Source organism: Rousettus aegyptiacus, unplaced genomic scaffold (assembly GCF_014176215.1).
Source record: "Rousettus aegyptiacus isolate mRouAeg1 unplaced genomic scaffold, mRouAeg1.p scaffold_m13_p_4, whole genome shotgun sequence".
NCBI lineage: Eukaryota > Metazoa > Chordata > Mammalia > Chiroptera > Pteropodidae > Rousettus > Rousettus aegyptiacus.
Window position 1 is genome coordinate 80,183,707 of NW_023416307.1, and position 72,089 is coordinate 80,255,795.

The following is a 72,089-nucleotide window of genomic DNA, read 5'->3' on the forward strand; positions in this document are numbered from 1 at the left end:
AACCCTGCACCTTCCTTGTACTGGGCAGCTCTTCTTGTGCATGTGGTGGTGGCCCACTATCTCCATACTTTCCCTGGACCAGAAAGTCCTGCCTGTGGGTATCACAGTGTTTTGTTAGCTTCCCACTCTTTTTAGGAGGGAGAGTCCTACATTAGCACACGGTAGTACTCCACTATCTCCACAGTTTCTCTGGATGGGGCAGGCCTACTCCTAAATTCTGTTGGCTTCATACTCCAGCACTCTTTTCAGGGGAGGAACCCCTTGCATTCATAGCCAGGTAGGAGCAAGAAGCAGCATTCTGTTATACCTGTTGGAAAAATCCCCTTATATGCATTCTGTGCACTGTTGGGTTTTTGCTGGGTCTAGCTCCAGATGAGGTATCTAGGGATGTACTACAATGCCCTGTTTACCAGATAACCTGCACAGAGCCATCACCTGCTATTCAGGTTCATGGAAAGTTAAACCATGGTGCTTATCCTGTTCCTCAGGCCCTGGGTTGTTCCCTCAGCTCCCTGAAGAGCTCTCATGATTCCCTAGCCTTCTATATGGGGTCACTCTCTCTTTGTTATGCAGAGGCTCTTCAACTGGCTTATTTCTGTCTCTCAGGAATATTTGTTCTAAATATAAGTATACATTCGATGTATTCATGTGAGGGGCTAAGCTCAGCATCCACCTACACCACTATCTTAGACCCTAACTTCTAAATTTTTTATTTATTGAATACATCAATGTTAGAAATTAGTTTGAACATTTTATATTATTTATAATATAAAATCATTTTTATTCATAAAACAATTTGTGGTGTTATATAATTAATGTGGTGAAAGTAGTTTAAACTAATTTAAATGCATTTTCTATAGTTTTAAGTAATTCTTTTAATTGAAAGTTTGTTTTCAATTGAAGAATCACTTAACATTTTAAGATTCAATGAATAATTCTCATATATATATATGTATTTTTTTTTTTTTAACAGAAAAGTACTACCTTTTCCATTCTCTATTACCTCACTGTTACGAACTCTCTCAGTCCATTATTATAGAATGAATGTTTTGGTCTCTCCCCAAATTCATATGTTGAAATCCTAGGCTACATTGTGATGGTATTAGGAGATGAGGTCTTTAGAGGTAATTAGATCATAAAAGTGGGGCCCTTATAAGGGATGAAGGCCCTTATGAGAGGAGACCAGAGAGTTTATTCTCCCTCTTTCTATTTTCTCCATCTTGTGAGGGCACAACTAGAAGTCAGCCTACTGCAAACCAGGAAGAGTGTTCTTATCAGACACTGGATCTACTGGCATCTTGATCTTGGACTTCCCACTTTCCAGAACAATGAGAAATATATTTCTTTTCTTTAAGCCAATCAGTTTATGGTGTTCTGTTATAGCAGCCTGAACTGATTAAGCCAAAAACAGAATGGGATTTACATTTATACACATCAGTGGGGTGGAAAATAGCTTATTTTGCCCTTTAGAATGTCTTGAATATGGGCACATAAAAGAGAATATTATGTTTTCATTATATACAATCATATCACATTAACTTATTCCTTTTAAATTATACTCAATTTAAATAGTATTTAAACCACTAATCAGGGATATGAGATTGAACATTTTCATGGAGTACATTGACTGATGAATTTTTATAATTTGGAAATAAAAATTGTACATGTGTTATATGTGTGTATGTTTTCTAGAATATTTTGATATAGCAGAAATTCTCAACTCTGACTTTACCTTAGAACAACTTGGGGGGATCTTAACAAGAAAGTTACCTTGCTGACATTCCATCTCCAGGGACTTAATAGGGAGAGGTGAGGACTGAGAATTGATGTAATTTACCATAATGCCAAAAGATTTTATTTTTCAGTGAGGATTAAGAATCACTTGCCTGCTTATGTGTAGATAACAGCACAAGAGTTCTTAATAATCCCTACTCCCTCTGGTAAGAAAAGAGAGAGAGGGAGAGAGAGAGAGAGAGAGAGAGAGAGAGAGAGAGAGAAAGAGAAAGAGAGACAGAGAAAGAAACAGATAGACAAACTGACAGCGAAAGACAAAGAGGCAAAGAGACAGAGAGAGAGAGACAGAAAGAAAGAGAGAGAGAAAGGATTTATTTTGCTCTTTGGCGAAAACACAGTTGCTGTTTGCCCTACTTGGGAAACAAATCTTGAGAATGAGGGAAATTATTTAGGAGCTAAAGTCTATTTGGTACTATTCCCTTTCTGCCTATCTGGGTGAAAAGTGACCTACCACTTCCAAAATATTTGGGTAACTTTGAGGTGCTTTAGACAATGGGCTTCCACCCTTGCTTTATATAATCTTCATTTCCAATAAGAGCATGTTTAGATTTACTTTTAAGTCTGCCATTAGCCAGAAAGTAATAAAGATTTGGCATCTGCAATAAATTTTGTTTGTTTTTACAGGGAGCGCTAACATGTTTGTTTTAAGATATCATAACAGTTGTTGAGCCATTTTATTTAACGTGAAATTTAAGGCAGTATAGTACCAGGACAAAAGTGCGCAATCAGAAATATGCAATTATTACATATGCTGCAGTGAGACTCCATTTATTTTTTTATACAAGTACTCCACATTCATTACTTTATGCAGAGGCTCTGGCAAGACTCTTTGGCATTTTGATATACAATACTAGATTCACATTTGTATGTACTGAGTTTAGATGGGTAGAAATGCAATTGTTGGATCTATCATCAAATACTTTCAGTATCAACTATTTCTGATCATATCGTATCAATAAAAACAAAGTCTTAATAACTATTTTAACAAACTCATCTTGCTCTTAGATGGAGAATGTGTGATTAGTATTTTGACCTGATATATGTTAGTTTTGAGATGATCTGTGTAAATTGTGACCTCAAGAATAACTTCAGCAGACTGAGCTAACATTCTTTTTGTAAGCTTTCCCTTAAGAAAAGAGAACCACTAGAATTCTGTAGTCACAGCTCCTCAAACATATTTTGAAAAGCAGAGCTGAGAAATGAAATAGGTGCACTGTGGTAGACATGAAGATGCATCCCCTCGAACCATCTTTTCAGGAAGTATTAGCGGCCCAGTTATATGTGTGTGTGGGGAGGGATGCTTATCAGACAACATCTAATCTCTTCATTTCCTCCCATACTGGCACTGGGAGGGTCCTTAACTATAGCTAATGAGGAAGAGGAGAAAAGTTGACTTTAAAAAGAGAATAATGGTACAATTGTGATTCTGATCTGCAAAAACGTTTATTTATGGAAGAGACAAGATGCCGAAGCTTGCCCCAGATAGTACATTGGTATAATTCTGAGCTTAAATGTCATTTCTGTGGGTAAGGAGGAGTTTTACAGTTGAACAAGTGGGAAATCTTGAATATAAAAAAATGAAGCTGTATTTGCAATCTAAGTAAACTTGTAAACTTTTATATAAAAGACTACCCAAATAAATCATGCACCTGAGGAATTTTTATCTGGTTACAGGGGAAGAAGCACTTCATACTAAATATTTTTAAAAGAATGGTAAGAAATTTTTAAAAGTATGCTTTTATTACATCATAAATCATACTTTAATATATTAATTTCTTACATTATAAATTTTATGTATAATGATAATATGCAAATATATATTATCTTTTGATAATAGTAAAGTCAAATATGAAAACAGTGTGAGGGCTAAGGCTTTTCATTGTTCCAATCAATGCTGAAACACTCATTGTCTGAAACAGTGTCTAACATATTAGACATGTAATAACTTTTTTTGAGTGATTAAACAAATGAACCAAATAATTATTTTTGTCAGGCTACTTATATTTTTTTACCCCAAAATTAAAACATTATTTTATATCTAGGATATTCTTCTTATTTATTGCAAAACATGCATAATCCTTTTTTCTAACTTGCTTAAATTGTTTTTTCTATCCTAATAAATCTTCCTTCTTCTCTTTGACTATCCAAACTCTTTTTGCCAGTCTGTATGTCCACAACTCAACCTACCTTTTAGACACATTGCTCTAATTTTTTTATTAACTTTGTTTAATTAATATTGTTTATTTGTTCTAAACCAGACAACACATGATAATATTTTACTCTTATCTAATTACTTCAATATTTTAATATACTTTGTGCATTGCATGACTTTTGTGGTAATATGTTATAACAAAATAAGAAATTAATAAAAATATCACAACCTTGAAAGCTTTTTTTGAGTGTATTTACATGGGAAATTTCCCTCAAACATGTGGAAATTATGATGTGGTTTTGTTCTATCACATAACCTGTACTCACATTTAGTCAAAACCATGGGTTTCATGTACCTTTTACTTATTTTATTATCTTTACAGTACTGTTATCACTCAATATTATAGAAAAATCTATCTTCCTATCTCTAATTTATGAAATGACAAAGAGCTCCTTCCGAGACAGTGTCCTACTGCTATTGCTGACCTCTTTCATAGACATTATTCCCTCAGTCTATTTCAGTGGAAAGCCACATTTTTTATTTCTCTACATTCATAACCCACATGGCTGGCACATGTTTTATAGTTTAGAAATGTGTGACTTCCAGGCCTGCAGTGATTTCCACTTGTGTTATCTTCACCACAAATAAGTCCAAAGTCTCTTTCTAATATAACTCCTTTATTACAAATCTCCAATCCCTTGAGAAACAGGGCACTTATTTGATATGTCCTCTATTTCCCAATGTACATATAAGATTATTAATCTCCTGAGTAAAAAACAAAAACTAAAACTAAACATAAAAATAGACACATACACACATAAACTACCTGAAATGTCCAACTAAGGCAACCAACTGCTGCCCGTTCATCACCATCATACTTCTACTATGAACAAATCTATCTACTTTTCCCAAGTAGTAGAGGCTCAAAGTAGTGAATCTTATTAATAGCAAGTAGCCACATCCTTTTATTTCATGGGTCTGTATTGGAAGTTTGGGTGCTTTGATTTTTTAAATGTACTTGGCATATCTTTCTATCTTTATACATTTTAGATCTAGTGCTGATACACGTGTGTATGTATGTATGTGTGTATACATTACATATATGCATATGTGTATATGTATATACACATGTACATATACATCATATACATGTACATATACGTATATGTGTGTGTGTGTGCGTGTGTGTGTATAGAGAGAGAGAAAGAGAGAGAGAGAGATACAGTTTACTTGATAACAAGGAGTGAAAAAGAAATTCTTAATTCCTTTTATCTCTTCTGGTGACTGAACTGTGATAGTCAAATGGATAGCAACATACAAGAATTCCCCTAGAGTCCTTGATCTTTTGCAGAAATGCAAAGATGCTTGAGTTATGTGATATCTATAACTCTCTCTAGATAGAAGTGCCAGCTGTTGTGATTTCCAATGTACCAGCAGTTGCTACATTTTCCTTTATGTCTTCTGGTTTCATGGTAAGAAACATAAGTATTTCCTTGATGTTATTGGAGTAAGAAACATGGTAATTTGGTCTATGCTCATGCTCCAGCCAGCTGTGAGGGGGAGCCCATATTCTGGGCAGTGTAAAAGTTTTTATTTATAAACATGGCCTTATCATTACTATTGGCCTTGGCCTTGGCCTGTTTTTCAAAAAGTTGCTGTTGTCACATGGGGTCATTCAGCTTAGTATAGGCATTACATATTTTTGTTTTTTTATGACAAACAACTCAAAAAGTTCAATCAAACCCTGTTTAGAGTGGTGCCATTTTGCCAAAAGGCTCATTATTTGTGGGTGACCAGAGATGAATATCACATTGATGAGTGTCACTTCCAGAAACTCCCCAATGAGCTTACCAAGGAACCTGGCTGTGACCTGAGTTGGAGGGCATTCAACAGCTTTTGTTTGCGATACAGATATAACCAAGAATTTTTCAGGTTTCTTCAGTTTCAAAGAGGTTTGTTTCTGGCAGTTTCACTTCCAGGGTTTTCTCATACTCTTCTACCGTGGTGATTCTCTGGAAGGGCAGGGTTAAGCCAAACTCTTAGGTTTGACTCTTTGGGCCATCAAAATGGTAGGTGATCTAGTAACTTTCTTCAACGTATTTCCCCATCCCTGAAATTATATTCTCCATGATTTTCATGATATCATGATAGTCTGCAAAGGCCACGTAAAGTTCACAGGTGATGAATTCAGGATTGTGAGTCTGATCCTTCATTCTGGAACTGGTATCCAGTTTCATAAATCCAGTCAATGCCATCAACCACCAGTATCTTATGGTAGCAATAATTATAGTACTACTAGGAGCAACATCATTAATATGAAGAGCAGCAATAATATAAGAGGAGAAAGATGATATGGAAAAATAAGAGGAAGATGGAAATGAATAGGGATAATAGCAACAGAAGCATTGTTGCTAGTAATCTTAATTCCTTTAAAATGTGGGCACAGATGGAATTCTGAAAGTCAGAGCTGATTAGTCTTAATTAGCTTGGATACTACATGAATAATTTTTAAAATTCTTTTTATTGGCTTCACTTTGCTTTCATCATTCCGGGTAATTCAAAGTAGATATTGTTAACAAGCCTTGTACTAGCCACTGGTGAAGTTAGTCAGAATTACTCTCAAGTGAAAGCCTCAGTGGTTTTATTCAGGTCAGAGACAGTGAAGTTTAAATGACTGATTAATTCATTAAAAATTATATTATGAGAAATACAGCAACAGGCTGAATACATTTTTCACCTACAAAATTAATTAATCTTAACTATATTTGTCTTATAAATACTTGTCATAAAATAAAATTGACTTAAAGAATGAAAGTAGATGGGATTTTTGTTTGCTCAATGATCTTTTTAGTGGAATGACAATGAAATTCAACTGCAACAACACTTTTTTGTGTTTAGACAAAGTGATATGAAGATTTGTGTAAATTATTTTTGTTCAGTTGAATAAACTCTCTTTTACTAAAAATGTTAGGTAACCATGGGCATAATATATTTTTTCCTTGCGTAAATTGGGTAAATATTATAAGAAGATGATGGGTTAATTATCTAAGGAAGTAAGCAGGTGGTATCTCCATTTTATAGTTTTTCCAAGAAATTATGCACTGTTGTTCAAAATACTAATTCCAGGTATGAAAGCTAAAGAAATATCAATATAGCAATCATGTAGTTTCTTTAATATTAATTATGGTCTATCAAAATCTAATTTTATGTTTAGTTTTCTTTTAGTTGCCTGGAATTAATTTGAGAGTCCTATTCTTGCAATTTTCATACTAATTTTCATTACCGATATGAAACGATATTTTTATGGTTGTTTTCTCTTCTTGCATTTGTTGCTAAAAAATCATACTTTAATTAAATCTTTGTGCTAATGGGCTTAGAACTATTTCCCACCTCAATAAATCAGAACTACCAAATCTGTTCAGTTTACTCAAACTGCAATCAATGCTAATTTCCTTTTGGTTCAGCAATTTAATTTACTTGTGTATTAGAAGTTTAATTATTTGCAATTACAGTTTCAATGTATTCAGATAAATGCGATATAACATCTAAATTGTAACTTACAGAAGCTCAATTTTTATTATTTTGTGTATTAGAACCAATTTAGAGATAATTTTAGAAAGTGTCAATGTTATTAATTCTAATATTTGTGTATTATTTGTGGACATTGTTAATGCACATTTACGCGTAAATACATTCACTGTCAACATAGACATTTTAAATGGTAAAATAGCAAAATTAACAAGCATAAGTAGAAGTAATTCACAACCATCTAAGTGCTCTCCTGTAGGATGAATATTGAAAGATAGATGTTATTTAATGCTCCAAGCTTCCCAATAAATTATTTCTTAATATTTTAGATTTTAAACTACACAAAAGCTATAGGATAGTAAACACTTTTATTATATGCCAATATATTTTTCACAATTATGTAAGATTGAATATGTCTGCTATATATCTAAGGCAAGAGTGATCTTCACATTTTATTTTCTTAAGAAAAATTAGTATTTTGGTCACATTTATTATTATCAAAATAATGCTTATACATAAATAAATAATTTAAAATTCCACTTTTCTGAAACAATAAAGATGACATACATAAGAGTAACAAAAATTGAGAATGCTATATAGTAAATATTGTAAAAATTACATTTAAATTTTTCATTTTATACATTTTTCATTTTATAAATTTAAATTTTTATTATTTATGAGAATTGATTGACCTAAAATAATATGAATAATCTAATTCTAAAAAATGGGATATATTTTATTGCAGATGAAGTGAGAGATATGCTGGATTTATATTTAAAGTCAATTAAATCTTTTGTTTTTTAATGTGTTTAGTAGTCTGATTAAATTTTTCAAGAGCTCTTAAAATTATTTGATTAAGAGATTTTTGCCATGGAGAGAAGGGTAGTGTTTTGAATTATTTTTCCTTATATTCTTCTGACATTTCTTATATTTTAAGGAACAATTTTCAATTTCTTGAGATTTGAGTTTTAAAAAAGTCATAAAATTACGGGTTCAATTAAAAAAAACAGATCTTTGATATGGAAAATAAAATCATTACTACTTGAAAAAAATTTTAATACGTTCTGATGCTCTGAAATACCTTCTAATGTTTTCACATTCAGTTTAATATCTTCAATCTTGTTATGTTTCTAACATTTAAAAATTTGATCATTTTTTATATTCTCACAATAATTTAAAATTGTATCTCTGTGAAATTTCTGCTACCCATACAATAGTTAAAACTTGAGCAAATATGACTTCACACACATAAATATAAATTCTATCTATGCCAGTTGTTTTTTTAAAAAACTTCCTGTATCGCATGCTGAATTAAAGGCTAGAGAATGCAAAAAGAAAATGTCTAATAATATATTTTTTCTATAAAAGGAATTGTAACATTCGGGCATTTTACTGGTCAACTGAAAGTTCATTGTTTAATAATAATTAATGCGCTTAAAGCTCTGGCTTGGACTCTGTCTATTTAAGTGCAAATTGACATGAAAATATTTGTCATACTCTAATGTTACTTAAAATTCACTCAGGGTTTTATATGCTTTCAAGCCACTTTTTGACATAAACTTAGTTTAGAAACTTTTAAAAATGATGAAAAATTTAAATATGATGTAGAGTTTATGGTTGTTTGTTATTAGTTTTAGATGTAATATTTATATATCATAAGGTATTTAATTTATTAATCTCAATATTTTCTACATTTAGAAAAGGTTCTCCAATTTTTTTTTTGTTTGTTATAAGGGCATTTTAAAAATCCCTAGGCATTTAAAAGGTACTCAACTAAAAGATAAGCTTATTTTATTTTGAAGAAAATACCCATTAATAATTATCTAAGAGATTATGATTATACTTGCAAAGACTCAGAAAAATAGCCAGATGTAACGTAAAACATAAATGAAAAAAGCCTATGGTTAATTAAATTGCATTTCTTGAGCAAAATGGAAAGTATGCCTATTAGATATAAGGTCCTACTCTATCTCCCTGCTAAGCATTTAGATTTTGAAAAAATAAAAAAATAAAGGAAGACATACTTTAGGCTTATTTTTTTTTTCTGGAATGACAATGAGGACATTCACCTTAAGAGCCTCCCTTTGATGTCCTCTTTAAAATGGCAAGTAACGGATATATTAGGAATAAAATAGAACCACAGGTGGTGTTTTGAGTCTCAAACTCCTAATGACTCAAATAGAAAAAATGAATTAACAAATAAAATAAAGAATTTGTATGAAGTATGGAAGAAACTGTTTAAATATTTAATTGGCATGTTTAGATCTTATTACTAACAACAAAACACATTATCATAAAGTAAGCAAGGCTGGAATAAGTAGCAATCAGTGAATCATTATCATTTGTATGCTATTATTTTAAGTTTGAATTATGTTTTTAGGATGAATATATATATATATATATATATTTAATTTCCAATGAACACATTTGTTTAAAACACTTTTAATCACAGTTTCTTTTAGGCTTTTTTTTTTTTTTTTTTAGATCCATGAAGCCCTTCCTTCTAGAGTAAAAATTAGAGGCATATTTTTGTTTCTCTTTTCCTTACTATATAAGCTAATGAGGCTCCTGTAGCTAATAAGGGCTGTAGGTTCACATGGCTTCCTGAAAAATGCCTCACAGTCAATGACCTGTTTAGTGTAGTGGGTAGTGAGATGTCAGTTTGACTTTTTTTAACACAACTGCTAAAGAGCTAGCCATATTACTTACTATACTACTGGTGCTTAGAAATGATTAAAGTATGTATAATCTGTTTATTTTAGTGAGTAATGAGAACGACATTTTTTTTTTTTCTGGGAGACAGTAATGATATATAATGCTAAAGATAAATAAAAAAATAAAGAAAGAAAATCTTTAGAGAACCAGAAAGAAAAGAACTGCCGAAAAATAAATAAACTCATATAAACAAACAACAAAAAATATGAACATAAACATTAGAAAAAGTTCAAATAACATTAAAAAATTGCAGAAGTCATTAAAAAACATATACTCGAGGGATTTTTTTTCACGAATGTGTAATAGTTTTTTGTGATAAAAATCATTATTAAAATCAGAAACATTATGGCTTATTAAGACTTTTGTGAGCTCATATATGTGTTCTCTGAAACAAAGATAAAAACTTCAAAGATTACTTTTCTGCATTTGATCAGTAAAGTAATGCTTGAAAACTTATGAAAGTGTTTTATCTTTATTAGAACATCTAATGGACAGCATCACTTGATTCTTAGTATAGCTTGTGGCTCTTTCTTCAGTCCTTTGGCAGGTATGTTAAGCATAACTTTTTGAATAGTTAAAGAATCTAACGTGTGCTTCTTAGAAACCCATGTGGCCTTTAAATAAGAACAGGTATTATAAAATATATCATTGTTAATAGCTATAATTTTGGTATGACAAGTTGCTGTTCTATAAAATATGGGGCCAGTGTTGCTAAATCTTCTGATTCTTCAAGAGAAAATAGGGATTCAGGTTCTTTGTCAAGTTTTCTGAGAGTTAAATATAAGCGACAAATTCACATGTTTTGAACATTGTATTCAAACCAAGAAATCATGGATAAGATCTCTATTTGGTATGCATGCCTCTAGTTCTTTATGTCAAGGTATTGGGATGAGAGAGATAAAACATTTTTGAGTGTGTCATTCTCCTTACTGAGATTATATGTTCATGCATGCAATTTATTTAACATTTTAAAATCTTTATGTTTAAAAGGCTATTGTTTAATTCCCTTAGAGCTGAATTTATTTTTTTGTCTTAAAGATTATCTAGGCTTTAAATGAGACACTAACTATACATAATATATGCCATAATATAGATAAATACTTGATAATTTAGAAGAGATTATACCTGCTTTGTGGACACTGAAACAAAATCTCTCTAAGAGGAGAACTTGAATTTGAACCTGAATATTCACATTGAATATAGAATTTGAACTTGAATATTATTTTCCATTTTAGTTAAACGATTGAGTTTTAACTAATACTATGGCATATACTGAAAAAAATGACATAATGCTAATAATATTTGTAGGAGATTTATAGTTTTACTATTTAGTTAGTGGCAAGAATATTAGATCATGCATATTTATAAATTGTTATTTTGAGGTATACTAGTTTGAGCACTGATTATTCTCTTAAGTCCTTTATTTATTCAAATTTCTCACATGCTGCTTGAATTTACTAAATGTTATTCTGGCCTCACAACTTCTAATGAATTCTTAATTGTGAAGTGATGATATGGTTTTCTGCTAACACCCAAATGGCACCCATCATTAAATAAATTTTACAGACTGATTCCTTTCAACTCCCGATCACCTGAATATTACCTATTCCTTTGACAACTTATCATTTGACATCTTTGAAATAAAACACAAATTTATTATTTTGCTTTAGAATTTCTTCTTTATTATGGTAACTAACATTGCAATTTCTCATTTACATACAGGAACAGCTTAATTGGATTGTTATCTTAGATTCTGCAGGGAAATCCTTTCTGCATACGAAACTCCTCCGAATTTTGGGCCCACTCTCGTTAATCCTGTTTATTTAAAAACATATATCTATTTATTATTCATTGAAAACTGCCTGTTCACATTTTTTAAATATTTCTTATCTTTTAAGCTGTGAATCTTTGCAAATTATTTAAATATGTTTAAATTTTCATCACTTTCCCAATTAAAAAAGTTGTGTTTGCTTACCTAAAAGATGTCATAAGATTAGGTATAAATATAATTTCTTCCTTCTATATTTGACTAGGCTGCTTCATAAGTTGAGTATAGCTAGCAGTGAAAACTACTTGGACAATCAAGGAATACAAGCACTATATAACTAAGATCAAAGTCTCTTTATTAGTATAGTGTTTGGGATCTCATGATTTTCAGATTTTAGTTTAAAACATTATTATAGGAAAAGAAAAAAGGTCGATTTCGAAAAGATAAAAGGTGAGATAAATATTAAAATGATAATGATTTCAGGGCATTGAAATGAGTGGAGATTTCTAAATTTAATAAATTATCTGCATCTTGGAGTTAGAGTACTCTGCCTTTTAATGTGAATTTCAGTGTCAGGAAATACTTGGATATGATTTTAATTAAAATTAACAATTTTTTGTGTAATCTTTAACCCTAAAATATTTTGGATTTCAAATACATACCTAGATTAGAAAACATAATTTTCTAATGTTGATGTAGATGTATATTAATCTCTTATTTTGGTTAGATTCGACTCATTCAAATACTGCAGTAGAGATAGGAAGTACTCATAGAGCAATCATTCTGAAAATAGATGCACACAGCTTAAATAAAAAAGAAACAGTCTTAACCTTTATTTTATTTATATTTTCAATTCTTGTTTCATAACTTATCCTCTGGACATCCGAACCACTGTTTTTCAATAAAAGCTTACTCATCGGTTGAGACCATTGTCCATTCTAGATAATCATTCACAACCTTCAGACCAAAGCTAGACTTCTAACTAGATGGTTTCTTAGAGCCCATAATTTAGTCCTCAAATTCCTGTCAAAGTATTGAAAATTCTAACAATTCAATACCCATTTTTTCTGAGGTAAAGCTTTACTTACTGCTAGAAAGCAAATTAAGCCATGTTAGTCATTAACCTTCATGCCAATTCCTATAGCTTGGGTCATAATTTCCCAAACATGTGCCTGATCAACTGTCATTTCAAAAAATAATGTTGAAAACATTAAAATAAAAAATAATATGTTTTAGTATTTTAGAAAACTACAAGTTATATTTTTTTTGGAGGGGGCTATATATTTAATTTGAACTACTAGGTCTCCTATTTGTAATTTTCTTATCCATCTAATCATCAGTGACCTATCTATAAAACTAGGAGTGCAAAACCACTATGCAGAGGATCGTGGAACTGAAATTAAACAATATGCCCATTGTGGGGTTTGTCTGAAATCAGTGGTCTCTCTGATTATTGATGTTAAAGAAAATATTTAGGCCACGAGCTGTTGAACAGCAGACATGTGTAGAAATAAAGGGAGGTATGAATATAGGGAAAGAAAGAGCTAAACTAAACAAGTGGAAAAGGCAGCATGTAAGATAAGCATGCAAAGACAAGGTGCTTTCAGTCTTCTACTTCAATATTCTATTGCAAATGGAAATCTACCTTCCACTTTCTGATATCTTCCTGTACTATGTCTATTCTTCTCTTACAATAGTAAACTTGGCTTATAGTTTAAGGGATCTCTGGGACAATATCAAATGTATCAACATTTGCATCAAAAGGGTGCCAGAAGGAAAATATAGAGAGTGATGTATTGGAAACCTATTTGAAGAAATAATGACAAAAAATCTTCCCTAATCTGATGAAAAAATAAACATAGAAGCCCAGGAACCACCACTAAGAATCCCAAATGAGACAAACCCAAACAGGCCCAAACCAAGACACATCTTAATTAAAATGCCAGAGATGTCTATGGCCATGGTACCCTGAACAAGCCGGATCCCATCTGATCTCAGAAGCTAAGCAGGAAGTGGACCTGGTTAGTGCTTCGATGGGAGACCACCTAGGAAGACCGGGTGCTATAGACATAAAAAATAAAAATAAATAAAAATAAAGGATTGTAAATTGACAAGGTCTTTGCATTCTGTGAAGTCAACCAAGAGTTGCCACACCTAAAATTATATATAGATATATAGTGCCAAAGATTAAAGACAAAGAGAAAATCTTAAAAGCATCAAAAGAGAAGTGGTTAGTTAAGTACAAGAGAGCTCCCATAAGACTGTCAGCTGATTTCTCAAGAGAATCTTTGAAGGCCAGAGGGAATTGAAAAAAGAAATATTCAAAGTGATAAAAATCAAGGACCTACAACCAAAATTACTCTACCCAACAAAGCTATCATTTAGAACCAAAGGACAGATAAAGACCTTCCCAGACAAAAGAAGGAAAAAGTTAAAGGAGTTCATCAACACCAAAACAGCGTTACAAGAAATGTTAAACGGATTTCTTTAAGAAAAAGAAGAAAAATAAAAGATCAAAAATATAAATAAAATGTCAATAACTACATATCTAGCAATAATTACTTTAAATGTAAATAAATTAAATGCTCTGATCGAAAGATAGTGTAATTAAATGAATAAGAAAGCAAGACTCTTACATATGCTGCCTACAAGAGAATCATTTTATTTCAAAAGACATACAGAGACTAAAAATAGAGGGATACAAAAAGATATTTTATGAAAATAAAAACAAATAAAAAAGTTGGGTAGCAATACTTATACCAGACAAAATAGACTTTTAAACAAAGGCTATAACAAAAGTCAAAGAGAGACTCAGTAATCCCACTTCTGTGTTTTTATCCAAAGAAAGCCAAAACACTACTTCGAAGGGACATGTTCATTGCTGCATTTGGTTCTGAGTTGAGTAAGACCCAAAAAGACAGATGCCATATTATTTCACCTACATGTGGAACAACAACAAAAAATAATACAATGTAAACACACAAAACAAAAACAAACTCATGGATACAGAGGACATTTTGATGATTGCTAGATGGGAGGAGGGTTGAGGGGTGCTTGAAAAGGGGAAAGGTTTAAGAAGTAGAAATTTGTAGTTACGAAATAGTCATAAGGTTATAAAGTATAGTAAAAGGGATGTATTCGGTAACATTGTAATATATATGGTGTCAGATGGGTACTAGATTTATCAGAGTGATCACCTTATAAGTTATATAAATGTCTATTCACTATGGTGTACATCTGAAACTCATACAATATTGCATGGCAACTATAATTTTTTAAAAATATTAAGAAATAATAAGTCTGTCTTATAATTTGAGTCTTATAAATATTTGTAAAATAAAAGGGTGAAGAGGGAAGACATGTTACTAATTTCTCAAATATCTGTTTTCAGAGAGAATGAAGACTGAATGACACATAAACAAATTAATTAGGAGATGTCTTTGTGTGTTTTTTATACTCTTACCTAAAAATATCTCCCAAATTTTTGTGTATTAATAAGCCAATAATTTCCTCAACGGAGGAGAAAAAAACTTATTGTCTTCTAGGCTACAAAATTCAGTGTTTAAGGAAGCAGCTATTTTTTTTTGATATTCACAATCCTTTTTTTTTTTTCTCTTAGGCTCATCAGCAAATTATTTAGTCTATAAACTTTAGCAAACTCAATGGTTCAAAGAGTGGTTTAAAAGTGATCATGTGGTAATATAATTATTATAGAGTTGGATATGAGAACTTAACGAAATGGTTAATATTAACTGAGTGCTTACTCCATACCAATCATATTTTAAGTGCTTACATGGATTAGCTCATTCAGTATCCTGCCAATCCTATGAAACAATTTTTATAATTATATCTGGTTTTCATATTTAAATATTATGGCATAAGTATTTAAAATAATTTTCCTAAGAACACAAAGACAAGAATGGGAGAACAAAAGATTTAAATTTGGACAATCTAATTTTAGAATACATGTTCTTAATTACTGCACTATATCTTTTATTACTCACTAATGTTAATTTTACATAAATAAAAGGGATTTTAATATTGTACACACGCACACATATTACATCAGTTTTAAACACAAGATAACAATATATTCTTATTTGAGTTTATTGTATGAAATATGTCCTGGGACAAAATTCAGAATAGAAAAAAAAATTCCAGTTTTTATATTTAAGTTCATAATGAATTTTTGTGGTAATATTTCAACAAAATAAAGCTGTTTCTTTTCAAGTTAAAACATTAATATATAATTGAACATCAGAAGAACTTTGTTGTTAAGATCTGAAGATAAATATGAACAAATAGGTTATTTTGAATCTAATAAATGAATAGATTCTCTAAATTTTTCATTTTAATCAGATTATCCACTGAATTAATAGGTTCTCTACTCATGGATCAATTGTTTACAACGGGGATCTTTATTGTTTTATCTCCACTAAACCAACTCTGAGGGTCTTCTGTCCATAATTCCAGTAAAAATGACATCCTTGACTCCCAAAGTAAAGATACTTTAATTAATTATTTATTTAAACACTGATAACACAAAAATATGCTAGACTTTGCTTCACTAATCTTTCTCCTTATTAAGAATCACTTCCTGAATTTCCTTAGGCACTCTCTGTGTCTGTTGCTAGTTCAACCTCTTATAACAACCTTGGTATCTTATTTTATTAAGGCCAACCTCTTGGTTATTTTCTCAGTTCAGCGTCTCTCTGCTTAGTAAGGATTTTATTTATACTTTGTTTTAGAAATTATTGAATGGTCTATATAACATTTTCATTCAAATGTCTTAAAAATACTAAAAAATCATGACTAAAACTGGTTTCCTTATCTTCTTTTGGTTGGGTTGTTCCAAAAACAGAGCTTAAGACAGGGGTTTGGAAGTAATTAGTTTATTGGGAGGAGGCACCAGGTAGCAGAGTGAAGAGCTAGGAAGAGTAAGATAGAGAACAAACAACATTAAAACATATGTTATTGAATCAGTCCTGAAGTGGGTACTCAGAGCTCAGTTCCTCTAGTGACTACATTAGGCACTGTGTAAAATTCATCAGAATAGTTCCTATGAAAGATGAGGCATTGAAAATGATTTAAAAAAGATTTCTGAAATTAAGTTATAATTATGTCTTCTAAAATTACTGACTAAAAAGTTAAAGGATAAAAACAAATACAAAGACTTAACATTGTCTGTTTTTTAATTTATTTTATTTTATTTTTCAATCAGGTGGGCCTATGAAGGATTATGTTACTTTTTCTTGGACAAGTTTCTACTTGTGGTCCCACGGAAGCTAAAGCTCTTTTCAATCTCAAAAATACATGTTATGACAATTTACCTCTTTAGACATTGGGTGATAATGAGCTTGTCACAAATGGCTGTGACAAGTGGCCAACATCTTCCCTTGTGTATAAACAAAATACTCATAGTAGATTGGTCAGTAAATAATAAACCATTGTTGAACATTAGAGTATGATCTCTTACATCATGTAATAATTTGCTTATGCTTTTATCACAAGAGAGATACTATTGTACATATCTCTCTTTTATAACTCCATTAACAAGTTAAAAATTAAAGGATACTATATTTACTTAGGTAAAGAAAAATGTTTCTTTAAACTACTTATGATTAATTATTTCCCTGCAAACATACTGCTAAGAAAAATAATAACAAAAAATAGAATTCTTTGTGGTTAACTCTTATTGACACAGTTTGAAAACCAAAATAAACATAATGTAAAAAAAAAACTGAAACATTTTATTATTAAAGCTGAAACAGAAAAAATCTTATTCAACTAGATGCAAACTTCACAAAAATGAATTAGATCAAATGTACTAGTTCTTACTTCTTTATGTCTTTTTAAACATGTTGCCGATTTAAAATTTTAAAAAGGAGATAAATCCTTTTAACTTAGTGAGAAAAGTTTGATACATTTGTTAGGCATTAGAAAACTATAGAAATGGATTTTCGCACTACCTATCATAGCTTCTCTTAACTAATACCCACATATTGTAGGATGTTACACAGAATTCTGATGAAATTAAAACAAAGAAAAATAGTACATGTAAATTCACCTTCTTTGCTATTACATATATTAATAATAAATAATAACACAAGATACAGAGAAGCCTTAGGTTCTTAAGGAAGAAATGTAACAAGTTTGTATTCAAGCAAAACAGAAAGTCTCGATAAAAATATTTTTCAGTAGAGAGATGAGTTTCTTAATGTAATATTTATATTTATGGCATTTTTAGATGTGTTATTAACAAAATTCACCAAAACAAAGTGCGAACTAGTCTTTCGTGTACATTATTAGAATGAATACATAATGTTGTATAAGGAAAATATACATGATCACTATTTGTCACACATTTGAATTATGCTAGGTTTCCCCCTCTAATTCTCTTTCCCACGAACGGATGACTCTGAACAAGCTGGGTCACAATTCATCTTGTAGATATTAAAAAGAATTGAAATCAGGATCCCGAAAAGACATCTGTATTCTCATATGTATTGCATTATTTATAATAGCTAAGATGTGAAAATAACCAACAAGTCCATTGATAGATAATAGTAAAGATATAACATAATATATATTTTTTTCAGCCTTAAGAAGGAAATTTTGACATTTGTGACAACGTGGATGAGCCCGGAGGACATTATGCTAAATGAATTAAGTCAGTCACAGAAGGACAAATACTTCATAATTTTACTTATATGAGGTATCTACTATAGTCAAACTTACAGAAGCAAAAAGTGTAACAGTGGTTTCCAGGGGCTGTGGGTATGAAAATGAGGTGTACTCAATTGGTATAGAGTTTCAGTTATGCTAAAGATCTTCTGTACAACACAGTGTTGATAGTTAACAGCGTAGTATTGTTCGCTATGGTTTTCATTAACAAATTTTAAGAGTGTAGGTAGGTCTCATGTTAAGTAATAATATCTCATAAAACAGAAATGGAAACAAAGGAACTCTGGAAGATGTTGGATATGTCTATTGCCTTTATTGCAGTTGTAGCATAGGGTGTTTACATATTTCCAAATTTGTTCAATTGTACACATTAAATATGTGCAGTTCTTTGTATATCCTAATAAATCAATGTTACCTCAATAAAGCTACTCAGTATTTTTTTGCGAGAGATGAAAGACGAAGATCAGATTTTTGAGTTTTCACTTTATTATGATGAACAATGTGGACAGAGTTCTTGTATAATAATTCTAATATTTTAGGTAATCTATTTTTATAATATTTATTATTATATGAAATACATCAAACCATCTAGGTCAGCATTGTCTAACAAAACTTTCTGTTATGATAAAAACATTTTGTACTTGTGCTTCCCAATATGACAACCACATATCAATATATCAAAATTGAACATTTAAAATAAAGCTAGAACTACAGAGGTATTTAATTTAAATTTTTAAATTTTATTTTAACAACTTAAATTTAAATGTCCACATATGTCTAAAGTCTATTGTATTAGACAGCATAGATCTAGTTTCCTTTTGATTAGTATAAAGTTTAGGTCCCCAGTAAATTCCTTCATGTAAATTGTTGTAAAGTATTTCTTATATATAAATAAGCGGTAAAAAAAATTACAAACCAAAAAATTAAATGAGGATAATTTAAATTATACCTACTTAGAAAGACTATATATTCATAATTTCTTAGGAAATATAAATATTAAGATAATTCTAATAAAATATTTGCTGAAAACGATATTTAACATGTTTTATAGAGTAAGAAATTATTAATAATTTACAGAAAATTCTATTATCTTAGCCATTAACACTGATAGTTCATAAATTCTCATTTCTAAATATTTACATTAATTATTGCCTTAGAAAATAGTCTTATGGAAGAGATAGCTATTACTTTGACAACTTTTGCTAAATTATATGATAAATTTTAAATGAGTAAATCCAAAGTATGATGACTATAGTTAACAATACTGTGTATCTGAAGATTGCTGAGGGTAGTTATTAAAAGTTCTCATCAGAGGAAAAGAAAAAAGTATTACTATGTGAGGTGATGGATGATAACTAAGTATTGTAATCATTTCACAGTGAATACATTATTCAAACTATTATCTTGTACAACTTAAACTTATACAATGCAGTATATCAATTATATCTCAAAACTGGAAAAGAAAGAACTTGTGATTACAAAATATATTTTAAAAAGTTTTAAAGTCATTCTATTATTATAAGCTTTTACAATAAAATATATACATCTCATCAACATCTATTTTGAAAGTTTAAGACCATTATTTTTTGAGAATTCTACATGCCATAATGTTTCTTTTGCTTTGTTTCATTCACAGTACACTTAATCTGATAAGAGCCTTAACTGTCATTGTGATAATTATATTGAAGCCTAGTTTGTTATATTAGTATTAATAAGTATTTAAAATATTATATGCTCCTCTGAAGAATATTTTTATCCAGGGATTCATAACATCTATGAACCTATCTCTATCTTTTTTATCTGTTTTCCTGGATCTACATCTGGATTCATTTTATTTTATTATATTCTTGTAATAATATAAAGATTAAATCAAAGGACTTTGAATCTGTATAATGACATACTACTACATTAAATTGTACTATAAAAATTTCTTAGAGACACCTGAAATAATAAAGTAAAATAGGGTGTAACTTTGAGCATGATCTGTTTTTCAAGTTCAATTCTAATTAAATATAATTCTGCATGTAATACAATAGATGATGTATGAGTATTACTTCAACCCCTTTTTGTTTTTTCTTGGCAATTTCTTGGATCTCTGATTATGCATTGTGTAACTTTAAAACATGTCTTGATAAGACACAATGTCCAATTCCCATTTCTGTCTAACCCTAAAAAGGGTGTACTTATTTTTTGCTTTTTTAAAAAAAAAAAAAATTATACCTTTTTTTAAATTGAGATCTAGGCTTCATACGTTATTAAAAAATTATTTAGCTATTGACAAATGGAATTTTGTAGTGAAAATATAAATATACTTTTACTTTCATTTTAACTGAGGATTCTGAGGAGATTTCTCAACTAACATTGAGGTGGCAATGTCTAAGGAAATATATTGTTTATTAGAAATAATAGTGGACTGGCTGGCAAGTAATTCTAACATTATATTAAACAAGATATGTAAGATTTAGGGGGCTATTTCTTACATCCATAGATTGGCTCAGAAGCCGTGAATTTCTGATTTGTTTGCATGTTTATAATGTTAGCAAATAAATGTACTTGAATATATCTTAGATGTACTGGAATTGGGGTTTAGCCCATAACTTCCTTCTTACTTAAAAAATCCTGTAACCAGGTAAGTAAAACTCTAAGGGCAGAGTAATCTATCTCTGAAATAGATTTTTTTTTTTTTTTTAAAAGAAGCACAAAGCACAAGTAAATATATCATATAAATACTTTGTAGGTCAGGAAACATAAATCGCTAACACCCCAGAATACTCACTGGTAACTACTCCCTTCCTCCCTCTTTTCTAAGGTAACTAACTGCTCTACTGGCATCTAAGACCACAGAGTGGCTTGACAAGTTCCATATTTTATATTAATGAAACATTATTTAAATCTTACTTGTTTGATTAATTTAACATTCTATGAGACTCATCCATATAATTCAGGGATATTAATTTATTAAGATTTCTGTAAAGTATTATGTTATAAACTTATCATTTATAAATGCATTCTAATGTTCATGAGAATTCCTGTTCCAGGATACAATATTATAAATAATGTTGTTATGTTAGTGTATAAGTCTCTTAGAGCACTAATTTATGATGGGTATATACCAAGGAGTGGAGTTGTTGCATCAAATTTTTGCATAAATTCAAGTCTACAAGATACTATAAAAGAATTTACAAAATCTGTATAACCAATTTACATTCTCATGAGGAGTGTATGAGGGCTCTTCATTATGGGATTACTTTGCATTTGTCTGAAGACTGAAAGAGCAAAGCATCTTTCATATGCTTATAGTCCATTTGGATATATTTTTTTGCAAAGTGTTTCTCTACTTTGTCATTGACTGAAATATGCAGTTTAAGGACTATCAGCTGGTCCATTGGTCACATTTAAGTAGGAGTGTTCTAGGGATTAAGTGATTCCAAATGCTAGGCTCTCTTCTCTCTTTTTTTTTCCCTCTCAGGTATTGACTAATTCTTCACTGCTTTGTAATTTCTCTGATGCTGTCAAACAGTTTTTTTTTTAATTAATAGTCTGCCAAGTTTTTCTAATTGTTCTCAATAGGAGTGTGGTAGTCAAATTTATCTATACCTTCTTTAATAGAAACAGAACATAAAATTTACTTTTCAAGAATGTCAAGTATTTTTGTTATTTATAGAATCAATTATCTAGTCTAAAATTTCACTCATCGACTTGCATGACTTGGCAAGAAAGAAAAATGCCTTGAAAATTATTTATTTTAATCTCCAAATTTCACAATTCTGGATGCAACCCCTGTTTTATTAATGAAATAGAATAAAGTAATGTTTTCTCAATTTTCAAAATTTATAATTTTTGTTAATCTCTAGAGAAAGAATTAAATCAAAACTTAGTTTATTAAGATTCATTTTCTTTAATATTAACTTATAAATGTCAATGTTTTTAAACTAACTTCAACATCTGGAAAAATTAATGAGATTAAGAGGTTAAAAAAAGAACAAAAACAACATGAAACGTTGATTATTGAGTAGAAGGGAATTACATTTGGTAAATTAGCTGTGACAAACCAACCATATTCTGTGCAAGGCAAAAAGTATCAGTTTAAACGAGTATTGATGTCATTAGTGTTTATACTGAAGTAGTATGGAATTAATGTCATCAGATTATAATCATAGAACGTTATTGAACAAAGTGGATTGATTACCCAGAATGATCATCTACATTGTTCACAAGAAAGAGCTCTGAATAACTACCAGCTATTTTCAAATATCGAAAAGATCATCAAAGAATGACTAAGTAACATTTTTAGCTAACTAAACTAGAAAAGGCAATTTTATAGAGTATTGGATTAATTTTAACAAGTTTTTCATATTTATAAAATATTTCTTAAAATCTCATAAACTAATAAAACACTATCTTAATTTACATATTTATTATGAGCCATAGAGCAATAATTAACTGTTTGCTATTTTTGTTACTGAAGTTCTCATTTGGTTATGTATGGTTTGAAAAGTATTTGCTTTAATAATTTTGTCTTGTTTGAAATTTATATCACAACATCATTCCCTATAAATTTAACACTGTGTTAAAATTTTTATTTTCTAAATGAGAACTAGTCTTTCCAACAATTGAAAGTTTGGTTTAAACTCTTATTTTAACTATGGTTGCATAATTTCTAAGGTTATGAGATCTACTCCACAGAACATATTATTTAGCATATTTTCACCTATTGTCTTTTTAGTACACATCGATTTTCAAATTTTGTCACTTTATTAGTATAATGCTTTATTGCATTACTTTATAAAGTATTATTTACATGTTATTAGTAGATTTCACCATTATAAAAATAATTAGCACTTAATGAATATATATTTTAACACAATCTTTTGCAGCAATTCATAAAATATCTATAAGTTTAAAAAACACATATATACTGGCATTTTTCAAACCTCTAGTTTCTTTTGTTTAAATTGTCTAATTTATGTGACCTTTCATTAGCTTCTGAAAATAAGCTCTTGAAAGTTCACCACCGAGTTCCAATTTGTGTTATATAATGTTTGGAGTTCATTTAGGTGACAAATAGAAATATGTTCCCCCCTCCCCCATCAAATATTCCTTTTAGAATATAATAGGGGGGATGTGATTTTCACAATATTCTTGTGTTCTCAAGAATTCTGTATTCAGCTAAATCTGTTGAAAAATCAGAAGCTTGTATATGGCTGATTTCCCCAAATTTAGTCAAACACATCAGGCACATTTTGCATGTTATATCTCTTTAGTATCAATTGCCAGCTTTCTAAAGTGTGCAATTTTGAATGCATGTGTTTTTAGATCAGCTATATTTAACCTCTTTTAGGATCCCTTTTTTCTTTATTTTTATAATATTCTGTTGGAGTACAGTCAATAGCTAGAGGTAGTCAATTAATATATCCAAAATAATTAAGAAACTAACTGATTTATATAGGTTACATTCCCCAAGAATCAACTATATATTGAAATAACTTATGCCAAGATAATATAATCCTCTTGACTTCTATGATTAATGGTGTTAATTAAAACTCTTTTCTCCAGTTCGGGCCAGTTTACAATCGCATTAGATTTAAAAGAACCTTCTCCTACAATCAAGTACTTTATAGTATTAGACCTAAGGCTCCTTTTGAATAAAATGCCTATGAACAACCGTTAGGGAATTACATCTGGTCAATATGCAATTGTTGTAGCACTATGAAAAAAGGTTCTTCCTTAGCAGTGAACTGGGGAGGTGAATAATTCAAGTAAGAATTGACATTGCTGGAGGCCAAATTGCTGAAATATTTCTCTATTAGAATTATAAGAACATGAGAGATTTTTTGGAAAGAGAATAAAGGTCATTTGGTCCATCAAGGCATATCCTTTTTAGTACTCCATTTCCCCAAGGATGGCATCTAATTGTTTCTTGAATGACATTTCTGCTTTTTGCCTCAACAACTTTGCCTGCAGGCTCTTCTAAGCATTTATTATTCTCTACATGAAAAGGTACTTTCTGAAATATGTGCTGAATTTATTTTTTAATTTACATTTATGTCTTCCTGTCCTATTATCTGTGTTGAAATGGAAATAATAATTTGGATTGACATTATCTGTGGCAGTTAAGACTTTATATGCTTCAAATCAGACAGCTCTAACACTGTCCTTAGTATTATATGCCCAGATTTATGGTACTAACCAGTACTGCATAGCAAACAGTGGTAGGGGTCTCAACTAGAACATTTAATACTTCTAAAATTCATAATTGCTCAGTATATATTTTCCTTAGCAAATTAGAGACTGGAACTTACCAAAACTAACTGAAAATTAAATAAATTCATTGGTGTATATTCCTTGCCACATGCATATATGCATTAACATGATAAATACATGTATGCATATGTGTGCATATACACATATACACATATGCATATACATGTTTGTGTGTATATCAGTGCATGACATGCATACATATATTGTATATGCATTTACATATACATAGATATATAGATATGTCCTGATTTCCCATCTGAAAAAAAGTAATGAGAAAAGCAACTACCTTACTGCTATCTAAATAGAAATTTTATTCTACATTTTCTACCCAAGATCATAAAATAATTTTACTGCTTTTGACTAAATATTTACAAAATATAAATTATAAAATCAAAACTCCTACAAATTTGGAAATATACATGTAAAATATATCATACTTTGAAATAAATTAAATGTGAAAAATTAAAATAATGACTATTTAATAGACACAAAAAAATTATCTGAAAACTCACATTTAGTGAGTTTCCAAACAGAAAATAACATCTTTTTTTTTTTGTTTTGATTTTTGTTTTTTGTTTTTGGAGATGTTAGGAAGAAGAAATCATTACTTATGCAACATACATACCCTTTCTTAACATTAACCAAACATTAGAAAATCAATCATTATGTTGCAAAGATACTCTTTGGCATGTTATTTAGGCCAAGAATTATAATCAACCTTTTGTTGCAATCAGTGATGGTTAAATCTGGAGTAAGCAGTGATCTAGGGTAAGCCAATTAGTTAAACCAATCATCTACTGATATTGCACTGATCACAGTGATTGGTACCAGTTGATCCAATAAAATCAAGATTCAAGATTTTGTTCTGACTTGTACAAAGTAACTACTTGTTTTCTCTTAGATATGAAGAAAGACACATGTTGCTTATAACTGGTGAAAGTGTATTGCCACTCATGAAGGAATCAAGGTCACATCTCATGCAAATGTGAGAAAGACAGAGACTCTCTCAAAATGGGAAATGGAAACCTGATGCCAAATCCAAATTTTCATTTTTTAGTTGCAAGACTGGTAAAACTTTAGATTGTTTAAACTAGTTTAGTTTGGGTGTTGTTAACTGCAGTGAAAACATTTAAGCCGATAATCTAAATTTTATTTGCAAATTAAACTATACCATTTTGCTCACTTGGTTTTGAATAATATTTATGTATTTCACATATTTACAAATCTGGATATTACTATCTGTCATCATTCTACCCCATAAACTCTTTTTAAAGATCACTTTAAAATCATTAATAATAATCAAGACACTTCACTGGCAATAGTCTTCAGTAAGCAAAATGCACACATACATATACACTAGCCACATACTGAAAAAGAGGTTGATGGACTAGGGAGGCAATGAACCTGGTCTTACTGGATGGTCCTGGCAGCATGTTGACTTCAACAACAGCTAGTAAATACATCAAATCCACTCGGGTGATTTTTTAAAAAAAATTATTCAAGATGGTCAATATCAAACCTAGTACCCCAAACTAATACATGGGATTGACCTTTTTTTTCAGAATATACTGAAGCAGAATTTATGGTTACACTTTTCACTTAAGTGTTACTTCTAAAAAAGAAGATAGATGAAGAAAAATATCTTATTTTAATTGTCAGGATTCTTGTCCTTAGTCTGATTGTCACAAGTGTAAGAGAAACTTTCCTATGATCATAAGAGATACTTTAATCACAAAGAAAGAGGAGTGTTATGACACATTTTTTTTTTTAAATTACCAGAGCAACAAGTCTATCATAAGCAAAGCGAATCTTTTCTTCCATCTCTCCTTTTGAAATAACTTTTGGAATAAGAGGGTCCTAAAGTTTAGGAAGAAAGAGTATGATTCTGAGAATATACTTATAAAACTTTTAGGCCTATTTTCTAGGTTGGAAAAGCTTTCAATCTTTGAGATTGCTTTTTTTAACTGTAAAAATTGTCCGAATGCTTTAATCTCCAATGTCAAATTGTTAAAAAAAATAAATAAAAATAGAAAAAGACAGCGATTCATAAATTAATTTTTCCCCTTCTGTGATTTCTTGTGTTTAGCAGGACACTCTATGGATTTGGATACTGGAGATAGGACATTATAAAACCTTACAGTATACAATATGTTCAAAAAAAAATAGCAGAGGATGGTAGAGTAAGAAGAGGTCCTCTTGAAATTTAGTCAATATTCATTGGTCTGAAATGAGAAGAGAAAATCAGCTTCCTAGTAGATAAACTAAACTTTATAACTATTTTTTTTATAAAATATATACTTTTTATTTTTCAGTTACAGTTGATGTATACAATAGTATATTAGTTTCAGGTATACAACACAGTGATTAGAAAGTCGCATAACTTACAAAGTGCTCACCCCTGATAAATCCAGTACACATCTGACACCATAAATAGTTAATACAATACTACTGACTGTATTCCCCATACTATACTCTAGTCCCATGACTATTTTATAACTACCAATTTGTACCTCTGAATCTCCTCCCCCTCCTCCTGTTCACCTCCCTAGTCTAGCAACCATCAAAACGCTTTCTGTATATATGAACTTGTTTTATTTTGTTTGTTTAATTTGTTAACCTGTTCTCTAGATTCCATATATAAGTGAAATCATATAATATTTGTCTTTCTCTGTCTGATATAGTACACTCAGTGCAGTATACTCTAGGGATATCCATGCTATTGTAAATGATAAGATTTCATTCTCTTTTATAGCTGAGTAATATTCCATCAGGTGGAATAATGTACCTACCTCTTCTTTATCTATTCATCCACTTTTGGAAAACTAGGTTGTCTCCATACTCAGTTATTGTAAATCCAGCAATAAACAACAATTCATAGGTCCCTTTGAAGGAGTGTTTTGGTTCTCTTCAGATAAATATCCGGAAGTTGAATTACTGGGTCCTTCTTTTTCTGTTGTTATAGCCTTTGTTTTAAAGCCTATTTTGTCTGGTATAAGTAATGCCACTCAGATTTTTTGTTTTCATTTTAATGAAATATTTTTTTTTATTCCTTTATTTTCAGTCTGTATGTGTCTTTTGATCTGAAGTGAGTCTTTCATAGATAGTATTGCAAGGGTTTTGTTTTCTTATCCATTCAGCCTCCTTATGTCTTTGGTTTGGAGCATTTAGCCATTTACATTTGAAGTAATCATTGATAGAATAGGTAGTTATTGCCATTTTATTTTTTATATTTTTGATTTTTATTTCTCTTATTCTTCTTAAAAAAAGTCCTTCTAACATTTCTTGTAATACTAGTTTGGTGGTGATAAATGCCTTTAGTTTTTTCTTTTCTGGGAAACTCTTGATCTGTCCTTTGATTCTAACTGATAGCTTTTCTGGCTAGAGAAATCTTGGTTTATAGGTCCTTCCTTTCCATCACTGAATATTTCACAGTAATCCCTCTGGCCTGAACAGTTTCTGTTGAGAAATCAGCTAACAGTCTTAAGGGAGCTCTCTTGTAGGCAACTAACTTTTTTTCTCTTGCTGCTTTTAAGATTCTCTCTTTGTCATTAACCTTTGGCATTTTAATTATGATGTGTCTTAGAGTGAGCTTCTTTGAGTTCATCTTGTTTGGGACTCTCTGTGCTTCCTGGCTTGTATGTCTATTTCCTTCACCAGGTTATAGAAGTTTTTGGTCATTGTTTGTTCAAATAGGTGTTTAATTCCTTGATCTCTCTCTCATCTCCTTCTGTGACTCTTATGATGCAAATATTTTTACACTTGATGTTGTTCAAGAGGCCCCTTAAACTATCCTCATTTTTTTTTTCTTCTTATTGTTCTGATTACCTGTTTTCTGCTACCTTATCTTCCAAATAGCTGATTAGATTTTCTATTTTAGGGATCTCCAACTCCTGGGCTGCAGACTGGTACTGATCTGTGACCTATTAGGAACTGGGCCACAGAGCAGGAAGTGAGTAGTGGTCAAGTGAGTGAAGCTTCATCTGTATTTGCAGCTTCTCGCAGTACTAGCATCACTGCCTCAGCTCCACATCAGATCATCAGGCATTAGATTCTCATACGAGTGCTGGTCCGTGATGCCAAACAGTTTGAGGACTGTTGCTCTACTTCATCCAATCCACTGTTGATTCTCTCCAATGATTTTTTAATTTCAGCTATTGCATATCTAATTTCTGAATTTTTTGAATGTTTTTATCTCCATTTTTATATTTCCTATTTATTTGTTGATGTTTTCACTGAGATCACTGAGAATCCTTGTTATCAGTGTTTTGACCTCTGCATCTGGTAAACTGTCTCCATTTTGTTTAGTTCTTTTATCTAGAGTTTTGTCCTGTTCTTTTATTTGGGACATTTGTCTCTTCATTTTGGCTGCCTCCCTATGTTTGTTTCTGTGTATTAGGTATTGCTGCTATGTCTCCCAGTCTTGGTAGAATGACCTTATGTATTTAATAGGTGTCCTGTGGGGCCAATGATGCAGTCTTCCTAGCCTCCTGAGCTTGGTGTTCCAGATGTGTCCCTTGTGTGAGTTGTGTGTGCCCTTCTGTTTAGTTGACCCTTGCCGCTTACACATCAATGGAAGAGTTTAACCCTCAGGCTAATTGACTGCGGGTATCGGTCATGACTATGGTGGAGGAGCTCTTGTGCAGGTGCTGACCCTATAGAATAAGATTTGCTTTACCAGAGCTCTGGTGCCTACCCAGTTTTCCCTTTGGGTGTATCTTTTGTGGAGGTTGTTGGTTGGTGCTCTCATGTGGTCTGAAGCTGCTATGAGGTATTTTGATTCTGAGGCCTCTTGGGAGGGGCTCTGTTGCAGGTTAAGTTCAGCTGCTGCCTGTGCCCTGCGCAGGACCATTTGATATGAGCTACAAAAGGGATGTGGTGATGGTGCCACTTATGCTGAGCTTCAAAGTACCTGGGAGAAGCTAATCTGTGATCTGAGGCTGGCTGCTGCTAGTGTCAGTCTTGGAGCTGCTTAGCAAGGGGTATGAGGCACAGTGAGGCCAGCTGCTGCTTGTTTGGGGTTTGTGAATCTTTGTGAGATTTTAGATAAGCTCACAGCATGAGCCAAGACTACCTATTTGTATGGAAAAGCCACTGGAAGCAGCTTGTAAGGGCCCACAGTTTGGATGGCATAAGGTCTCGGGGAATCACCAGGACAGGGCAAATCATGTTAGCTAGCTTGATGGAGACTAACAAATGATATCCACCTGTGTCTGCACATTGGGTTGAGGGAGGGCTCAAAAAAGAACTGTGGCCTCTGCCAGCACTTCTCTCTGGAAGAAAGTTGCCCCTCCAGCCCTTGCCCTGAAGCCCGATGATTCAATTCCTCTCCATATGTCCCAATTGCCTTTTGAGCTACTGCCTCAGCACTGTAGTTCAGAGAGAATTAATCCATTAGAGAGTAAATCCAAGTATGGGCCCTATAAGAAGAATGTCTGTCACTCCAGCTGCCCTCTGTCTCACTCAGCCACAATCTCAGCTAGCTGCTTTTTATAGCTGGAAGTTGTAGTGTCTCCTCTCTTCCCAGCACTGGAACCTTGAGCTGGAGAGCCTGGTGTAGAGCTGGGACTCCTTGCTTGTCAGGCAGACCTTCATACTGATATGTCTCTCTGGATGTTAAACTGCCACATGTAGCTGTGGGACCCACCCCTTCGTAGTCTTTGCCATTTCAACTAGTCTCTCATGGCTCCTTCTGTATGTCCTTAGTTATTGGGCTTCTGTTCAGGTGGACTTCAAGTGATTCTTACTGAAAGTTATTCTTGTAATTCTGATGTGGTTGTAAAAGGAGGTGAGCACAGCATTTATCTACTGTCATCTTTACAAGAACTTTCTAAATTTTACAATTCTTATAGTGCTAAACACATTATGCAAACTATCCAACTGTGATTAATTTTATGTTGCCCTTTGATAGGGAGCATTAATATTTTTTTAAGACTAACAAAATATAAGCAATCATATGATTTGTTTGAGTACAGTATCAAACTTATATATTTTATCTTTTCATGATAAATCATACTAATTTTTAAAATTATTTTGTTAAGCAAAAAGAACCGTGAATTCAGTAAATTTGCATTACGCAAATTCTTCTAATATATAATTACATTGACCTACTTTCAAAATATTTAAAAATACATTTCTGTTATAGAAATAAAGCATGGAGTAAGAATAAACTTGCATGATTCTAAAGGTTTAAATATCACATATATTATTCAGCCACTTTTTAATGTCTAAGAATTTTATGTAGTTAATAATAGAATATTTCAAGAAAGGCACTTCATTTGCTAATGTGTTTGAAAAGCCAAAAATCCTAAGTTTGATTAGAGAATTATATAAATCCTTGACTTTAATAATTTGATCTAAACAGTCCATTTATATTATTTGAAGTAAATGAAGATATATTTTCTCTTTAGGTGATAATTAGTCCCACACAATTATAAATTATGTTTTCACAATGAAGTATAAAGATGACTGCTATAACATAAGATTCATGCTTACCACATACTATAGCTATTCTAATAAATGACACCAGATTTCTAAAGTAAATAATTATCTGTGAGTAAATTGCATGTTGGCATGACACAGAAGCTGGCATATCTCTCCCCAATCTCTTTCTTCTCCCTGGTCTATCCCTTTTCAACAAACACATTTAACAGCTGTGGATACAAACAAGGCATATTTGGCAAAAATAGGAACCAGATGCCAAAGCCTGAATGTAAGTTCTGTTCAAAGCATCAGGGCCTGTTGCTAACTCTTTGGTGTCACCTCTGTTGGCTATCTTTCTCAGTTGTCTGCTGGCAGGCAACAGAGGCACATCTGGAGGCATTGCTGAGGTCATGCAGCTGTTGCCTGGTTTTGGCTACCTTATGAGATTGCAACCCTTTTGAGGTGGTTTCCTTTTTCTAAGAGTGTGTTGGTAGAAAATAATTTTCAACATAGTATATGCACTGTTTTTAAACATCACCAGTGCTCACTGAAAATAAAATCTCCAAATTTAAGAATGCCAGAATTTTACCTGAGAGCAAAACACTGCTATCGGAAATAGTTAAACACGCATCATTGCAAATAATGTTTGGACAAATGTAAGGTAGAAATTAATATGAGAATCTGCATGTTAATTTATTTCAGTGACCTTGGCAGAAGATTAGCAGCTTGTCTTAGGCCAGGTTCTCTTATGCCTAAGGCTAGCTTGCATATATAGTCTATTTGGAGGTTCAATCCAGAGAGCAAAAGGGAGAAGCAGAGTGGTTAGGCTTGGGAGAGAGGTGAGTGGTAGTGAAATAAGGAAGCTGAAAAATCCAACAATAGGGTAGACAATTCTGAATTAGTGTTGGATTCCACAATAATTTCTGGGACCTTTCTGAAATATTTTTGCCAAAGGTAAATATCTGAGGGGTGAAAGGAAATCATTGGTTTTCATTTTCCAATGACCAATAATTAATTTTACTCTCCTTTGCCATTTATGTATTCTGGGTTGTAGATGTGACAGTATTGGTCAGATTCCTATGCTCTTCTCATTTTGTGGAATAAGAAGAGAAAGCAGTATTTTACATGGCATGAAGCTTGCATCAAGGTACTGTCAAATTACAACCAAAAGAAAAGAAGCTGGATTCTGGAGTCAAAACCGAGACTTAAGAGATTTGAATTGGTATATAAACACTAACAAACACACAGCTGCTATTTTTTAAAAAATTTCTTTATTTGATGGTCATTTGGAAAAAACATAAGAACCAGGAATTTCACAGAAATAATTAATTGTTGTTAATTTCTCTAAATATGCTATTAATCAAAACACATTTATATTGCTTTGATTTATTGATGATTCCAGAATTCTTATCATTTTACATATATATATCATCACATTAGTTCTCACAATAACTCTACAAGTAGGTATTCTTATCACAATTGTTCTATTTTATAGTCAAGGAAACTAACGATACAGAAAAGTAAGGAAATTTTCTTAGGATCATTCACACAGAAAGGGACCAAACAATATTTTGACATTTTCTTGTATAATGCATAATGTTCAGTCCCTGTCGACAGGGGCTCTCATCCACTAGTGACCTAAAGATTTGTATCTCAGCATAGATGAAATGCCCTGTTTATTTCAGTGGATAGGAGGTCTGTCGGAGTAACTCCCCAATGCTGGCCATAGATGGAGTCATGACTTACATTCATCTCCTCTTTTCTCTGCTCAGCTTTACTTCATATAGTGTCTGCTAGGTCCTTCCCACTCCCCACACTTATACACTCATATAATCATTTTCTTATGGTTTTCAAAAAAGACTCAGACAATAAATCATAACAAAATCAAATGTGCAACAAAATTAAATATTCATTTGTTCTTACATCATAGATACAACAATTTTGCTTCTCTTTAAAAAAAATGATGGGTGCTGGTGACTCACTAGAAAAGAAAAAGTGAATTAAAAACAGACAAAAATAAACTAAATTACTAGTATTACCACTTGTCATAATTTTGTATGTAGAAGAGTAACTGATTTCTACAAGCTATACCTTTACAGTTTTATTACATTTGTATTTAGAAACAAGAAAAGAATAAAAGTGAATTAAATGTGCACTAGTTTAGCATAGATAATTTGATCTATCTAGTGTGGTGGCATGTAGCATAAATTAAATTAAGGGGATCTACACTGAGGTATATAGAAGAAGGCTAATAGTTACTTGAATCCAAAGGGAAGAAGAATTTGCTTTTGACAGGCAGAGTGGAAATCAATCTTCCTCAAAGAGAAGTGAGAGAATATATATTATTTGAAAAAGAAAATCTTCGTGGCTACGTTAGGGTTTGGTGTGAATTGAAATATTAAATGACAGAAATAAGAGATACAAGATAGCTTATGTTTGTAAAGTTAAATATTGATGAAAGATCCAGAAGATTTATAAAAGACATAATTGCCAAGATTTATTGAAGAGAGAACTTATGAAATATATGACTATATGTGATTCTAATTCAAATCTTAGAGGACCAAGACTTAGAGTTATAAACACTATATAAAAGTGAAAATTTCAGCAAAAATATGTGATGCACAATATTTTTAATATTTTATTACTTTAAATGTACTTTGCTATAATTCAATCTGTTTTGGATGTGTGAATGAATTAACAAAGCTATTAATGAATAAAAAAATTAATGGCTCTTAGAAGACAGGAGGAGTTATTGTGTATTTATTACCTAAGCACAGAAAAAAAAAATACTGTAAGTGTGACCCCAGTTAAAAAAATAAAGCAGTTTAAGGTAGAATATGGTGATTATACAACAAGCTTTCAAATGTTTTTCAAGTTAGTGGGTAAAGAAAAAAATACAACATTAAAAGAGATCATATGAAACAAAAATAGCCTTGGAGAATCAGAGGAGATGTTATCAATATAGAAAAAAAAAGCATTGGCAATTCAATTTTGCAGAAAACATCCAAAAATTATGAAAAAAAATTTTGGCAGGAAGTAATTTGACAAGCAAATTTAGTTAAAGCAAATGATTTTCTAAAACAGTATAAAGTGAACAAAATAAAACAACTAGTTGTACTTCTGAGAGATGACCATGAAATATTAACACACTATGAGATAAAGAATATAACTCAGTAAGATTAATATATGAAAATATATAACTAATTAATATATTAAAAAATTATAAGTCTGCTAGGTAAAATATGCAGAGTCCTTTAGTTGTGAACTTTGAAATTTTAACTTCTAGACCAATGAAGATACAATATATAATTGTGCAAGTAGCTTATTCTGTTGGATAACACGAATGCAATCATTTTAATGAGTTTTATCCAGTAAAAAGGTTAACAAAGTGGCAGCTAGTCTGACCCTTATCAGAATATGATTCTAATGTTCTAAGATACGTGTATATAATTTTTATTGTTGTTCAGTCAGAACTTATAAGAATTCCAGACCCCTGAGATGTGTTATGAAGGAAGGAGATATTATTTTAACTTTTGAAGTAGCTAATAAAAATGTCTATTTTAAACTTATTTCAGGTATATTAATATACTAATAACGGCTGCAATGTGTCATCATTTCTACCTTATGATCACGAGGGGATTAGTTTAAATATGAAGCTACATTTTATTGGTGAGGAAGTTAATATATGAAAATTAAAGATGTTATTACACATAAAAAGTAAGATGTTCATTAGTTTCAGCCAATAATCATTTCAATATGTTTAAATTTTATTTTGTTATATACATATGTATTATGCTTAAGAAGTATGACATTCAGAAAAAGTTTGTACATTATATGCCTTGTTTAAGATTTGAATTATAGCCATGAAATTGCTTTTGTTATTTTAAAATGTAATTTGAACACAAACACACAATGAAGCAATGTCTACTGCTTGAGTAGGTTTTTACATTTTAATAATAAAGTTGTAGATCATTGCAAGCAATATTGGGCAATTTTAAAATTGAAAACTTTTACATTATGAATACTAAATGGTCAAGAACTAAACACGAAGAAATAAAAAAAGGGGCAGCAGATGGAGAGGATGTGAAGCCAACCATATTTAAAGAGCTGAAACCAATTAGAAAGGTATCACTGAAAGCTATTCCACAGCAGGCCTAGAATGGAAAGCAGGTATAATAATAAAATGCCATGGTTGATAGCTCCTACAGCCTGTGGAATGTCAAGAAGCAGTAAGATTGTAACGTTAGCACCTTAATAAGCAATTTATGAGTAATTCAATGTAAGACTGTTTCTGTTTTTGGAATCTAGATTGAGCACTGTATAAAATGGAAAACAGTTGGGCAATGCTATTAATCTGTGCACTAACCACATGTTCAGATAGCTTCTGTGGGGCTGATAATTGGCAATAGGTTAAAAATGGAAGATCATTACATGTTAAAGATTTAGAAAATGTAATGGTGTGTTCCTCCAGGGAAAGGAAAAATGAACCTCTGGAAAAACTAAGGATTACTGAGCAAGCAGCAAATCATTTCCATACTTTTATTATCAGTTTACTGTGGTAGACTTTAGATTTGTATTAAAAAGTAGATATTCAAATATACATAGTTGTGAACTTTGCAAGATAGTTTGAAGGAAATTTTTTTTTTAATCTATGAAAACCTCAAAATCACATTCCAAATAATTTCTCAATATTTATCTTTGATGAAAATGAGTTTATATATTGTTCCAATTTTTAAATATGTGTAATATGATTTGGTTTCAATTTGTGTTCAATGTACTTTTGAGTATGATATGGTAACATACATGATGACCTCAGTTATACAATATGGCTTATCTCATTGTTTAAGATAATTTTTGTAATGAAGTAACAATATATTTCTCTGTTAATTACTTAAAATAATATTAACATTTTATATAATAGTATTCTCTTTAAGGCCTTCTGGTTAAAAATCACTCTAAAATAATACATTACTCAAATTAGTTGCACATCAGTGTATTTTTTCAAGCTATTTAAAATAATGCTACATATTTATATTTAGCTACATAGAATGAACAATTATATATGGAAATGAAACAAAGTAATTGAAATTTAGACATTATGATGAAAATAAACTTTGGAGAAAGTCAATTGGGAAAACATGTTCTGCCTTCTTTGACTTAATACATACTAAACCTATAATATGTTAACTAATAATTCTCTATCAGTGGAAAACCTGTCTGTATATGAAAATTAAAAATCCTGGGTTTACCTGAACATTTATTTAATACTGAAAACAAAAAGTAAATTAATCACAAATTAATGTCAGTTTTAAACCTAGAACTTGCTCAATACTTTATCAGAAACTGTATATTATTTATAAAGATTCTAAATTGTAATGAGAAAAAATGATTACTATCTTCTAAGTGAATACTGATATGTGTAAACATTTATGTTTCTGAAACTTGTGTTGAATATTGCCTATGAACTACAAAACTTTCCTATAAATTGTTAAAACATAGAAATGAAATTATACATTGGAAAATACACATACATGACTAGAAAGGTCACGAATGACATTATCTTCACCTTACTAATCCAATCACTGTTATTAAATCATTCCATTATAGAAAAAAAAAAAGAATGCAAATACATTGTAGTTTTATGTACAGTCTTTCCATTTCCTTATATTTTTTTCCTCACAGACGTAAAAATAAGTAAAAACAAGGACCATCATTTGTCTTAGTTCTGTTAATATATATGCATTATCTACTTCTGAGAATTTATATCGCCTCTTTGGACCTCACTTTTTTCATTGTACTATTTTTTTGTATCTAGATTTTTAAAAATTTGTGAACTATAGTGATAGTAGGAAGTGATTAACGAGTTGTGCTGGAGACAAGTACACCAATCTGAGGAGGATGCTATAGCACTAGAGGAATTTAAATAAAATAAAGTTATTTTTAGTGAAATGTCTCTCAAGAGAATGTGTAGCTAGAAGAAAAATTCGAGAAGCCATTTTAGGTAAAGGCCCATATAATCCCTGAATGAACATAGTCAGTAATACCGATAGTTTGCTTAGTTGTTTCTATGAATGTTGGATTTTGATACCTATGAGACAATTGTTTGGGTGAGGGTAGTGTGCAGTTTGGGGTTACATTTATTTGCTTAGAATAATATACTGGAAGTTGAGTACTTCTTCCGGGAGTCCTATTTCTGTTTCCTTCCTTTCATTCCCATATTGCTAGATTCTCTTCTCTATAAATAAAATAAATATGTAATGAATGCAACTTAAGCAGACATTCATTATTAGTTTGCTTGGTTGTGCGGGTGTTTTGGATGGGCTCTGAATCATTATTAAAATTCTATGAGTTGAAGATTTAATAAATGTGTTAACTTCTTGCTGTCCTTCATCTGTGAAAGCATCGGCAATTTCCACAAAACCTTCTGACACAAGGAAGATATGTTTATTTTTTAATAAGTCCTGTGCTGATACTTTATTACTAAATGATCAGGTAAATCGAGCCTCTTTCTGAGGGGCAGGGCCAGCCTAACTGTGTTTTTCAGATTCTCTTCTCCCACCTTATCGTAATACCTTGGGTTAAGCGAAAAAACAAAAGCTTCTGGTATAGTCTTTAGCAGTTTCATACTCTGATTTCCAGAGCCAATCCTATCATGTCTTGGTCTCTCTTTTACTATTTATTTCAAAAGCATCAGAAATAATCGCTCATTTGTGATTTCTAATTCTAGTACTACACTGTATTGTGACTTGAATTACTAGAGTTAAATATTCACTTATTTTCCCTAAGAAGCTCTGTTTTTGTTTTCATAATGATTGTGGAGAGGCGGTACTCCTGATATTTAACGATCTACATTTAGAAATAATAGGCATGATTTGGCTTTCTAGCCATTTCTGATATTGAAGATATTCAAGTACCTGGACCCTAGTTATCTTTTATATGTAAATACAAGGAACTTAATGTATTTTCAATATTATGTGATTTTTCCTTCCAGAATTTTAATCATTCAAATCAAAGGGAGACTATCCTTTTTTTAAAAAAAATGGAACTTTACTAAAATTGTCACTGTATTGGAAGATCGGGTTCCTCAAAGCCTCTCAAGGTGTTTGGGTTGTCAGTATAGCATATTACTTAGCAGTCTGCATTTTTACCTCCTTCAGAATGACTCTAAATAGAAATGCGAGTTTCTGACTATGTTATTATATCTTGCAATAGAGTCATGTCTAATCATTTAATTATTTATTTTTGTTTATCTACATTACACCTGGAATGTTACACTAATTTTTTTTAAAATGTGTTTTAAGCTGTTTATATTGTCATGAATTCCATTTTAAAATATTAAAGTGATGTTACATAATGTTTGTTATAATATGGGGCTCTGCTACTGATGTGGATCCTGAGAAACACTGCCTTGAATTGGTCTTATTTCCATTTCTTCCCAGCTTCTCAATTGTTCCACTGTGTCATTTCTAAGTAAATTCCTCTTTTATCTCTTTATAGCCCTTTTGTTCTATTTTAAACCTAGTTGTCCCTGAATATGCTATTTTTATAACCCTTGTAAGTAGAGATTATTATTTTTTTCCTCTCATATTCCATGTACCAAATTACATAAAAATGATATAGGTAAAACCCTTGTTCCACATTGCTGCTCACCAGTTTTCTCACCTCATTTCTTCTTAAATTACAATCCATGTGAAGTGAAGGTTATCGGAATTATTTTTTTTTGCCAGATACTGCATATTTATTTATCTATCTATTTATGTATGTATATATGTATGTATGTATTTATTTATTAAATTTATTGGAGTGATGATAAAATTAAATAAACTTCAAGTGTACAATTCAATAATAGATCGTCCGTATATGGCATTGTGTATTCACCACCCAAAGTCAAATCTTCTGTCACCATATATTTGACTCTCTTTAACTTTATTTACCTCCCCCCCCGCCACGTCCCCTCTTTTCCTCTGGTAACCACTAACTGTGTCTATGAGTTTTGTTTGTTTGTTCATTGCTTTCAGTTTTATATGAGTGAAATCATATGGTTCTCAACTTTTTCTGACTTATTTCTCTTAGCATGATAATCTCAAGATCCATTTATATTGTCTCAAATGGCAGTATTTCATCTTTCTTTATGGCTGAGTAATATTCCATTATATACATGTACCACATCTTCTTTATCCAATCATCTATTGAAGAATACTTTGGTTATTTCCACATCTTGGCCACCATGAATAATGCTGCAATGAGCATCATGGTACATATATATATATATATATATATATATATATTTACAGATAAATGTTTTCAAATTTTGGGGGTAGATACTCGGCAGATTGCTGGATCATATAGTAATTCTATTCTTAATTTTTGGAGGAACCCTATACTATTTTTCATAGTGGCTTTACTAATTTACATTTCCACCAGCAGTATGTGAGGGTTCTTTCCTCCCCACCACCTCTCCAACATGTGTTATTACTTGTCTTGCTGAGAATAGTCATTCTACCAAGTGTGAGGTGGTATCTCATTATGGTTTTGATTCACATTTCCCTAACAGCTAGTGAAGTTGAGCACCTTTTCATATACCGGTTTGCTATTTGTATATCTTCTTGGGAGAAGTGTCTGTTCAGATCCTCTGACCATTTTTTAACTGGATCATTTGTTGTTGTTGTTGTTGTTGTTATTGTTGTTGAGTTGTATGAGTTCTTTATATGTTTTGGAATTAGCCCCTTATCAGAGGCATTGTTTCTTAAAGTGTAGCACATGTGAAGTGATGGTCATCAGAACTGAATGCATTTCCTCTCTTCATGTTATTGTCATATACTGATGTTCATTGTTTTTCAGTACCTGGTTCACTTTATCTTTCTCCTCCACTGCTCTCTTCATTATCACTGATGCTTAAAACATGTCAATGATCCATCTAAACTCTTACCTTCTCACCTTTTTTACCTCCTATTTATCTAGTATGATGATCTTTCTTTGACAAAATCTTAGGCTCTTAGAAAATATAAAAGGAATCTAAATATCCACTGATTGATGAGTGGATAAACATAATATGATATGTCCATACAATAACATATTATTTGACAATTAAAAGAAAAAAAAGGACTGATACATGCTCCAATATAAACTTTGAAAACATCATTAAAGTTACTTAGTATTAAAGTTATTAAGTTATTAAAATTTACTAATTTAAAGAAGCCAGACTCAAAAGACAACAAACTGTGATATTTCATTTACATAAAAAAGTTTTTTTAAGAAAAGTAAATCTGTAAATACAAAGTTTGGATTACTTGTTACCTGGGGATGGTGGCATGGGTGAAGATTAACTATAGAGAGACAAGTAGAGTCTTATTAGGGTTAGACGACTGTCCTAAACCTGGGTTGTGGTGATGGTTGCATAAACTGGTAAACTTACTAAAAATCACTTAAAATGGGTGAATTTGTTTTGAAATTATTCTTTACCAGCCTTATGTGCCCTTTCCTTCTTAACCTGGCATGGATCTAATTGTGATTCTCTGTAGCTGACTTTCATTATTCTTCTCCTGTTGATGTATCAAATCTGCTTTTTAAAAGCTGCTGAATGTCACACTAATAGAATGAAATAATGTGTTTGTTCCAATCTAAAGAAAACTTCTCTATTTATACTCTATCCCATATTATCAGGAAAAGCTAAATAAAATGAAACAAAATTAATTAAAAAAAAAATCCCTCAATCCTAAGTGTCCATCAAATTTCTCCTTTAGTCAACTTTCTTCCCTTCTACGCAATCATTACCACAATTATTGTCCTAAAACTACCATTTTCATAAAACATTTGTTAGTGATTATCACTCACCTAAAGAAAATTCTGTAACCCCATGCACTCATTCAGCTTCTGTCTTCTCTCTCTACTCCTCCTGCCAGGGCCTCCAAAAGTTGTGCTTCCTCATTTTATTTCCTAAATTTTTTCAGTACACTATAATTAGGCTACCAGTGCATTCTAATTTCTTTACCATTAAAACAGCTCTTATTAAGGCCACCATTAACCTATTCTTCAATCAAAATGAATGGCTGGTTTTCCATTCTTACTTAGCTTCTCAGCAATATTCGATATTACGAATTTCTTATTCCACGAAATTCTGCATTTGGCTTTCACAATACCAACCGTACTTCATTTTATTCCTATGCCCCCATGGAAACAGAAGTGCTGATTCTTTCTGTTGTTTCCCAGTTGTCTCCAAATTTTTTGATCTTATAATTTTAAAGTTGCAAAATGAATAATACTTAAATATTGACCTTTGAAAACAAAACTGCTACAGTACTTTTTAAATACATCCTTTGGAATTTAAATGCCATAACATTCAATACTTATTATTACCATCTTTTGAAAAAATACATTGCTAAGCTCTTCTTTACAAGTAAAAAGTAATTAAATTTTTATCTTCTTGAGCTTATAATTCTTTCACTTTCTCAACAAAATTTTATTCTAACCTAATCATAAAGTATTTTATGATTATCCTATTATAATTTTTAAACATGAAAATATGTAGATAAATTAAAAATCTTTTTTGAAAGTTTAGGCTATCATAAGTTTATTATATTTTAAAAAATCTTCTGGGAAATTAATAGATCAGAGTTACTCAAAACAATATAAATATATAACACACTTTAACATGTAATTTAGAAGTATAAATGATAATTATATATATTCTTAAATTTATTAATTAACTTTTTATTTTATTTTATTTTTTCAAAGAAAGATGTAGGGTTCAACATATACCTTTGTTTTAAATATTTTTAAGGTTTATCAGTGTTTAAAGTTTGTAATTTCTAGTAGGAAAACATCTGAATGAATACCCTAATGGCAAACCACTGTAAAATGTTACAGCTGCATTTGGGGCAGAGGGGTAGGGATTCTCTTCAAAGCACCCCTGTTTTTTTCATGAGAAGGTCAGAGGCATACTGGTTTGTATTATTCGTTACATCCATTGGGTAATCTAAGTTGCTTTTCCTTCAACAAGGGCTTTTTTTTTTTTTTTTTTTTTTTTTTTTTTTAAATCAGAAGTCATTATGTTTGACCTCCAAATTTGGCTGACAATTTACTGATAAGATTCATAACCTTTGGGTTACTCTGATATTTTGACATATTTTCTGGGTTCTGGACCACATCCTGGAAGGCCACCATAACTTCTGGATCCTGTATGGCTGCAAGAACCTTTAGATCACAAAGAATTTCATTGAGCCCAGGCATTCCTGCCATTCCAGGCATTACTCCAGAAAAATTATCAGGCATTTCCCCAGGAAAGCCACCTGGGAAAGAGCCATACTGAGCTCCTGATTGTTGTCTGGCTTCTTCTTCCCTCCGGGCTCTCGCATGTTCTTCCTGGGCCTTCTTAACCCTTTCCATTTCTTTCTTTGATCTCTTGCTCTTCACATTTCTGCTCATACTTTCTTCAATGTTCATCAATTTTCTGTACCCTTGGTTGAACTTCTTTCAGTATTGCGCTAGCATCTTCACCATAATCCTATTTACATACAAGGGCAAGATCACAGGCTGCTTATTCCCAATGGTCCAGAAACCTATGTGCTTTCCCTCTCCAGTTGTAAGGCTAAAGCTGAGGCAGGATTATTTCAAAAGTTCTGTCCAGTCTTGGATGTCAGCATTTGGCTTCTATAATTTAATGAAGACACTGAATCTCTTGGCATACAGAATGACCAAACAAGGATTCAGCTTGTTGTCATCTGTGAACAAATAAATGGCTTTCTGTAGTTCACCATCATTTAGGGCATCGATGGCAGCGACTTTTTTTTTTTTTTTAATCATTTGCCTGATCCCGCATCTCCTCAGTTATCTATACATTTTCATCTCCCATTTCTTGAGGGGCATCAGTGTCTGATTCAATCACACGTTCATTGTCGATTTCTAGATCACTTTTCTTACTTGACAGTTTGTCAGTCTTTATGTTTTCCTCTGCCTTCTAACGATCTGTTTTTTCATCCGTGATATTTTCTTCTGATTTAATTTTATGAATAGCAAGTGTTATTTTACCCACCATGCTCTCCACCCACTCCCTCAGAAATCACATTTCCTCAGTGTGCACTCAGATGCTGCTTACACATTTTCATGGAGGCCCAACTCTTGCTCTCTTTGCGGAGAATCTATGCTCCGGAAACAGCAAGCCCTGGTGAGGCTGTGGCCGGATTCCAGGTCCACGTACTAGCGCAGCATGACTGCTTAGAAGAGGGTGCCGCCATGAGGCAGAACAGACTAGAACCTCCTGGGTGCCGGCTCCTCTCACCAACCAATTAATTTATTTTATTATGGTGACATCGGTTAACAAATTTCAATAAGATTCAAGTGCCAATTCAACAGTAAGTCATAATATTTTGTATTATATGTTCACTGCCCATAGTTATATTTCTGTCACCACATATTCAACTACTTTTACCCCATGTACTTCCCTTCTCCCCCACTATCCTCTGGTAACCACTAGTCTATTGCCCATGTCCATGAGTCTCTGTTTGTCATGTTGTTGCTTTTAGTCTTATATTCCACATAATACTATTTTTTAAAGTTCACTTCTCAATAAAATAAATAGATCTCTTTAGTTTATCGGATCATCTATTTATAGGTTAATTTTAATTATGATAGAGGGATACAGAATTCTATTTTTATGTTTCATTGTTATAGATTAAAACACTAGGAGCATTTTATTTTATTAAAAGGTAGGTGGAAATTTGGGGAGTTTTTAATATGACACTAATTCCTTCAGAATTATATAACAAAGTCACATCATGCCCAATATGAAAAATAACTTTCAATTATTTTTTGGCTAATGATATATTTAAGCTTTATTTTAACTTTGTTAAAATTAAAGGATTAAAAATGAAATAAGTCACAAAATGTTTTAAATTCCAATCGTTTAAATTATTCACTTTTGAGTTTTGGGTAATAATATTTTTTTAAAAAAGCTTTATTTCAGACTCATCAAGTGAGTATTAATTTTACCTGTCACACTTTCATTTGCAGGGACATTTTTAAAGCTTCCATACTCAAATGATTTGTGAAAATTAAAATATTGTTTATTTAAAATATCTTCAATAATATAAAGTTTGACAAAAATACTTTTTCTTTTCATAAGTCATAACTTTTTGTCATATAGATTAATTTGCAAAAATAATCAACCAAATCAGACTTATTTTTGCTATTTTACCCTTGAAATATATTTGTCAGGGTCTAGTTAGGAAAGATGGTCAGGTCACACATTATATAAAACTACAACTGTATTTCTAGATTTATACATCTTCAAATTCCTTTTTTTTTTTTTTTTACATTGTACCACATAACTGTTTTCTTTTTTATCTTGTATCATTAGGAACTAAAAGGACAGGTGAGAGTTTTAACTTCCAATTTAATAGAAACATTCTTATAACCTTTGATGGAGGGATTACTCCTTAGTTACCAATAAGACCTCTTAAACCAGCAGAGCTCAGATGCAGGGTCATACTTCTTAAACCAGCAGAGCCTCTTAAACCAGCAGAGTCCAGATTTTGGGGTCAGAGAATAAGCATTTTACAAGTAGTTTTTAGTTGTAATAGTGACATATGCACTCCCAATTCTACTGCTTATTTCCTGGACTCATGTATTCTGGCCCTGGAAGAAATGGCATGATATTTTATTGACTAGTTCAGAGTATATTGGACTGAAAACCCAACTCGTAAGGTTATGCTCACATTAAGTACAGTAACTGAGTACTGAATAAGTTATTGAATAAATCAATGACATCGTTGTTGCTATAGAAAGGGTTTGGTAAAATCGTTATGCTACTACATGTAATCCCGAAGTCACAAGTTATATATTTAAGTTATGAAAAGTGTTTGTCATATAGCCTAATTTGCAGAAATAATCAACCAAATCAGACAAGACACCCAGCAGCAGTGGTAGCCATGACAGATTTGGTGGAAAAAGCCATGTTCTTGAGCTCCTGCTCAACCTACATACACTCTTGCCACCATACCACTGTGTCTATGAATTCATAGCTACGTGTCATGGGCTGAATTGTGTCCCCCGAAAACTTATGTATTGAAGTCAGAACACCTGGTACTCTCAGGATCTAACTTTATTTAAAGATAGAACCTAAAAAGAGGTAATTAAGATAAAACGAGGTCAGATAAGTAGGCCCTAGTCTGATATGACCCCTGTCCTTTTAGAAAAGGATGTTTGGATACATATAAACACAGAGATAGGATCCCATAAGGACATAGGGAGAAGATGGTCAAGGTCCTAAAAAGAAACTTCTAGACTCTATCCAAAATTGTGAGAAAATAAATTTCTCTTGTTTAACCCATCAAGTCTGTGACAGTTCTAAATGACTAATACGCTGTGGGAAGAGGTGACCGATATCTGTAGGTCAAGTTATATTGTATGTTTAATTTTAAAAGCTCTCTTCTCAAGGGAGTTCTTTTGTACACCATCACATTCTCATACACTGAGCTTATTTTCAAATGTCTATCAGTGTATCAAAACATAGCACAGTACCAAGTCAATATTTATTTGTCCTTAAAGGAAGGACCTTGTTCCATATTTTTAGGGAGCATTATTGTAGTCTTCCTATTTGGATTTTCCATACCCACTGTATATCTTGGCTGTACATGTCATTTACACATTTAACTCATTCCCAGGGAATGGATGATCATCACACCATGGAATCAGACCATTCTAAAATCATTCTGCCTTGTTATTTCTTACAGACCCTGACCTTCTTGTTCATATTGTAAAATGCTTCTGAGAGAGTCTGTTCCAATGTCAGCATTTTATCACTAACATATGGAAAAGATACAGTGATTTTCAAAAATGCTGGCACAATCTTCAACAATATATTTCTCTCACTAAAGTATTTTCTCTAGTCTTTATTCAAATTCCTATGTGATGTTGTATATTATATGTAATACAAATATGACAATGTTTCTAATATCCAAAGTATTTAAACCTTTTTCTATATCACAGAAAGACAGGATCAGCTTCATAAACACTAATCACACAGGGACATGCACTTAGTAGGCCCCCACCATTGGCTTATGTTCTACTGCTCAAGAGACAACATACATAAGCAAAGGAGATGTGTGGAATATTTGTGTTCTCTGTCCTTTGCCTCTCCATTTGCATACAGCATTTGTGATACCCCATGAGCACAGAATTCCAGGAGACCCACGAATCATGGGATTCAACAATGCACAAAGCAAGTACAATGCAAACTTGTTCAATCTACGATAAAATAAGCAGGGGTGCTGACAGTCCTGAGAGGCCATGCTTTCTGTTTAAACTAGAACTCAATTCAAATGTTGAAAGAAGACAACGGAGTTCTTACTTATGTTATTTTCTGTCTTTGTCAGCCACTCCCACTGAAAAAGATGTCATAAAATAATAAAGAAATATGGCACCATTCAGTCATTTCTTAGTCATCAGTAATCTTCAGGTAGAGGGTGTTAATATAGTGTGCAAGTATTAATAAACAAAATAAAAGCAGTGAGTTAGCCTTGTGAAATGTTTGTGCTGTTCTGGGAAAATGCAATACATATGCATGATGAGCTGTGAAATACCAATTTCAATGATTCTGCATGAGTTCAATGTTTTTAAATTTGCGTTTAAGACTCATATTTCACAATATAAAAGTGAACTGTAAAATCCATGCCAATAATTTGAATTCCAAATACCAAATAAAAAGAAAAAACAACAAACAACAACAACAACAACAACAAAAACACCATAAGTCAAGGGAGATCTCACAGAGAAAGGAAAAAACAAAAGTCTATACTTTTAAAAGGAAAGTTTTTCTACTTTTTAAACCAGGGGATCTCCCATTTTCATGTTGCACTGGGTCTGACAAAATATGTCACAGGCTCTGCAGCAACAATTTCTGAGATCTCAACCTCAACAGGCCACTATTGAGATCATATTTTAGTAAACGAACATGCAAATGATTAGAAAGCACTCAGATAGTTGCAAAATTCATGTGAAAAGGTTTAGAGAATGATGCTGCAAATTGCCACTTTGACATAGAATTATTTTGAGCTGAAGACAATCGAGGAAAAAGCAGACACAGGATGAGCTCTCTGCCTTCCCCTTACCTTTCTGAAAGAAGGACAAAAAGTCCCCTTGTGAAGATGCCCCACCCTCATTTCCTGTACCTGTACAGAGATAATGATCTTATCAGCAGATATGAGATGGCTCTGAGAAAGAATTTACACAAATAAAACTTACTAACTAGCCCTTAACTTTCATTAGTTTTCCCATATATTTACCTTCCCATGATTTGCTGTCCCTAAAAGCCTAAAACCCTTTTCCTTTTTCTTGTTATTTCTATAAATTTATTACTCTTTGCTAAGATACTATAAAAGCTCAAGTTCTAACCACCCTATGAGTTACTCATTACAGAAGTCCTCCCCTCTCTGCTGATGAGCACCACGTGGATTAATAAACTTTTTATTTTGTTAATCTGTCTTTTAATATTCAAATTTGCAGGGCCTCAGCTGGAAAATCTTGGAGTCACCCCAACAGGCAACTCCTTAAACTAACAGAATTACTAGCTGGTGATCTAGAATGGGTTATTTAGGAAGGTAATGAATGTTAATTATGGCTTTGGGATCAATTGTAGCATAAAGAAGGTTGTAGGTCATTTTACTAATTCTATTTAAGTTGTTTGACTTCTGTTCTACTACTATAAAGAAGATGACAGCGGAATTATTTTTATACATATTTCTTCATAGGATTATTGATAAGAAAGAACAATCCAAATAAGAAAATTTATTGGGTCAACTTGAAAGTATTTTAAATGGTTTCTATTATGAAAGGAGTAATAGATTATTCACTGTACTTAATCATGAAATTTTTGTGGTTTTTAAATATTTAGTTTTATTTTGTAGAAAAATTATTAAATGTTTTATTATTTATCAATTAATGTAATTTGAATGGTCTAGGAACTAGATTTCTCAAATGGTGTCTAAAGTAATTTATAACACTACAGAAAAGTAAAAGCATATAAAACACTTGGCAAATTAGCAGAAGTCTTGGTAGCAATATTCTTATAGACTATTCTTAAGTTAGGTAAGCTATTTGTAAGTTTATGCTAAAAAATAATTTCTAATTAAAAAATGGAAATAACAAAAGAGATATAACATATGCATTTGTTTTTGAAAAGGAAATGCATTTAGTAATTTCCTAGCGTAACACATGCAGAGAAAAAATTGATTATCTTTCAAGGTTCTTACACTTCAAATTGAATGACCTTTAGCCTGGGAACTTGAAATGATCACTCTTTTGATCAGTCTGTCCATTGACATCATGCTCTCCCACTCGGACACATATTAACCAGGACGATTCATCCATTTGTTCTATTATTATTTATGCATGTATTTATTCAATTTGTCAATTGCATTCTTATCACTATGACCTGAGCAATGCAGTAAATGTAGAAATTATTTGAACAAAATAAAATAAAATAAAATAAATTAAATTAAAAAAATAAAATTGTATTTTGCTCTAATTAAAGTATTTATTTTTTTGGTTTTGTGGATTTGTTATTATTTTATTAATAAAAAATTGCTTAAGTATGTGATTTACAAAAAAGAAAAAGAAATTTATCTAATATCTTAATGGCAAAATTTTGTACAAGGGTCTGCTCTTCATCAACCCTTGCCAAACATTCAATTCTAAGACCAGTCTTACTACTATATATCATGAAATTATTTTACACTATAAACATCCAAGAGAATCACACTGGAAAATAACGAGTGGCAGGGAAAATACCTTTATATATCTATTATGCAGCCAGGGCAGTAAATTCAGAAAAAAATGTTGCCTGATAAGAAGAAAAGTCACCCAAAGATAAAAATGAAAAGAAGGAGTGTGGCAGACAAACTTTAAGATGATCCCATGATCTCTACTTCTTGGTGCTAATTCTCTTGTATAATCGCTAACTCTTCCATGCCATCTGTGACCTTGAATTTTGCAGGACTATGACTTACCTCTAATCAGTAGTAAAGCAAAAGTGATAGGCTATCACCTTTATAATTAAGTTTATTGATATAAAATTCTGTCTGCTAGCAGACTATTCCGGGCTTCCCTCTCTCCCTTTGTTGGCAAGAAGCAAGCTGCTGCCATGAATCTTAAAATAATAATGCACTGATTATTGCCAACAGCTACAGGAGTGGCAAAGCAGCTTTCCTAGTCAGCCCTCCATATGAGAAGCCAGATGTTACCAACGCCTAGATGGCAGCCATATGAGACCCTCTGCGGAGAACAGACCTAAGCCATATCTAAACTTCTGACCCAAGAAATTGTAATATTATTTGAGTGCTATTTTAAACTGCTAATTTTATAGTAGTTTGTCACATCATATAGAAAACTTATACAATATACATGTATGACAATCTCTGGGCTCTAACCACACTAGTCACATGGAAGAGAGAAAGGAGAGAATAAATTAAGCCTGTTTCATGCACTCATGTCTGAAATATAAAGAATGATTGGTAATGAGAAATATGAAAAGTCAGTGGTCTGCCCAAGTAGCGCTACCTCACCATTTTAAGCCTAATTATGTTTCTTCTATTACTCCAAATGATATGTTTTTATTTTCCTTTTTACAACAAAATCATTAGAATGTTTTATAAAAGCCTGTATGGATTACACAACCTATCTTTTAAAGCTTCCTTTTTGTTTCATTACGTTTCTCTTCTTTTCAGTCTTAGAAAAAAATCATACTCATTTTTTTTTCTCCCCCAAGATCTCACACTTCTAACATCTTGAATTGGGTTCTCTTTGCTTTGCTTAATAAAATTTTACTCACTTTTTATACTTTTATAACCAAATATTTCTTTCTCTTGAATATCTTTTATGACTCTTAAGACTAGATAAAATCTTCCATTTTAATTATTATTATATATCTTTATAATATCTTTATATGATATCTTGTTTTATAAAATATATATCTCATTACACATCATAGAAGGTGAGGAAGTAAGTGGAGAAGCTTGAAAACAGAAGAAAAGAAGCAAAGGCTCAAAGATTAGTTGTTTACAGAATTTAAGTACCCAAGTATGATTGATTATATTGGCTAAATATTAATTAACCCTTAAGCACTAAATGAAGACAAAGAGGCTGATTTTAACAGTGACAAACACATGTGAAGTCATTGAGAGATTTGGAAAATATAAACTTATGAAGATTTCTGATGGCATCTCAAATACATGGATGTTTTACAATCCATTTAATGTGGCAATCAATACAGGCATGCCTCCAGAAAAACTTCTTACATAGGTCATTCAAAATATTTAGGGTTCTTTTAAAATATGCCAAGAACATTCAATTCAAGGAAATATAAAACACATATTATAATAGTCTAATTTTCTTCCAATATAGTGAACTGTATGTTTAAAAAATAATAGAGCATATTAAGACAATGGCAAATTAGAATGATTAAATGAAGCATATTTTCTCCAAGTCTTGTGTTTCCCTTTTTAAAAATGTATTTAGTAAAAACAAATATCTCCTTCTTTTCATAAATATTTTTCAATCATGTACAATGTTCTAAGAATTATGTTTTAAGTTTCATTTTCGCTAATTTTCTTCACGAGTATAGTGTACTACTGTGATGAATGCCAAATGTTAAGAAAACTCACAGACAATTGTGTCCTGAGAATATCACCACTGACAAGTTCTATTTCTCTGGAATGTGCATTCATTTTATGAAACTATTTGCTATCTTTTTATACTGGAAGAGTAGGTATTCCAACTGGTGTGCCTGGAATAATTCCCTTTCCTTTTCTGCTCTGCTTAGTCTGAAGTGAATGGTTCTTCCTGACTTCATCTTGACATATACTAAAACAGCAGAAGTCAGCATTTATTGAACACTTTCTGATTTCATCATGCAATAAAAACTTTTTTTAACAGGCTCGTTCTACTTATTATTTATTTTTATATTTTATATTATCTTCCAGGCAAAAAATTCTCAAACATTTGTGCATAAAAATTAAAACTTATAAAATATAAGAACAACAAATGAAAAACCAAGATGGGAAGATAAATAAGTAAAGGGTATATAAAGAGGAAAAATAATGAGGACAAAATAAGACTAAAAGAAGAAAAATTTCATCTTGGAAAAATTAATAAATCTTGGTTAGATTTTGAAAAAAATATTTGTTATTTTAGCCTACAATTTGACATTTTAGCAAGAGCAAGTATATGATTATTCTTAGATAAGATATAAATTAAAATCTAAAATAACCATATTTTTATATGATATGTATCAATCCCATCAGGGCTTTGTAATACTTCTTCTCTAGATTTATATTTTCTGCATTTGAAAAAAACATATACCACTTTCTGAAACCCATAATCGGGTATGCTTCCCAAGGATAGTGAGTACTTTCCATCTCTGAAGTTTAAACTTCATGATAAGAAACAGATTTAAAATGGTATAACTCTGTTTAAACTCTATAAAATGTTTAGATGTAAATCTAGGTGTCTTCTACTGCTGCCATAACAAATAACCACAAACTTAGTGGCTTAAACAGTAACCATTTAGTATGACACAATTTTTGAAGTCCACTGTGGTTAGGGGGAATTTAGCTTAGTCTCTCAAGGTGGAAATCAAGGAGTCAACAGGGCTCTGTTCTTTCTGGAGGTCCCGTGGAAGAATATGCTTCCAGGTTAATGCAGATTGTTGACAAATTTGAGTTCCAAGCAGTTGTAGGACTGAAGTTTTATTTTTTTGTTTTTGTTTTTGTTTGTTTGTTTGTCTTCGTTTGGTTGGTTGTTAGTTTGCTTTACCCTAAATATTGGCTGAGGGTCCTTCTCAGGTTCAAAAGGCTGTCTGCATTCCCTGGGTGATATTCTCTTCATCTCAGAACTGCAAATGTGAATCAAATACTTCCATGCTTCACATTTCACTGAACTTCTTTCTGCTTCACCTCTCCTTAGCCTCCTCTTCTGCAGCATCTCTCTGGCTGACTCTCTGCCTCTCTATTCCAACTTTTAAGAACCCCTGCAGTTATGTAGGGATTATAGGTAATCCAAGATTACCTTCATATTTAAAGGTCAACTGATTAGCAAATTTAATTTTATCTGCAACATCTCTTTTTGTCTTGTAATATGTTCTAGGGATTAGAGTGTGGACATGTTTAGGATGAGGCATTATCTGGCCTAATTGCATAAACATATATAAAATATAAAATATTTTACAAATCAGGCAAATTTAATCAAAACTGTTAGTCTTTTCTTTATAACAATGAGCAAGTGTCATTTGTGTGTGTGTGTGTTGAATAGATGTCGTAACTGATATTGATATATATAATATTTATATACACTTCTTTTATTTTATTACATTTATTGGGGTAACATTGTTTAATAAAATTATACAGGTTTCAAGTGTACAATTCTATAATACATCTTCTGTATATTGTATTGTATGCTCACCATTCAAAGTCAAATGTCCTGACATCATCATATATTTGACTCACTTTATCTTTTCCTACCTCACCTCCACCCCACTTTTCTTCTGGTAACCATCATACTGTAGTCTGTATCTATGAGCTTTTGTTTGTTTGTTTGTTGCATTCAGTTTTATACCCCACATATGATTAAAATCATTTGTTTTTTTTTTATTTTTTCCGTCCAACTTATTTTGCTTAGTATAATATTCTCAAGAGTCATCTATGTTGTCAATAACTCGGCAAGTATTCTCATTTTAATGAAAATATTTTAAATAAAAATAATGCCCATTTAAATTATATAGTTATTATTAATTATAGTTTATTCCATTTGTGATCTTAAATCTAATTTTAATTGAGTACTTTTATTTGCAATAATATAGAATCTTAATTATTGTGTTACATTTCTCAGACAATTTATTTTTCTATTATGAGTTTCTACCCACTCTTTAATAACTTACTTCTTTATCTTTAAACAATTTCACATCTTCCTCAAAATATTAACATAGGTGGGTACATAATTTTAATTAAAGCTATAATCAGTTAAATTTTAATAAAATTTAACATTTAATCATTTATTTGATCATTATAAGAGAACAAAATATGCATTTGTTATTCAAAATATACACATTTATAAACCAAATATTGGAGAAAATAATATATGATTAAAAATATTTTATTCCAATAATGTTACATTTTAGAATACCCATCAAAAGCTATAAATTAAACAACAGGAGAGCACATACAACCCACACAAATGATACACCAGAAGCACCCAACTCAGGTGACCAGGAGTACTATGCCACTGGACTCCACAGGACACCTACTACATAAGGATACTCTATTAAAATCAGGAGACATAGTAGCTCTACTTATTACATAGAAACAAACACAGGGAGGCAGTCAAAATGAGGAGACAAAGAAACATGTCTCAAATGAAAAAAAAAAAACAGAATAAAATTTCAGACAAAAAAAAGACTAAACAAAATCGAGATGAACAATTTATCAGATGCAGAATTCAAAACACTGCTTATAAGGATGCTCAATGATCTCACTGAGAACTTCAACAAGGACATAGGAAACATAAAAATGGAGAGAGAAAGGATAAAAATAAATCATAAATAAAGAATATAATAAATAAAATAAAGAATATATTAGAGGGAATCAACAGTAGTAGACGAAATAGAGAATTAAATCAGTGATTTTGATAATAAGGCAGCAAAAAACACCCAAGTAGAACAGCAAAAAGAAATAAAGGAATCCAAAAAAATAAAGATAGTTTAAGGAGCCTCTGGGACAACATCAAACATATCAACATTTGCATCAGAGGGAGACCGGGTGGAGACGACAGAGAGCAAGTCATTAAAAATCTATTTGAAGAAATAATGGCAAAATATTCCCTTAACTTAATGAAAGAAATAGACATTAAGCCTTGAAAACATAGTCTCAAACAAGATAAATCCAAAGAGGCACACTCCAAGACAGACACCATAATTAAAATGTCAAATGTTAAAGACAAATAGAGAATCCTAAAAGCAACAAGAGTAGAGGTATTGGTTACCTACAAGGGAGAGCCCATAAGACTGGCAGATGATTTCTCAACAGAAATTGCAGGACAAAAGTAATTGGCATGAAATATTCAAAGTGATGAAAACAAGGACCTACAACCAAGATTATTCTACTCAGAAAAGCTATCATTTAGAATTAAAGGACAGATAGAGTTTCCTAGACAAGAAAAAGCTAAAGAAGTTCATCAATACCAAATCAGTATTACAAGAAATGTTAGAGGGACTTCTTTAAGAAGAAAAAAATAAATAAAAATAAAGGCGAATAATAAAATGGCAATAACGACATACTTATCAGCAATTACTTTCAATGTACATAGACTGAGTGTTTCAATCAATAGACATAGGATGGCTGAATAGATAAGAAAATAAGACCCTTACAAATAAGCTGCCTACAAGAGACTCACTTTGGGTTGAAAGACACACAAAGACTAAAAATAAAGAAATGGAAAAAAAAGATATCTTATGAAAATAAAAATAAGCACAAATTGCTGGAGTAGCAATGCTTATACGAAACCAAATGACTTTAAAATAAAGGCGACAGCAAGATACAAAGAAGACCCCAGTAATCCCACTTCTGGATATTTATCCAAAGAAACCCCAAACACTAATTTGAAAAGATATATGCATCTATATGTTTATTTCAGCATTATTTACAATAGCCAAGATATGGAAGCAACCTAGGTGTCCATCAATACGTAAATGGATAAAAAAGTGACACATATATACAACGGAATATTATTCAGCCATAAAAAAAGTATGCAATCTTGCCATCTGTATCAACATAGATGGCTCTAGAATGTATTATACTAAGTGAAATAAGTCAGACAGAGAAAGACAAGTACCATATAATTTCACTTATATGTGAAATCTAAAAAATAACATAAACAAATAAAATTAACCAGAAACAAACTCATAGATACGAAAAACAGTTTAATGATTGGCAGATGGGAGGAGGTTGGGGGAATGGCTGTAAAAAGGGGAAGGGATTAAGAAGTACAAAATTATAGTTATAAAATAGTCATCGAAGTATAAAGCATATAGTCAATAATATAGTCAATAATATTGTAATACCTATCTACAGTGTCATTAAGGTACTAGATTTATTAGGGTGATCACTTCATAAGTTATAAAATATCTAATCATTATGTTGTACACCTGAAACTAATAAAATTTTGTATGTCAAATATAATTGAAAAAAATATTTAAAAATAAGTCCTAGATCAACGGCACGGATGAAAGAGGCTTCGTTTATTCCCTCTCACAACTACATCAAAGTCATGACAGAAACACAGAGCAAACAGCAACCAGAGTCGCCTGATACCTAGATGAACAGAAGCCCTACAACTGAGGAGATAAATAAGAGAAATAAGGTAGTAAGGGGTGAAGACATGAAGCTGCCCAGTCCCAGGTTGTTGAGTGGGACAGAGGCTGTGGTAACAGCAGCCAGCAGTGGCCATGTTCGCTATTGGACTTTAGCAGTGACAGACTTGCTCTCTCTGAGTGCCCCCTCTTGATCAGCTGCTTGGTGGGCACTAGAGACTTACAAGAGAACACTGAGCTGTTGGAGCAAGGGCCACAGGTGAGGCTTTCTCCTGGGCAGAAGTCTTGGCAGTATCCATTGTTCCTCCACTGAGCATTCCTCTACTCCCAGTGTGCAGAGGCTGTATAGCTGTAGCTGAGAAGTCATCAAACTGTATAATAGAGGTTGCTCTGTTCAGAGGATTTCTTGAAACTCCACCTTCCCCTTGTGCGCTATCTAAGTCACATTCATTTGTATATTCTGCGAATCCAGTTCTCCTTGTTGAGCTGCGCCAAGACACACACTGGTGACAGCAGGCCTTGGTTTCTGGAGTGGCCCCTTGAGGCAACTATAAGCACAGCATCTGTAGATTGCTTGCTGAATCTTAACAAGTGGACCCGGAGGGCCACAAGCTGGGGCTAAACTTGGTCTGCAGCCGAACCGCTCCCAGAACTGTGTCACTGGACATCTACTACACAAAGCCACACTAATAAGACCAGGAGATTTAGGAGCTTTGCTTAACACATAGAAACAGACACAGAAAGGCAGCCAAAATGGGAAGGCAAAGAAGCAGAAACCATATTAGAGAACAGAACAGAGATCCAGGAAAAATAGAGTCAAGCAATCTAGTAGAGGCGGAGTTCAAAACACTGATTATAAAGATGCTCAATGAACTCAGAGAAAGTGTAGATGAACTCAGTGAGAATTTTAACAAAGAGATAAAAAACATAAAAATAGAAATAAAAATTATAAAAAACAAGCAGTCAGAAATGAAGAATACATTATCTGAGATGAAGAGTACATTAGAGGGAATCAAGAGTGTATGAAGAAGATCGGACCACCAATATAGAGGATGGGAAAGCCAAGGACACTCAATCAGAATAGCAAGAAAAAAGAGGCCAAGACTACAATAATAATAAGGACCTATGGGACAAAATTAAATGTTAAAACATCTAGGTCATAGGGGTATCTGAAGGAGAAAATGAACAACAAAAATTTGAAATGTAATTTGAAGAAATAGTGATGGAAAACTTCCCTAACCTGGTGTAGAAAATAGACAAAACTCCAGGAAGCTCAGAGAGTCCCAAAAACCAGGAACCCAAAGAGGCACACACTAAGACACATCGTTAAAATGCCAAAGTTTAAAGACAAAGGGAATCTTAAAAGCAGCAAGAAAAAAGCAATTAGTTACCTACAAGGGAACACCCATAAGACTGGCAGTTTATTTCTCAAAAGAAACTTTGCAGAATAGGAGGGCTTAGAACGAATAGTTAAAGTGACGAAAACTCAGGATCTAAAACCAAAGATACTTCATTCAGCAAAGCTATTATTTAGAATCAAAGGACAGATAAAGAGCTTCCCAGACAAAAATTAGCTAAAGGAATTTGTCAAAACAAGCCAGTACTGCAAAAAATGTTGGAGAGATTTCTTTAAGAAGGAAAAAACATGCCTCAAAAACAGGAATAGAAATGGTAATAACTACATTCCTATCAACAAGTACCTCAAATGAAAAAGAATTAAATTCTCCAAACAAAAGTTAGGGTGGCTGAATGGCTAATAAAACAAGATCCCTACATATTCTGCCTACAAGAGACTCACTTTAGATTAAAAGACATTCAGAAACTAAAAAAAAAAAAAAAAAAAAAAAAAAAGGTTTGGAAAAAAGATATTTCCTTGATGGGCCCAGAGAGTATGCGCTGAATGAAATACATCACCTAAAGACAAATACCACATGCTTTCACATACATGTGGATACTAAAGAACAAAATAAACAACAACAAAATCAACAAAACTAGAAACAAACTCATAGATACAGAGAATATTTAGAGGGCTACTAGATGTGAGGGGAATTGGGGAGGCAGTGTAAAAGGGCAAAGGAATTAAGAAGTACAAATAGATAGTTACAAAGTAGGCATGGATATATAAAGTGCAGCATAAGCAAAATCATTGACAATGTTGTAATAAATATGTAAGGTGGAAGAGGGGAACTAGATTTAGTGGGGTAATCACTTTGTAAGTTATATAGATCTCTAATCACTATGCTGTAAACCTGAAACTAATATATATCGGATGTCAACTATAATCGAAAAGAACTCATTGAATTGTACAGTATAAAAAAATGTCATAGACTGATAAAGTAAGTCATAGACTGAAAATTTTATTGAAATATTATTAAATAAAAAAAACAATGTCAGAGAATCAGTTTATACATTGTGCCAGTTATGGTAATACATACACATGCATAAAGAAGAATAATATATTTAACTCAAATAAACATTTTGAGGAAATAAATGTTATAATATAAAATGTGGTGATACCAAAGTAATATGTCAAAATTCATTAAAGATTAAAAGTTTATTAAAATAATATTAGCTAGTGGTTATCAGAGAAGAGGGAGTATGGGGAAATATATAAAATGCTAAACAAACAAACAAACAAATAAATAAATGTTACAAAATAAAGTAAAATAATATTCTTTAATAATAATAATAATAATAATAATAATAATAGGAGTTTGGAGAAACATGTTGGAGTGAAAGATATCCCCAGGTCTCTCCCTTTGAAACAACAAGCTGAACATATAAAACTCAACAAAAAAACACCCAAACGGCACAAAGCATGTCCGAGCATAGGATCTGTGCATAAGAGATACCACAGGTCAGAACCCCAAGGCTTGGGTGGTGGACTGGCAGAAATAAAGAAGCTGCCTCTTGCAACCACTGGAGCTCCCTTTAGGAAGAGGAGAGAGAGGATAAAGTGCAGTGAGTTTCCTTAACAGCCTTGCCTAGAAGAGCTATGAGCTCCATGTGGTCAGCAGCAGGTCCCAGTCATTGAGGCAGAAAGCAGAGAAGCAGGGATGGCCGAGAAACGACAATTGATTTTAACCAGTCACAGTTGCAAAACCAAGGCTGAGTGGCATCTCCAGTCCTCCCAACCCAGAGGGCTGTCCTCACATATTCTCTGAGACGGAACACCACGGAGATCCAGAGGAATCTGAGCAAATGCGACCAAAACTGTCGCTAACACTGACAAGGACTGAGTCTGAGGGTAGAGAGTGTGATTAAATATCTATAAGAAAATAAAAAGGGATTATTAAGGCTTTATATAAAGCAGGGATCCAAGAGGTTTAGATGTGCCAACTAGAAAGCAAAAGAAAAGCACGTTTTTTGCAACACGCTAAAGAAAGACCTTTACATAATATATCTTATTTCTGGAAAAAATGGAGAATACACTTCCATTAATGCCCAGGCAGAGAAATAGTCCATTAAACACCATGAACAACTAAAATGACAAGGTATCTCAGAAATAAAGAGAAAAATCTCCAGAAAATAAGCTTACAGACAAAGAAATATGTGACTTAAATGACAGAATTCAGCATGGTACTTCTGAAAAACTCAGTGAGATTCGAAACGAGTCATATCAACAATTTCAGGAATTGAAAAAATAACTAGATGAGCAGAATGAGTACTTTATTAAGCAAGGAGCCTCAGACTTTCAAAAAAAAAAAAGAAAAGAAAAAGAAAAAAAAAAACAGAATAGAACTTCTGGAGATTAAAAAAAAAAAAAAAACATAACAAATTGAGAGAATTCTCCACTACATGGACTGCCCTACAGGAAATATTGAAAGGGGTCAGCTTGTGTAAAACAAAATGACAAAAATAAATAAATAAATAAATAAATAAACAAACAAACAAACAACAACAAATAGAAACAGAGGAGTGCAAATTTACTAAGAACAGGGCATTCTAAGCTTAAATAATTAGAAGAGATTTCCAATAAAAGATAGTAGTGAATGTTCAGCATATATGGGGACAAATTGAGACAACAATGACTGAAAAGAGGAGGATTCCAAGTTCCAAATTTGCAAAGGAGAATGGAGATAAGGTATGCACAGAAAAAAAATTGATGACTGTGTATGTGCATATGTATGTATGTGTGTATGTATGTATGTATTTATAATTAATTATGTGCATATGTAATTATGCAAATATTTATATTTATGTATATATGTATACAAATATTTATGATTGTGTATATATATATTTCTAATTTTTTACATATTTGTAGTGGTAACCACATACCAAAGATTCAGAACTGAAGTATATGACATAAAACAAACAAATAACCAAAAATAGAGGCAAAACACAGAAAAGGTAATCAAAATAAAGAAAACAGAAACATGAGGACAAGGTAGCAAAGGAAACACAGAACTATCAGAAAGAAAAAATGACTATAAAAGACCTCATATTTTAATAATCACTCTAAATGTAAATGAACTGAATTCATCAATAAAAAGGCACAGAGTTTCACAATGGATCAAAAAACAAAACTCAACCATGTGCTGCCTCCAGAAGACATGTCTCAGCTCCAAGGACAAATATAGACTCAAAGTAAGAGGGTGGAAAATGATATTTCAAGCAAATGGCATTCAGAGAAAAGTGGGAGTTGTGGTACCAATATCAGATAAAACGGACTTCAAAATAATAAAGGTGTAAAAAGATGCTGAGGGACACTTCACAATGATAAAGGAAATCACGTACCAAGAAGACATAACACTTTTTAATATCTATGCTCCCAATCAGGAAGCCCCAAAATACATAAAACAATACTAATAGAACTAAAGGGAGAAACAGACCAAAACACTATCATAGTAGGGGACCTAAATACCCTACTATAAGATATAAACAAATCATTCAAACAGAATATCAATAAGGAAATAAAGTTCTTAAATTACACCTTAGACCAATTGGACATAATTGATATATACAGAGCCTTCCATCCCAAAACAGCTGCCTATACACTCTTCTCTAGTGCACATGGAACATTCTCAAGGATTGACCAAATTCTGGAACTCCGAGGTAGCCTCAACAAATATAAGAGGGCTCAAATCATACCAACCATAGCTTTAAAACTAGAAGTCGACTGTAAAAATAAAGTTGGGAGAAATAAAAATACATAGACATTAAACAGCATGCTACTGAACAGCATGCTACTGAAGAATGACTGGATCAGAGAAGAAATAAAAAGAGAGATCAAGAGTTACATAGAAACAAATGATAATGTTTGTACAACATATCAAAACTTTTAGAACACGGCAACAGCGGTCATAACAGGAAAGTTCATATCATTACAGGTCTATCTCCAAAACAAGAACGAGCCCAAATAAACAACCTAATGTTTCATCATAAGAAAACTAAGAAAGGAAGAATAAATGAAGCCTAAAGTTAGCAGAAGGAAAGAAATCATCAAAATTGGAACAGAAAAAAATGAAATTAAAAAGAAAAATATAGAAAAAATAAATGCATCAAGGAGCTGGTTCTTTGAGAAGGTTAATAAAATTAAACTCCTGGCTAGACTCACTAAAGAAAAAAGAGAAAGAACACAAATAAACAAAATCAGTGATGAAAGAGGAACAATTACAACAGATACTGCCGAAATACAAAGGATCATACAAGAGTACTATGAAAAAGTATATGACACCAAATTTAATAGCCTGAAGAAATGGACAAGTACTTAAAAAAATACAATCTTGCTAGACTGAATCAAGAATAACTGGAAAATTTAATAGACTGATCAGCAGTATGGAAATTGAAACAATCATCAGAAAAAATCTACCAAAAAGTGAAAATCCAGGACCAGATGACTTCACCAGTGAATTCTACCACACATTCAAAGATTTAATATGTATTCTCCTCAAACTCTTCCAAAAAATCGAAGGGAAGGCAATACTTTCCAACTCATTTTATCAGGCCAATATTACCCTGCTACCAAAACCTGGTAAAGGTAACAAAAAAAAGTAAACTACAGACCAATATCTCTCATGAACACAGATGCAAAAATCCTTAATAAGATACTAGTGAACTGAATGCAGCAACATATTAAAAAGATTATACACCACGATCAAGTGGGCTTCATCCCAGGGCACAGGGATGGTTCAACATATGCAAATCAATGTGATACAAACCATAAACAAATCAAAAAATAAGAATCATATGATCATATCAATAGATGCAGAAAAAACCTTTGATAAGACACAGCATCCATTTATGATCAAAACACTTAAAATCAATATAGAAGGAAAGTACCTTTACGTAATCAAGACTATATATGACAAGTTATCAGCCAACACTATACTTAATGGTGAAAAACTAAAAACCTTCCCTCTAAGATCAGAAACAAGGCAAGACTGTCTACTATCACCACTGTTATTCAGTATAATATCAGAGTTCCTAACAAGTGCAATGAAGCAAGAGAAAGATATAAAAGACATCCAAATAAGAAACAGAGGAGTCAAACTGTCACTATTTGTAGTTGACATGATAGTTGACAACATAGTTAAAATGACCATATTACCTAAAATATTATACAGATTCAGTGCAATCCCCAGATTTATATGGAAGCACACAAGACCCTAAATTGCCAAAACCATCCTGAGAAGAAAAGAACAAGGCTTGAAGATTCACTCTGCCCGACTTCAAACTATACTACAAAGCAACAGTAATCAAAAACAGTAAATGGTAATGGCAGAAAAACAGACACATTGACCAGTGGAACAGAATTGAAAGTCCAGAAGTAAACCCATGTTTATATGGGAAAATAATTTTTGACAAAGGAGTCAAAAACATACAGCGGAGAAAGGAAAACCTCTTCAATAAATAGTGCTGGAAAAACAGGAAAGCTACCTGCAAAAGAATAAAACTAGATCGTTATCTATCATCACACACCAAAATTAACTCAAAATGAATTAAAGTCCTGAATATAACCAAAATTAACTCAAAATGAATTAAACTCCTGAAACAATAAAATGCATAGAAGAAAACATAGGAATGAAACTCAAGAACCTTGGAATTAAATAGGATTTTGTGAAATTGAATTCAACAGCAAGGGAAGTAAAAGCTAAAATAAATGAATGAGACTACATCAAACTATAAAGCTTCTTCTCAGCAAAAGAAACCATCAATAAAGTAAATAGACAACCATCTGAATAGGAAAATACATTTGCAAGCAGCATCTTATAAGGGCCTAATATTCAAAATATATAAAGAACTCAATAACAACAACAACAACAAAAATGATCCAATTAAAAAATGAACAGAAGACCTGAACAGACACTTTTCTCTAGTGGACATACAAATGGCTAACAAATATTTGAAAAGGTACTCAACATCACTAGCTATTAGAGAAATGCAAATCAAAGCCACAATAAGATACCATTTCACACCTGTTAGAATAGCTATACTCAACAGAACAAGTCGTATCAAATGTTGGAGAGAATGCAGAGAAAAAGGAACCCTCATACACTGCTGGTGGGACTGCAAATTGGTACACTCACTATGGAAAACAGTATGGAGGTTCCTCAAAAAACTAAGAATTGATCTACCATATGATCCGGCAATACCTCCACTGCATATTTACCCCAAAGACTTGAAAACCCATATCTGAAAAGATATTTGCCGATGTTCATAGCACCTCATTCACAGTGGCCAGGGCATAGAAGCAACCGAAGTGTCCTACTATAGATGATTGGATAAAGAAGCTGTGGTACATATATACAATAGAATATTACTCAGCCATAAGAAGACACGAAATACTGCCATTTGCGACAATGTGGATGTATCTTGAGATAATCGTGCTAAGCGAAATAAACCAGACAGAAAAAGCTGAAAATCACATGATATCAATTATATGTGGGTTATAAACATAAAAGCAACGAAAAAACAATACAAACAGAGAATCATGGCATGGACTATAGACTGACTAGTGGTTACCAGAGGGTAGGTCGTGGGGGAAGGAGAGAGGTAATGGGTAAAAGGGGTCAAATATGTGGTGACAGAAATCTAACTATGGAAGATGAACACACAGTGTATGCCTTAGTGTTAAAATATACAGCTGAAAATAAAAATAACTAGATTTCATTAACCAATGTCACCATTAAAATATAAATAAATTAATTTAATAAAAAAGAATGAATGGTATAAACTGGAAAATATAATATTAAAAGACATAAAATTTATCTTCAGATAAAAGCATGCAATCATTCTCTGCATATTGTCACTATTATCCCTTCATTATACAATTTGTCTACCAAATCGAAAATGACTCTTCTACCTCAGAAACCTGTTTCTGTGTTCTTTGTTTTATCTTTATTGCTACATTAAAGATCTTGATTATACAACATGCCTTTCTTTCTTTGTATCATTAATTTCTCAGTGTATAATACTTTTTTCCTATTGTTTTTGTTTAAAGAATTGAGAATCTAGTATTTACTTGTATTAGTGAAATTATCTGTTTGTAAATAGGGTTTATTCTTCATCAAGATCAAGATTATTGATTTATACTCAGCTATTCTCCTAATTTCCATCACAGTTTAAATTGGTAACTTTCTAATCTTTCTATACATTTAATTGTTTCAACCCCATACCCCAGTAATTTCTACAGATCTATGGCTGTACTTGACTTCATTGCACCTTGCTTTTGAACCAATAAACTATGGCCAAAGGACATAGTCATCTGACAAAAAATATCTGCCTAAACCATCTAGCACAGCAGGATTTAAAGGTGGAATTGCCCTTAAATTAGGCTTTGCAAGTGGAGGTAAGTAATTGAAATTCACATTGCAACAATTAGATATTTCACCGGTTTGGCAATTAATAGCATACTTGATAAATGTTTAATGATGATGAAGAATACTGGGATCTAGTATTTTTTTCTCGCTGTTCAACATTACTGTGAATTTTTTCAGAGTGGACCCGAGAAAATATTTTTTTAATGAATAGGAAAAATGTAATTGAAAAATAGTAACACCCCTTTTTCAAAAAAGCTTTTTCTCCTAACTAGATTACATGTTAAACAGACCATTTCATAGTCAAGAGTTTTTTGTGCATAGGAAGTTATAATTATTTTTACTTTGTTTCTGGGTGAATACATCAAAATTATGAATTAATTCCATAGCAAGCTACCAGTCATTAGATATAGTTTTACTTTTTATTATATATAGTTTAAAATATAGTTTCATTTTTATATGATGAAACTATGATATCTAAGTTTTTTTATTGATTTTAATTTCTAAAAGATGAGTCTTTCCCAGAAATGAGGTCTGGTTTATATTTGCATTTACAGTAGTACCTGAGCAAGTGTGTTATATTTATGATAAATTGACCCAATTTGTTCTTTTTCAATGCTTTACTATATCATTAATGACTCTAAGTGTTATCTAGATTTTGCTAAAAATTGGAGCTTATGTATGCAGTTAGTTAATTATTACACTTTTTATCTATTTCTTTCTACGTTGATAGCAATACGTGGCTACCAAAAGCCAGTGAAGATTGTAGGTCTTGCCATATTACCTTTTTAATTAAGTAATTACTTGCATTACTTTAACATTATTCCCTTTTCCTACTTGCAAAGAATAAAATGCATACATATGTTTAAGTAGAGTCTTTGGTCATTTAGAACTCTCTCTTGATGTTCTTCCAAGCAAATTTGTAGCATCTTCTGGAAATGACAAAATGTTCCAAATACTTATAATTTATTTATTTTTTGTGCCAAGTCACGGAACTACTCTTAAGCTTATAAATTGACATTGTTTAATTTTTTTAAGTGTAATATACCTAGCACCTAATAAGGAAAAAAATAATACTTGCATATAGTAATAATTATGGTAATAGAAAAGAAAAAAATACTTTTAGAGCTTCTATTGGATATTAGGCACAATCTAAATGCTTTTAAGATATACTCACATTTACTTCTGAAAACAAGCAATGAGGTAAGTTAGAAAAGAAGTTCAAGGACTGCCTGAAAATTAATTATTCTGGTTAAATACTGAAGAAGCTTTACAATATTTATTGAACAGTTTCTGAGATTACTGAACAGTTTAGGAAGAGTTATAGTTAGTGATTACATATGTTGATTTTAAACATAATTAAAAAAATAAATTTAAAAAAGTTACATTATTTGTTTTTGTACAAGCTTGGAGAAATTGATTTATTCGAGGCTAGAAATTAAATAAAGGTTGATATTTGGAAATAAATTACTTGTACCAAATCTCTGCATATGTTGTTCCCTCTATAAGTTTACAGAATATCCCTGGTTATCATTACCTCATCAATTAAATTGTTAATTGTACCTGTATAACATTCATACTTTTTAAAATATGAACTTATGTTGACATCTTTAGTCATATGAATGCACATGCATCCACATACACAGGGTTCCAAATTTTAGTCATCCTTCATATTGAGAAAAACCAAACACAAAAACACTTTAGATTTGGAAAGAAAAAAAAAAAAGGAGAGAAAGTGGACAAGAAAAAGAATAAAGAAGTTAGATGTAGTGAAATGTATACCCCATATATTGTAATTAGTCAATTCCCCAAGAAAATTATTTGGATGTTGGCATCATGATAAGGCAAACAAATAAAATTGAGAGAGAGAAGAAGGAGAAGACAACTAAAATTTTGTTTAAAGCAGGAGGAAAGCTGTAGATGATGAACAAAATATAAAGAAAGAATAAAAGATAGCACTGGTTCTTGCAGCAGCCAAGATGATGACAACACAATGAGAAGCAGCAGACAGGATGACAGAGGAGAAGATAGTTTAGAATGAAGGCACAATATTCGATCAGTTTCTCAGCCCGAGGTAGGAGCATGATGCTTTATTCTCAAATGCATCCAGAAACCATCCTGTCAATCAAAGAAAAGAGATGACATAGGAACTAATAGTTACTTGAGCCTTAACATTCACTAAGACTACAAGCCTCTCTTACCAGATAGACATTATCTAGTGAAGCTCAGTCAATAGATCAGGAGTTATTTCTTATGCAAATGATTACAACGGCCAGCTGATTACTTAATCTTATATTGTATATCATCCTCATCTACCTTAGTATTATATTGACAAATGTGGCACAAGACAAAATGAGTCAAATGTAATATGGATTTGTTAAATATTAGTAGGAATTATTAAAATAATTAAAAAGTTTTAGAAAATAACATGCTAACAAACTTACCAACTTCAAAAATTTGTAACAGTCTGTTTTTCCTTGTTTTGAAAATACTTTTAATTGAAACATTGTACGTATACAAAAAAGTACAACAGACAGAGGAATGCAGCTCCATGAAATTTTATAAAGTTGAGTAGCACCTATCTCTCCTCTCATCCATTATGTCCCTAAAGGTAACAACTATCCTGACGTCTAAAAACATAGGTTAATTAGAATTGTTTATGAACATTAAATAAATGCAATCACACATTTGCTTTGTTCAACTTTATGTTTTTACATATGTGGTAATAATAACTGAATCAGGTACCCCAGCTGTGGTTCGATGAGATAAAAGTATAGTTAAACTGTTACGTATTGGTATATTTATAAAATTCATTTTTTTTAAATTAAATGCAACATTTTGGACATATCCCATCATAGCCCATGTATTTAAAAATAACCATTGAGTCTTGTATTATTGACTAATTTATTTGATATACCTTTTACTTAAAAATAGTATAATTTTTTGTAATGAACAGGTAAAGAAAATAATTAGCATACTTTTTATAAGTAAAATACTTGGATCTGAAATAGATCTAATGAATGTGTGTTTTTTAACACTTCTTTGAAATAGTTGCTCTAAAAAAAATGAGAGATTATGAAGGATGAACTACAAAACATAGATTGGCCTGGCAGGGCATGGTGAAACCAAGAGATTTAACAATTTATAATTGTTATAAAAGGTAGAATTTAATTGACTGTTGGGCCAGATTGATAAGTCCTCAATTATGAAGGACCTAGGAAGCATGAAGCAATCGCACAGAAGTTGCAACAGAGAAGAAGAAATAACAAAATTAAAAGAGCAGATAGTAAACTCATTTAAGGTAGAGATGAGAAATTGAGATAAAACAGTTCTTAAATTTTGAAATTCACCATAACATCTTAAATGATCACAGAGGGAGAATACATACACACAGCCATTTATCCATTCATCCATTCATCTGTACATATGTGCATGCATATAAGCATACATAAATACACACACATGTACACTCATACATGCATACAGGGTAGTGGCCAATGCACTAATTCAAGAAGTAGAATCTGAATTTTAAATGAGGTTGCATCTCAGCACAGCCACTTTAGCAACAATATTCTATCCTCAACCAGCTTAATCTGCTTAAACACAATAAACAGTTAATGAATGATTAACAATTATTGCTTTTGTTATTATCTATTATTCCATTGTTAGCATAATTATAAATAATTAGATCAATAATATTTAATTTCTAATTAAAGAAATAAAAACCTTGATACTATCATCATTAATGGTGACAGTCTGCATAAAGGTGAAGATTAAAATTCATCTGATAATCAAGGGAAGTTTAAAACCCTTTGCCACATAAATATAGTCTAGAACCAGCAGCAGAAGTATCACCTGGGAGCTTGTCAGAAATGAAAATCTCAGGACCACACCAGATTTATTGATTATTGATGCAGAATCTGCATTATGACAAGAACTCAAAGTGATTCTTATGCACATTAGATTGAGAAATATCAGAATACGTTACTGAGTAGATTTAACTTCATAACATGTAAAAATCTCTAAAAATATGACAAATCGTAAAACTTATAATTAGAAAAATCCATAGAGATTATTTTATTCAAAGACTATGTCATATATTAATAGGAACTTGAGATCCAGAAGGGTTAAGTTATCGTTTCAAGGCCACATAGCTAGCTGGCTATAACCGTTTAATAATAATGGATCATCCCAAGATAGTTTCAGATATTTAACTTTTAACATTTAAAAAGCATTGTAATATTTAGCATGAAATTTTGTCTTATATTAATAATATCATATTCCATCTAGCTAACATATAAATAGAAAAGAGAAGCAATGTCATAATTTGTAATATACAGGAAATCCAGTATAAATATCTATAAATTGACTAATATACTTTAAAGTACTATATAAATGTGTGTGTTCATGTGTGTGTGTGTGTGTGTGTGTGTGTGTGTGTGTGTGTGTGTAATTAGTGTACTAGGGCTGCCATACCAAAATACCACAAACTGGGTAGAATGGACAAGAGAAAAATACTGTCTCACAGTCTGGAGACTAGAAGTCTGAGATCAAGGTGTCAGCAGGGTTGATTCATTTTGAGAACTGTAAGAAAGAACATGTTCTATGCCTTATTTAGCTTCTGCTGGTTTGCTGGCAATCTTTTGTGTCCCTTGTCTTGTAGAAACATTAGCCCTTTCTCTGGCTTCATCTTCGCCTGGTGTGCGTGTGTGTGTGTGTGTGTGTGTGTGTGTGTGTGTGTCTCATGTGTCCCTGTCTCCAGATTCCATCCTTTTATAAGGATACCAATCATATAGGATTATGGTACACTTTAAAGATCTTATTTTAACTTAACTAATTACATCTGCAACAATCCAATTTCCAAATAAGGTCACATTCTCCAGTACTGAGGATTAGAACTGCAACATATTAATTTTGCAGGGACACAATTCAACCCTTAACACCAAGGTTTAGATATCTTTTTAAAAAGAGGAGGACCTATTATTGAGCTTAAAATTTGAAATCTGTAACTGCCAAAAATTTATCAGTAGCTTCAAAAAAAAAAAGAAAAGAAATTAGTCTTTTTAAAATAAGTACTTTTCACTCTTATTTAAAAACAGATACTTTAAGAATAAAAAATAATTATTACAAAAACTTGAAAATACGTCTCTTATCTTTAAAATATCTTTATTTATGTATGTAGAATATACAATCAAGCGAATAAAAATTGTTACATAATTATTTAAAATTCAAATTTTTATAACATTTTCAGTATTTTTTTAAATCTGAAGCTTCACAATTGATTAAACTGTTTTTTTCTACGATAATTATAATTATAAAACACTCATATCTCTAGGTAATACCTTTGTTACCAAAATCAAAAGGTTCCTTTTGCTTGCATGCATCAATAGCCAAAAAATCCACAGACAGAAGTTTGCAGCAAAGAAAGTAGAGGCTTATTTAAGGAAATAGCACCAAGCCCAGAGACACAGGTGAATTAGAGCTCAAAGACCTGGATCCCCAATGGCCTCTAGAGGATAGGTTGTATAGGGGAAAACTCATTTGCTAAAGGAGTCGGGGTTGTGTGTGGTTCTACTGATTGGTCGAGACTAGAGAAGAAGGTAGTTGATCATTGCATCAGGTCCTGATGTCAGTCATGGTGTCATTCTGTCTTGTTTCAAGGCAATGCTGGTAGGGTCATCTGTCTTCATGAGTGTGAAGCTGCAAGATATTATCTTCAGATTAACCAGAACTCTGATTCTGTGGTCCACAGACCTGAGGCTTTGTTCCTAAGAATGTTTGATGCTGACCTAAGGGCTTAATGATTGAGGGAGTGGTAGTACAGTATGCAGAGGGATAAGGAAAGAAAAGGAGCAAGTGAACCCAAGGCCAATTTGAATCAAAGAGAAAGAGAAGAGAAAAAGTCATTGTAGAGAAGTAAAGATTTGCATGGCTATACCTTACTAAATCACAGTTCACATATTTGGAGAGGAATAGGAAAAACACCTGCTAAATAATAGTCAAAGGATAGATGATATTAATATGTATACATTTTTCTAAGAAATTTTAAGAAACTATACCCACTCTCTTCTGTTTACTCTCCCCTAATGTCTAATCAATTTCTAAATCCATATTAATTTTGCTTCATCACTATCTTTCCACTCATCTACTCTAGATCTGCTATAATTACTTCAACAATATTATAATTCTTCTTTTTATATTACTTCTTAACCTTTCCTGTTTTCTCTCTACATTAGATCTAGACTGACTTTCTAAAACATTAATGTGCTCATGTCACTCTCCTGATAAAAATTCTTCAAGAGCTTATGGAATACCCTTAAAGATTATGACACCAAACTGCTGGCATTAGAATCTTGCCTTTCACATTAATTTAGCTAAGTGAATTGTATTTTGGAGAAATTTATTTGTACTTACCATGTACCAGTTTCCTCACCTGTGAAGTAGTGATAACTAAAAGTATCACCTGCTTCATAAGGTTATTGTGAGGGGTAAAACATAATCTGTATAACTAATCAAAGGACTACATAAATAGCATTAATCATTATTGCCATTACTAAAAACTTAATGTAAGAGTTGACTAAAAGTACGTGGTCAAAGAATTTCTGGATTTTAGAGCAAAAACTTTAACATCAGACATGGTTATGAGGGTACAATTTCCCTGTTTATTGAAAATAGTCCTAGTGTCACTCATTCTATAGTCATAATTAAAATTATACCCACATTAACTGTAAAAAATGTCCTGTTTGGGTAATAAAGTATATGGTAACCTTATTTGTATACTCATTTGCTCTTCACACAAGTATTTTATATACATTTACCTAACAAATTTATTAGCTAGTAATGATATGACAACTGGTTTCAAAGTAGTATCCCTAATCTAATATACTACATTCCCAGATACAGAAATAGTAGTAAGTAAATCTCCAGTTGAGTCTGGTGCTCCCTGTACTCCACATACTATTTAACATCGTTACAGATGCAATTAATTTAATTCTCAGAAAAATACTATAATGAAATGTATGCTATTATTATATCTATTTTATAGAAAAGTACACTGAGAATTTAAATAACTTAGGTCTCACAGGTAGTCATTAGCAAAATCATAATTCCATCCTAGGCAATTAACTCCTGAGTCCACACAGACAGTGTTCTACTTCACTACACTGCCACTTTTGATAGTTTAGCTGTCAATGCTCTCTACCTAAAAAATAGGGGCGATAGATTTCAGGATAGATACTCTCTAACAACCAGCCTTGACAAACTCTTCTTTTTGTGATCCTAGTTTCAGAGAAGATTTACTCAGGTTTCACGTAACTTCTGTATGGTATACCTGTTCAGGTTCTAGAAATTGTTTCTTTCTCTTTTTAAAACTATGAGTTACTTTTTGAATTCTTTGAAGCATATGTTAAAGAATTATTAATAAATACTCTTTTTTAATTTTTTTTTTTTGTAAAAAAAAAAACACCTGGTAAGTATATATTCTCTTCCTTGACTGCTTCAGGATATCTAAGACATGATCGCCCTTGTTAATGACCATCATTCATTGCTTTTTTCTAAAGCAAGAAAAGATCTATAAATCAGCAAACTGAGAATAAAATTCAAACTGTTTACATGACTTCCAAAATAATTTATGTGTGTCTCAGATTACAT

The 72,089-nt window shown here is 31.8% G+C and overlaps 3 pseudogenes; 1 reads left to right on the top strand and 2 right to left on the bottom strand.

Moving 5' to 3' along the window:
• Positions 1 to 5,339: 5,339 nt before the first annotated feature.
• LOC118601727 lies at positions 5,340 to 26,726 on the bottom strand (annotated as a pseudogene).
• Positions 13,908 to 14,027, top strand: LOC118602076 (annotated as a pseudogene).
• A 15,645-nt stretch (positions 26,727 to 42,371) lies between the features above and the next one.
• On the bottom strand, positions 42,372 to 43,429 carry LOC107510420 (annotated as a pseudogene).
• Between the last annotated feature and the right edge of the window lie 28,660 nt (positions 43,430 to 72,089).